General features: G+C 42.9%; 3 protein-coding genes across 3 annotated transcripts; 1 reads left to right on the top strand and 2 right to left on the bottom strand.

The window, feature by feature from the left end:
* Positions 1–14,421: 14,421 nt before the first annotated feature.
* On the bottom strand, positions 14,422–30,215 carry LOC129356159 (endoplasmic reticulum-Golgi intermediate compartment protein 3-like). Its single transcript, XM_055025764.1, is given in 15 exon segments — positions 14,422–15,631; positions 15,702–15,757; positions 15,984–16,120; positions 16,199–16,266; positions 20,553–20,649; positions 20,765–20,796; positions 21,920–21,934; positions 23,665–23,722; positions 24,818–24,983; positions 25,056–25,152; positions 26,068–26,187; positions 26,255–26,342; positions 27,755–27,825; positions 29,949–30,092; positions 30,140–30,215. Coding segments are annotated over 15 exon segments (1,305 nt in total). The 3' UTR covers positions 14,422–15,551.
* Positions 16,852–20,404, top strand: LOC129356157 (reactive oxygen species modulator 1). The gene is made up of 3 exons (XM_055025761.1): positions 16,852–16,986; positions 19,676–19,806; positions 20,187–20,404. Exons 2-3 carry the CDS (start codon positions 19,676–19,678, stop codon positions 20,293–20,295), a joined length of 240 nt encoding a protein of 79 aa, XP_054881736.1. The 5' UTR covers positions 16,852–16,986; the 3' UTR covers positions 20,296–20,404.
* Positions 30,216–34,571: 4,356 nt separating the features above from the next.
* Positions 34,572–52,446, bottom strand: LOC129356160 (sphingomyelin phosphodiesterase 4-like). Its single transcript, XM_055025765.1, is given in 22 exon segments — positions 34,572–35,024; positions 35,026–35,075; positions 35,444–35,572; positions 35,880–36,011; positions 36,093–36,323; positions 36,392–36,597; positions 37,724–37,887; positions 37,955–38,093; positions 39,141–39,229; positions 39,824–39,969; positions 42,238–42,375; positions 43,916–43,987; positions 45,193–45,325; positions 45,631–45,782; positions 47,136–47,188; positions 47,316–47,424; positions 49,784–49,859; positions 49,923–50,043; positions 50,046–50,058; positions 51,366–51,452; positions 51,978–52,037; positions 52,320–52,446. Coding segments are annotated over 21 exon segments (2,547 nt in total). The 5' UTR covers positions 52,017–52,037; positions 52,320–52,446; the 3' UTR covers positions 34,572–34,756.
* Between the last annotated feature and the right edge of the window lie 19,066 nt (positions 52,447–71,512).

Genomic DNA, 71,512 nt, shown 5'->3' on the forward strand with positions numbered 1-71,512 from the left:
AGCAGCAGCTCCGTCCCTGGAAGTGTTGGAGTCTCTCCAGTCCTTATTTGGCGGCTCTGCTGCCTCACATTCCTCTGCTGGATTCGACCCAAGAACCTGACGAACTCGCTGCTCCTTTTCCAGGTTCATCGGTTCGTCTTCTGCGAATCAGAGGCAGCAGCTGGCAGGCGAACGGTTCGGTTCCCTCTTCAGTGACAAAGTGTTTGCAGAGCCAGAAGGTCATTTGGCTGCAGAGTCTCTCAGTTAATGGTTTACTAAAAGTTTTCACCCCCTGCTGTATTTTAACTCAGTTACATTTTCTAAGTAACTTTCTGGAAAAAAATACTTTGAGGAATATTTTTACAATATCTTTACCTTTTACTCAGCAAAACACAAAATTTTGCCAATCTTTTTTTTTTTTTAATCTAGTTTCCAGTTCAAATATGTAATTATACTTGAAATATGACTAAACTGATCTACTAATAACTATTCAGCAACATGCAGACTTTTGCTTTAAGTCAATAAATGCTTTAAGTGTTTCTACTGGCACATTATTTCACTTAAAAAAGGAAAAATGTTTTGTTAGAAGCAAAATCTTTTTTTTTTCAGTCTGTCTTTTATATCATTATTATTTACATTAAAACGTTGAGTTGTTATTTGACAGTTACTTTTGTCTTATTTCCAGTATAATGAGATATTTCTACTAAAAAACAAACAAAAATACTTAATAAGATTTTGTGTTTTTGCAGTGTGAGGCATTTCAAACACTTTGCCAACATTTAACCAGGAAAAATGTTGGAAAACAAACAAGGTCTGATTTCTGCAGATGATGACTCAGGAGACAATCCTATTAAACCCAAACATTTTGAGAGCTCCACTCTGACCTCTGACCTGCCATTCTCGCACCAACAGCTCTGATTGATTGGTTGGCTTTCAGCAGCTGCATGGTGGCTCCGATTGGTCGGTGGCTCCGATTGGTCGGTGGCTCCGATTGGTCGGTGGATCCGATTGGTCGTGGCTCCGGTCGGTGGCTCCGATTGGTCGGTGGCTTCGATTGGTCGGTGGATCCGATTGGTCGGTGGCTCCGATTGGTCGGTGGATCCGATTGGTCAGACTCCTGAGGCTCCTGGATCTCTGGTGTCGCTGGTTACAGCGATGCGTCACGGTGTCATCAGCAGGGAAACGATCTGGGCCGGCGCTGAAATCACACACTGACTCTATTTGAGGCGGGAATGTGTTGGCTGCAGACACGAACCCAGAATAGAAGAAATGAGGATCGTGGGGCTTCGGTGCGGCGCCAACGTCGGACCCACTCCCACTTCCACTGGGAATCTCTGCTCTCAACAGAACTGCAGCCTCTTGGTATTTATTAAAGCCACGTTCTTCAGACTTTCTCACATTTTCTTTGATTTCAATCCAGAACAATCCATTTTCTTTGGTTGACCTCTGACCTCTGAGTGTTTTACTGTGCAAAACAAAATCTTACCAAAGTTCATATTTATAGTAGCAGATATTCTAATAAAATATCTGGTATATATCTAAGTACTAGTTCCACTGCAGATTATTTCACTTATAAACCATAATCTGGAACTGGAATTTATCTGTCAATATTATTGATTTAAAACAAACTCCATCACATTGTAAGTTTGTTTTTTCTTATTTCAATGTACTAAGATATTTTCACTAGAAACAACTATTTTTGTCGAGCTTCTGTTTTTTGCAGTGTAACTTTAAAGGACTTTGTTCTACTGATTTTCCATAGAACTGTTTGAAATCAGATCTTTAGCAGCGACGTTCAGAAACATGAAGCTCTTTCTGCTCTGCAGCCGTAAATCCGATCCCCTTGGAGGGTTCCTGGGACGGGGCCCTGAGGATTCCCAGAACAGCCTGGAGATGTGGGAACGCCTCGCTGTCCTCCTGGGAGCCGACAGGAGGGACTTCTGGGTTCTCCTGTCGGCTCTGTTCTGAATTACGGACAGAACCTGAGTGATGTGGTTCTGGTTCTGCTGCTTCTGTTCTGTTAGTCTTTCCCCTGGTGCAGTAAAGATAGGATTGATAAGTTCAAAGAACTGCGTAAAGGTCGTCCTTCCACAGAGTTTTGGCCTCAGGAGAAGCTTCCACTTTTACATGATTTAATTAGAGTTTCGACTCGGCGTAACAGAAAAAACTGGAAGTGAAACTGATGCATGACTTTCTGATTCCCAGATATTCACCTGATGAAATACTTTATCAATCTCAAAAGGAAATAAAATCTTGTGGAAACTCGTCAAAGTCTCTTCAGAGTCGCTGCGGACGGTGACCCTGTGACCCTGTGGCCCTGTGACCCTGTGGCCCTGTGACCCTGTGACCCTGTGACCCTGTGACCCAGTGACCCTGTGACCCTGTGGCCCTGTGACCCTGTGACCCTGTGACCCAGTGACCCTGTGGCCCTGTGACCCTGTGACCCAGTGACCCTGTGACCCTGTGGCCCAGTGACCCTGTGACCCTGTGGCCCTGTGACCCTGTGACCCTGTGACCCAGTGACCCTGTGGCCCTGTGACCTGTGACCCTGTGACCAGTGACCCTGTGGCCCTGTGACCCTGTGACCCTGTGACCCTGTGACCCAGTGACCCTGTAACCCTGTGACCCTGTGGCCCTGTGACCCAGTGACCCTGTAACCCTGTGACCCTGTAACCCTGTGACCCTGTGACCCTGTGGCCCTGTGACCCTGTGGCCCTGTGACCCTGTGACCCAGTGACCCAGTGACCCTGTGACCCTGTAACCCTGTGACCCTGTGGCCCTGTGACCCAGTGACCCTGTAACCCTGTGACCCTGTAACCCCTGTGACCCTGTGACCCTGTGGCCCTGTGACCCTGTGGCCCTGTGACCCTGTGGCCCTGTGACCCTGTGACCCTGTGACCCTGTGACCCTGTGGCCCTGTGACCCTGTGACCCAGTGACCCTGTGACCCTGTGGGCAGGAAGAAGCTAATCTATGAATCTTAGAAAGACGTTGGAGTTGGAAACTTGTTGTTCAACTCCTCTGAGATTTGGGGTCAAAGTTCACATATTATGTTGAGATGCTAATCAGCAAAAAACAAAACCTTGTTGCTATGGTGATACTTTATAGCGACTGCCCAAAAGTAGAAAAAGAGAGAAAAAAGTTTTTCTATTTGCGGAGAGGAAATCATTTAAAAAACAAAAATGCCTCAAAAAGAATAAAGTGATATTTGAATCAAATATCAATCAAAACGAAGAAGCTTCACAATCTGATCCACTTTGACTTAAAAGTTTCTAAACTTTAAATTCTCCCAGACGATAACTTCCTGCCTTCCTGTTCAAACTGAACCTTTTCATATCTTGACAATAAGTTTTCTTCATGCAGACACTGCAGTTCACTAAAAATGTTTGCTCTGCATTGAAATTAGTTTATGTTGCAAAATGGCAACAAAAACACTTTTTTCAAATCACGAGTCACATGACCAACAGCCTGACGTCGCTGCAGGCGAAACCCACGAAAGACGACGACAGGAAGCAGCTGCATGGCGGCGCTGCGTGGTTATTAATGACATGGGGGATTTTAATCATGCTTCTTATTTAATGCTGTTTTCCATGTCAGTGGGATACCGACCACATTTCACCGACACTGAAACAGAAACCAGTAACAGAAACCAGCAGCCAAACTTCCTCCAGTCTGTTTGGGAGAACTCTGACTGCTCTGATAAAGTTCTGGTATTAACCAGAAATAGCCTTTCTGCATTGAGGAAGGAGATTCATGTGGCTTAAAGTGAATCATCCATCAGACACTTTGAGTCCAAAAATACTGAGTTCTGGCAGAAACACCAGGTTCGTCGTTCAGCCTTTTCAAAGTGAAGCTCAGTTGGCAGGTTGTTCTTGCTGGACTCACAGAGAAACAATCATCATTTCTGTCTGTGCAGCTGCAGAAACATGCGCCCTGCAGCTGCCGCAGCCCTTTAAACCAACACAGACACAAGTTGCTGCAGAGCCCGGCGGGCGGTCGGCCGGCCGGCTGACGTGGCGGCCCGCGGCACGTGGAGCGAAGCGTGCCGAGGTGGAAAAACGGCTGCAGGGATTTAAAGGGGAAGCGTCTCTTCCGCTGTTTCAATGTTTGAACTTTCCTGCTGCGTCCCACAGAGTTCAGTCAAACATCAGGGCCGTGCAGAGACCTTTGGAGGCCGGGCTCAAAGTTAAAGGGTCACGTTGAACAACAACACAGCAGCAACCCACATTAATGAAGAATCGACTTGGATTCTTCTATATTATTGCCATCATGCAGGACAATGCAAAGCAAATATCATCTATTTTCCCCCAACAATTATAAAGTTTCTGTTTCTGCTGCTGATCTGAGACTGGAGCCGTTCAACAGACCAGAGGAGAGAAGGTCAAAGGTCATGAAGTTATGAAATAAGAATATTTGCTGCCATTTTACTAATGAAGCCCTAATAATATTTTAACCTCCAGAACAACTAGATCAGGAAAAAGATCAAAGGGGTTAACTCTATACTCTGAGATCTAGAAATATAAAACTGCTGCTGGTGGGGGCCCTTCAGGGCCCCCAGACACTCAGTCTGGGGGCCCCAGACATTCAAGGGCCTCCAGACATTCAAGGGCCTCCAGACATTCAGGGGCCCCCAGACATTCAAGGGCCCCCAGACATTCAAGGGCCTCCAGACATTCAGGGGCCTCCAGACACTCAGGGGCCCCCAGACATTCAAGGGCCTCCAGACATTCAGGGGCCTCCAGACATTCAGGGGCCTCCAGACACTCAGGGGCCTCCAGACACTCAGGGGCCCCCAGACACTCAGGGGCCTCCAGACACTCAGGGGCCTCCAGACATTCAGGGGCCTCCAGACACTCAGGGGCCCTTATTAATGATTTAATTGTAACACAGACCGTAGATCTAAACCTGTAGCATCATTTATAGAGAATGACGATGTCATAAAATGTTATTTTATAGATTCAGCTGAGAAAAATAAAAATATACATTTATGATTTAATTATGATGTTTAATTGTAAAAGTTTAAAGAACCATCTTGATAGTGATGCTGAAATTCTCAGTATGACAGGGGTCCAGTCTGAGGCCCCATATTACCTTGGGCCGGCCCTGCATGAAACAGCCACTGCGATGCACACCTCTGGATTCTACCTGCAATCTGCCTGGAATCCACCTGCAATCTGCCTGGAATCCACCTGGAATCCACCTGGAATCCACCTGCAATCTGCCTGGAATCCACCTGGAATCCACCTGCAATCTGCCTGGAATCCACCTTGAATCCACCTGGAATCCGCCTGGAATCCTCCTGGAATCCTCCTGCAAACCGCCTGGAATCCACCTGGAATCTACCTGGAATCCTCCTGGAATCTACCTGCAATCCGCCTGGAATCTACCTGGAATCCTCCTGGAATCCACCTGGAATAATTTTGATCAGTTAATCAGATTCCAGGTGAACATTCCAACTTTTACATTGTTGGACATTTTGGCACCATGAGTGCAATGACAAATTTCTCTCTTTTTTATTTTTACCCCCTAACTTTTATCTTCCTATAAATATTCTTTGTCATTAATAACTTTGTTTTGTGAAATAATATTTGAGAAGTAATAAAAAGTACTGTCCTAACAGCATGAAGCAAACCTACAGGGCAGATTATCATGGTTGATTTGGGTGACTGACAATAACAGCCAATAGAATCAGAGGGATTCAAAAGTACCATAGCAGCATGTTGACCAATCACAACGCGTGAAAATGAATCGGTGTGAATGACTAAAGCTCCAGCTGAGAAATCAGATCAGTGTGACACAAAGACAATGAATTACAGACCTGAGTGGAAATATTGACTCTAACATGGATTATGATGATGACACAGCAATTGATGGTCTTAACTTTGTGAATTTTGCTGATTTTTGGCTGCAGGTTTGGTGAGTTTTAACCTGGTGGTTCTTCAATCTGATTGGTCGGTTATCAGAGGTGAGTCGTAATCATCAACCTCTAGTTATGTCTTTTTTCTTAAAGCTGATAATTTAGATAAGCGTTTGGATATGGATATCCGAAATGCATGTATTGATTATGCATATCACCAATCGGATCAATCTGAGTATCTGCTCACATTGATCTTGTCGGTAAAAATGAACTTGGAAGGAAATGAATACATGATTACATAAAATGAAAGAAATAAAACTAAAGTTTTAGTTTCTATTTTCATTTCTGGGATTTTTCTTCCCAGATCGAACATTTGTGAACGTTCATTTTTGTGCTGTGCCTTAGATTCTCAGTTTGATTTTGGTCTGGACTTTGGCTAGGCCATTCTAACTGCTTAGATTTCAGGCTGCATGTTTGGGTTGCTTGACTTCCTGGAAGGTGAACTTTGACCTCAGTCTCAGGTCTGCTCCAGCCTTTAATACGACTAAACATCTTTGGGTTTTTCAAATAGTGTTTTTGTTAGTTTGCACTTTTTGTTTACAAAAGCTTGAAAACTGTCAGTTTAGTCTGAATCTGTTGTTCTGGTTGAAATTGAGTTTTTATTTCAGTTTCATTTGTTGTTTTTGGATGTTTTGGTTTCTTCTTTAAATGATCGTTTGGTTCCAGTGACGATGCCCATGTTAAGATGATTTTAGCTGAAAATGGATGCAAAATGAGAACATTAATGTTTATCACAATCATTTCTGGGACTATTTATTGTTAAGCTACATTTTGTTCACTGCATGAACTTAAATGAAAGGTTGCATGTGGTTTGGACACTGAAAGCTGCAGAGTCAAGGTCATGAGAACTTATTTCAAATTCTTTTAATTATTGCCAAAAAATAATTAAACTAAAAAAAATTGACAGATCTTTGAAACATTCAGATATTTTTAGCTTTAGCATGAAATATGGCCACTGACCCATCATGTTATTGAACCACAACGTCATTTGTTACTTTGAAACAAATTCATTTCCTCAACAATCAACATGGCCGACTTGCTGGATTTTTAAAATCAGCTGAATATTTGAAAAGTAAACGACTCGGACGGATGGAGGGAAGTCCAGACCCAACCTTCAGTTGGATCGGACCGGATATTTCCAGAACCCAGAATGAAGAACCCGAGTCCGGCCTTGGAGAGGAAGCAGAAGAAAAATCCCACGATTCTCACTTCCTCATCTGGAAACATCTGCATGAAGCGCAGCGTCAGCCTGCAGGTACCGGCTGGTGCCTGTAGAGGGCGCCAGTGACAGGTGGGCAGAAATCCTCCCAAAGACTCGTAGAAACCAATAAAGACCCAAAAAGATTCGCAGAGTAACGCTGAGGAACTCCGGTCTCCAGTCTAGTTGAGAACAGACGAGGAACGAACTGAAGTCCAGGAAATAAACCCGCAGACTCGGCTTCATCGTGTGAAACCAGGGCAACATTTCTCAGGAACGAACCCAAGACTTGTGCAACTTTGTTGCCCAAAGGTCGAATGTTTCTTCATCTTGCACAAGGATTTTCCTCTTTCATTAAAGTTGCTGTCAGACATCCAGTTTAAATCCAAACTTCAACAAATGTCAAGTTTTTAAATGTGATAAATGTGAATTTTTCACATCAGAAAGATGAGAGAATTGCCCAAAGTGAGGAAATGTAATCAGAACCTGAAACACAGAAAACATACACTTTCAAATTCTGGGCTTATATTTATTTGATAAAAATGACCTGAAACCGGAACAAACCGGTCCAGAAACTGTTGTCTTTACTGCTGCGGTTCTGATAGGGTAATCTTTTTTTTTTTTGAACTTACATTGTTATTATTATTTTCTACAGAGCAAATATACAGCCATACATCAGTGGTACATAATACAAATGTTGACAATATAATGATTTTCATAAAATAAACATCTCAGCATAATATCTTACGACCTCAGCATCACATTTGTTGACTTGTTACTAAACAATCCTAAAATGGAAATAGACTCTGTGTGGGATAGTTAAACACCATATAACAAACCTATTGGGTTTATTTACATCCACAGAGCTTCTGCTGGGCCCCAGCGCCGACTAAAAGTGTTTTTTTGAAGTCTTAATGAGGATGTTATTTGTTCCATTCTATACAATTCCCTTACTTTTTGAACCCATAAGTCAGGAAGGTGGCTCCAATTGCATCCACCTGATTGTAATACATTTCAGGTTTGCTGCTGTAAAAAGGATATTTAGCAGATATACTTTAGCCCGTCCTTGCAAACCCTCTGGTATAATACCAAGTAGTGCAACTGTAACATTCTTTGGTAAGATATGGCTTATAGCTCCATACACCTCCTGATAGGGTAATCTGACCCGAACCCAAAACTGTAAAACTTGAACACAATTTATTTAATTTATTTCAATCATTTAAACTCAAAAGAAAACTTAATTTAACTTCCATTAAGTCTTCATTTTTCCCTAAATAGAAACCCTGAGTCCTGGGTCAGTGATCTGCTTGTTCTGTGTATTCTCAGAACCGGGACCGGGACCAGAGCTGGCAGTTTCTTTTTGCTAAAGGTTAGTTTTTCCTCTCCACTGTCACCATATGCATGAGTACACGCTGCAATCAGTTTCCTCAGATATAAAAGACGTTTTAATGATTATGTTATATTTTAAAAGAACCAGAACTTTAACGCATTCATTTAATATAATAATTGTTTTAATGCCATTAATCAGATGTTTTTTTTACAGTTGTGCGATTCTGGAACTGATTCTGATTGGTAGTTATTCAATAATTTAAAAGTAAAAAGGTTTTTGAATTGAAAAGACTGCATATTTTGTTCATAATAATTTTCAGTTAAAATACGATTAATTGAATTGAGTTTCTCCTGCAATGAAGTCGATTAAAAGGTTTTTGTTCTGCAGTTGTTCAGATGAACGGAATGATTCAAATTCCTCTAAGCTTTAAAAACAAAACCGTGGAAATGATTTATGACAGGATCTCATCTCCAACTGTTGGACGTCAGTTTCTTACTATTTTCAACCAAAGTGTGGCAGAAAAAGCAGAACGACTGCATGACAAACCAGAGCTGTGGTCGAATGCGACTTCTATAAGTTTTGGTGGAAACAAATCCCATCTGCAGAGAATAAAGAACCGCAGCCTGAGTCACTGCGGATCGTTTCTGACGCGACGGTGAAGCTTTTTCTACTCATATCCAAAATTATCCTTTCTTCTCTGCTTAAAATAACCCGTCAGACAAAAGCGAGTCACAATCAGGCGTCTGGAAGCGTCTGAACAGACCAAGTCATCAGTTAGTCGGCAGAGGAAAACCTGGACTGGATCCAGGAAGAAAGCGGAAGAACCGGAGTCCATCAGAAGCGCACAGAAAGCAGAAACACAAATACTAAACTTCAGCATATTTTACAATAAATCAAACTGCTAATTTACTAAATAATGGCAAAAAGATCAAAGGAAGCAGTTACACTGAAATTAATATTATTAATATAATGTAAAATAATATGATTATTATTATTATGTTAAGCATTAGTTCCTGAAAACCTGCAAACAGGTTTTATTCCAGAGAAACGTTGAAGTCAGGGATAATAAATAAAGTAAGAATTAACCCATATTTATTTGTAATAAGGCGTGATAACACCCGTTTATTCTGCACACACAGATCTGTGAACAATGCAAACTTTTCTCTGAATGTATCAAAATATAAAAATCATTTGAGATTCCGCTAAAGAAATTCATTGTTTCTCTCTTTTGTTGCTGCTTTCATGGTCCCAACCTAATTGACTAAATTATGAAACAAGCAATAAACATTACATTTGGTCACATGGTCCTGGTTTCCATGACAACAAAAGAAAAGCAACATAATTATCATGTTGTATTGCACATAATATTTTGTAAGTACAAATTCATTTCAAAATAATATTTTTTCCCTAATTTTTTAAATTTCTCCTTTCACGGTGGTCAGAAAGCCGCAAAAGATCAGCCTCAGGGCCACGAATGGCCCTCAACCCCCACTTTGAACACCCTTGATTTAAAGGTATGGAGTGAATTATGTTTTGGAGATACTGCCTGTTTCCGTGTGTGTGTGTGTGTGTGTGTGTGTGTGTGTGTGTGTGTGTGTGTGTGTGTGTGTTTAAATCCCAATGCTCTAACATCTGTAGCTGTTAGAGCTGCAGCTGGATCTGAAGGCGTCAAAATCCAGAACCAGGAATACACACACACACACACACACACACACACCCACACACACACCCACACACACACACACACACACACCCCACACACACACACACACACACACACACACACCACACACACACACACACACCCACACACACACACACACACACACACACACACACACACACACACACACACACAGCTGACAGAGGGAGGGCATGTGCTGCTCCTTGACCTTTGACCTGCTCTGGTCCTCAGGGAGAAACTCTTCAGCTTCTGTGAAAGTCTGAATTTCAAAGTAATATTTTTTGTGGAGGGAAACTGGAACCAGAACATCATCTGAACTGGACTTCCTGTGAACAAAACCAACAGCTAACAGGTAGCAACCAACTGAACATCTTAATTTATCTCTACTTGTGTTTCCTGACAATTCAACTGTGGTCGACCTTAACCCGATTCCGGTCCATCTGCCTATGAAGTCCGGTTCGGTTGGTGAAGTGAGAATGCTAATTGACCTCTGACCTCTGGTCCTCCAAACTTCGGTCTGGTTCAGTTTGAATGTGAATGCCAAGCGGACCAGAGAGCGCTCCAAAGCAGGAAGTGGACGACAGCGCAGGGCATTCTGGGTAAAGCTAACATGCTAGCCTAACGCTAGCAGCAGAAATGGCTCCCGGTCTTCAGCCAAAGACTAAAGAGAAATCACTAAACTCTCATCGCCTCATTCGTTGCACTTTCTCAACAATATAATTCATATTTTCTGTCAACTTTTAGAGCTTTTGGTTTTAGATCCACGTCTGGCTTTGGGGCAGAAGAGGAAGTGCTGCATTTTTAAAGTAACTTTTCAGTCTTAAAGTATATAATCAGAGGCAGAAATAAAAACAGATTTTAGAAAAGGAGAAACAAAAAGCTTTAGTCAGGATTATCTGTGACGTTTGGGTCACGTCTCTGTTTCTGGAGGCAAATCTTTAGAGCCGCTAAATCTCATTCATAGTCCTGTGAGTGAAGATAGGAATGGAGACAGATGATCACTCCTACAGAAACATACCAGAAACGTCTCATCTTATCTATTCAAACATTTCCAGGAAAACAGTCTGCTTCTGGTGGGATCCTCAGACGCTTCAAAACTAATCATGATTCTCCTCTGGAGAATGTTGGAAGTAATTATTTAGAGATGATTTAGGTTGAAAGATCATAAAAACATATCAGCTTCATAATAAAAGGGATGTTTCCTGTTCTAATCATAATAATTTCCAAGCAAAATTCAGCAACATTTCCTTGTTTTCAGGTGATTCGGGACCTGAGTCAGAGGAAAGTTTCCGGCTCAGATTAGTCATGCTGATGGGAACCCAGCTGTTGGATTCAGACATGATGCAGCTGAAAGCAGAAAACAGCATGAAACAAATATTTCTGTTTCTGGTGGAATGTCTAATGGGAAAAAATGTCATGTTGGCAATGAGATAATCTAGCATTTTTCAACAAAATTCAATAATTATTGACTGAAAATAGGCTTCTCATCTTGCTGAAAGGCACTTGTTAGTTTATTTATTATTTCAAATGCAAAAGGATATTTGCAATATAAACTAAAAAATAATAGATTTTTTGTTTTTGCAATGTCGTGTTTTATTGTCATTCTTAGGAATGTTGTAGGAATAAATGAAATATTTTCATATTCTGTGACTGAGTGGCTGGAGGCTTTCAGTCATTTCTTAGATCTATAATTGGAACGAAGCATTTTATACTAAAGAAAACAAATAAATTGAATTAAAAAACTGCAAATCCACCTCAGGAGCATCAAGAATAAAGTCCATCCTTCTGCAGCTGACGTCACCAGACAGGCAGGAAGGTGCAAGTGTCTCCGTTTTTCATCACTTTGCATACAGAAAGTCCCCTAACCTTCATCTGACCTTCATCTGACCTTCATCTGACCTTCATCTGACCTTCATCTGACCTTCATCTGACCTCGGCCACGGGAAAATGTTCCCGATAATGTTCCCCTAAGTGCTGAGAGGCGGCTGGCGGGTAAAGATCTGCTGAATCTGTGACTCACTGCGAGCAAACACCAAATCAGAACCAGACGGCGAACACGGCATGTAACGACCAGTAGGGCAGAGGTCACCGCGGGGTCACCGCCAGGAGACAAACTGGGGGAGTGAGGAGCCACAATCAGAGCCAGATGAGGGACCTGATGTGTTTGGATCAGAGATTCCACTGATTCATGATCACTTCCTTCACTGTGATCAATAAAAGATTCACAGTTTAAAAATGATCAGATTAAAACAACAAACTAGGACAAAGTGCAGGTAAAACATCCAAACCTACTCGGGTGGAAACGATAAATCATGATTGATTGTTTCTAGAAATAATCAAATAATTTAGTATTCACCAAAATTCAAAACTCTCACATTTACACATGAAAGTAGAACATAAGTCAGCAGATTTACTTCACAGGTGGAGTATTACAGCATTGAACGTGATGCTCTTCTTTAGATATGTGTATCCATAGATATATAACTGTTAGGGTTGAAATGATGAATCCATTCTTGAATTAATCATTAATTGGAGAATAAATCAACAGAGAGCAGAAGTTCATCTAAAACTGAACAACAATATAAACATTTCATATTTAAAATAAAAACATTATTAATCTGGGATCTGCAGTTCGGTTTTACCTTCGCCTGGTTCACATTCTGCAAATTAATCTATTAATCATCTCCTGTTATTAATCAGCTAATCAATAATAATCTCCTGATCAGCTTTTCTCATGTTTTTATCTGCAGGTTTATGTGTGCTACAAATGATCAAAGGAAGGCTGATTTGAACTTTTGAACAATAACATTTTTATTTACATCTTTTTAATGTATTTCTAGTTTTGAAAAAAATAATGAAAAATCTGCACAATGTGCAATTTTGTTGTCATAATAATCAATAAATCAATCAATAACTAAAATAATTATTTGCAAGCAGCCCTAAAACCTTTATTTTATTGTGACTTATTTCTTCTTTTTTAGTTATTAAAGATCCAAAACACTAAATGGCTTCGTGCTGCAAATAACTTAGTCCAGAAATAAAACTAAGAGCTTTAATATTAATATTCCTTAATATTGATGAAAATTCTGATTATTTCACTGATAACACGGAACGTTCTTTTTTCCAGGGAAAGTCGTTCCTTCCTGTCGGTCTGAGCCGGTCCAGAAGATCCGGTTCACTTTCACCCCTGAACTATTTAATTGTGTTTCCAGTTTGCTAGTACTCTCCCCGAACTGAGCCGGTCCGGTTCTGACCCGGTCCATTCAGCGTTGAGTGGTTCTGACTCTCACCGGACAGGAAGTTCCCTTCTGACCGCCATGTTGCTCCTTCGTGAGTCAGACAGCGGCAGCAGGGAACAACTCCTGGACTGAAGTCGCCACCTAGCGGCCGCTTCTCATCGGGACGCATTTCAGTTCCTTTCCTGACACAGTAACCATGGTGATTTCTCTGAAAACGGTGCTAGTTTCACAGCGATTTTTTTATTTATAACATGGAAGAAATGTTTTGTTGTTTTTTTTTATCAGTGAAAAAAATGTCAACGGAGCCAGAGGTTTATTGATATTGAGGAATTACAGACGAAAACGCCTACAGCTTGGGGAAAAGTTGCTAGTGTTAGTTTTGTCTTATTTCAAAGCTACCAAGAAATATGTATTACTCTGGTTTTGTAGTCAAAGGCCGGTTTGGTTGGTGAGGTGTGAATGCTTATCGACCTCTGACCTCTGATCCTCAGTCTGGGTTCAGTTGAAGTGAACTCTGTTTCAGACGTAAACGCCAAGCAGACCAGAGAGTGCTCAAAACAGCGCAGGGCATTCTGGGTAACCAGCTAACATGCTAGCCTAGCGTTAGCAGCAGAAATGGCTCCTGGTCTTCAGCCAAAGACTAAAGAGAATCACTAAACTCTGACGCCTCCATCTTGTTTCATCTGGTGAAACAGGAAGTTGCTTTCAGTGTCTTCAGAGGTTTTAGTGTCGTTTCCTGCAGTGGTTGTTGGTGCAGCGCCCCACAGGCCAGGAGGGGTACAGGCTGGTTTGGGTCAGAACCACAGCAGCTGGAGGTGGAGCAGATGTTCTGGTTCCAGTAGAACCGGGTCGACTGGAGGAAAACAGACTAAAAGTCTATGTAAGCATTAGGTGAAGCAGAAGCTGCTTTAATTCAACATTTATTTTGTCACTTTAAAAATTTTGTGGACATTCGAAATATAATACGTCTCTCTCACACACACAGCCCTGATCTAAAGGTTGAAACGTGCAGCAGCAAACCATCGACAACTGAATCATCGTCTGGATCTGAGAGGACAGAGGACACTAACCGGAACCGGTCCAGTTCTAACACATCAACAGGAAATACAGAACGAAGCCACGATTCAGTGCACATTCCTGCTTTTATAAAAACGTCACAACTGGACTGAACCCAGGCTCGAAGTTCTGATCCAGGTTCTAACTATCAACCTTCCGAAACATCATATGAAACCAGATGTAATGATCGGCTGGTCCAAAGGATCAGAATCTCCCAGTATAGACGGCACCAGATCTGACCCGGCGTCTAACCCACAGGAAGCTGCAGAACCTTTCGTTTAGTTTCTAGTTCACTTGAAATAAGATAAAACTAACTTTTAAGCAAGAAATACCAGCTGGTTTGAAGTCAATAATTCCTAAATTTTGATAAAAAGTCCGAGATCTCCTGGCAGATTATTTTATTTATAATAAATGTTTTATTTCAAGTGGAATAATCAGAAAGATATTTCCTAGTTCCACTCGAAAATACCCTTAATACTGATGTGTTTAAATTAATAGTACTTATTTACTTAAAACAAGCTCCTTTACCTTGCTCAAAAGTTACTTGTAAGTTCATTTGTTCTAATTTCAAGTGAAGAAATTTGCACTTGACTGTAGACCAGAAATACTTGGTTAAATTTTATGGTTTTGCAGTGCGGTAAGGAGTGACAACCAGCAGCTGTTTTTGTAGTTTAATGAGCCGTTTTCTTCTTCTTCTACTCCTTGTTAATACCTTGCGGTGCTGCAGGAGGACTCTGCTGGGTTTCCTCTGAACACTGAGCGGCTGTGTTGGGTTGGAAGGATTCACGCCACAGTCTGAACGATGCGAGTCAGAGAAGATGGAATAAATTATCTGAGCTTAAAAATGTCCGTCGGGGTAAACTAAGGTCTCTGCTGCTCCTTGCTCTCCTACCAAACGCTGAGCGTAGCGATGGAGCGGCTTCTTGCTCCTGGTGGCGGCGTCCTCCCGTTGCTCCGCCCCCGCGCCCCGTCCGTCTCCAAACGGCAGATAGGAAATCCAAACAGCTCCACCGCTCTGGATTTCTCTCTTGGTTTGTTTCAGGTCTAGTTCATGGAGAAGAGGCAAGTTTCTCCCCCCGCCTCGCCGCCCGTTTCTGTCCTCTGGGTGCTCAGCGTCTCGGTCTGTGCGGCCACTGGGGAGCGCCGTCGTTAGGACGCCTTGCCCAGCTCTATCTTCTTCTGGATGGCACGCGCCGAGTGGTAGATGAGCGAGTCGATGAGACCGGCCACTGGAAGAGTCGGGAGAATGCGGTGAGCTTCTCTGCTGCTCAGTTAGCATCAGAACGATTAGAGACTGACCTGTGAACACGCCGCCGATGATGGCGCACACGCCCGTCAGGAAGTGAGTCAGCGACCTGACAAAACAGTTGACATTTAAACTGGAAGGATTTGTTATTTACAGCAAGTCTGAGTTTCATCTAACAATTGAGCTAAAAAAATGGATTGTTATTATTATTTTTGAAACGGATGGTTTCAAAGTGTTAAAACATTTTAAAAATCATTTCTGTGACAAAGAGGAAGAACATTTCAGCAGTCGACCCGTTCTGGTTTTCAGAAACTGGCCGTCTGCCATGACCTCACCTGTGTTTTTCTGTGAATTTGACCATCATGGGTGAAAGTTCGTAGAGAACAAAGACGCCCGGCAGACCCTGATCTCCTATTAAACCGTTGGCGACTTTCTCGTGCCTGGTGACGGAAAACTGATTCGTTTTGACCACCTGGAGGTAAAAACAAATTCACAGAAAACGTGTGGAAAGAGTCCAACAGAAAATACAATAAACACAAAGGTGTTTAACTCACCTCCCGTCTGTTTTTACATAGATGGTTGGAACAATTTTCACAAAATACTGGTACATCATCGATGCTGTGGAGATAAACGGTCGGCAAATTAAACTTGACTATCAACAGATTTTAAGGCCGAAAAACCCAAAACAGTCCAGTAATCTGCTTCTGACCGGCTGGATTCCCATCCCAATGTTCAACAAAAGTTAGAGAAACTTTAGAGGTCAGAGGTCAGTTCAGAACTGGCAGCTTACTTCTGCATTACCCTTTGTTCTGAATCACTTCAGAAGACAAGTGGAGAATCAAAAAACATAGACAATCAGAGAGAAGTGTCAGCAAATAATGTCGTCTTACTTCATACATTTTTTGGTGTAAATAAGACAATTCCTCCACTGGATACTTTTATGCTTCATTTTATTTCACAGTGCCATTAGATTCAAAAGGAAAATAAAGGAACACTTTTAAATGTTAAAATGTTTTAAAATTCTTACATTTTTGATATAACTAAATATAGATGAACTTTTTACCTGTTATGTCATTAAGGCTAAAACCAAAGTCCGTGGATGACAATCCAGTTATTCAATGGATTCATCTTGAACACGAACAGAAATGATAGAAGAGAAACGATCCTAAACTGAGCCGCGGGGGGCGCTGTCTCTTCCGCCTTAGTTTTTCTCCCCTTTCCTGTTTCCGGTTATGGAAGTCTGCTAGAAAGACATTTAATCGCACCTACACTCAACAGCAAGAGCAATTGTAAGCAGAAAAGCAAAGCAGCGAATTTATCACCGCAGAGTAACTGAAGGTAAGATGGCCGACGGCCCCGTTTTTCCGGGGTTTGTTGGTAAAAACAGTCGGTTTGAATGTAAACGCTGTTATCTATGGAGGCCACAGATGCTAATGCGTTAGCATTAGGTGCTAACAGTGAAAATAAGCCTCTGGTTAAAGTCAAAAGTTGCATCATTTGTTGGAGTAGAAACAGAAACCGGCTTAATAAAAACACTTTACTGGTTCTCAGACGAGAATATCAGGATCATTTGCTACTATTAGAAGTATTAATTTGAACATTAGCGGTTTGTTTCTAAGAATAATTGCATTATTCACTTAAAATGGTTTCAAAACAATGTTGTTTATCTCAGTTTCTGGGACAATTTATCGTTCAGCATCATTTATCATGACAGGCCTTCATATTGAAAGCTACAGTAATTTCAGGAGGGTTTAATTGGAACAACAATCATTTAACTAAATGATGCAGATTGTGAAGCCTGTCCATTAAAGGTTGGAACAGAATTAAGGTCCAATTTCTAGCCCTCGATTTAAATTTGAGTCAAAGTCAAAACCTTTTTAATTACTGCCATAAAATGCTTGAAAGGATTTTTTTTATATGTTGTTTTGTACTGTTTAGTCTAAAATTTGGAAGCTGACATTTCATTCAGTGCCTCATCGTTTGTTACTTACAATGGAAGGTAATAATTTCACAGTTTTAACAGTAATTGAAAGTGATTAATTATAGCAGACGGAAATCAGCCCAACATGTTCTGTGTTGGTTTGTTTTGTCTTCAGTACTGTTTTAAGTGCAGCGTCAATGATTAAACTGTGAGGAAAGAGGTTTTACTGCAGAGAACAGTGGCTTGCTAAGGCACAGACTTAATCAATCAGATATACAAATGTTGACTATGTTTATTTACATAAGAAATTTCCCACATGTGGACAAGTTGGAGGGCAAAAACACAATACCATTTCATAGCTGCGCTGCCGCTGTAGAATAACTCTGTTAACTCCGTCAAACTTGGAAATTCAGGTTATTCATTTTGTGCTGCGCTCCACAGCAGAGGAAAAAACCATTAAAGTACAACTCAAACTATTTCTTTCTCACTGACAACGTCCCTAAAAATGACTGCAATATTTCCCACACATACAGCAGAACATTCAGTCTGTTGCAGTGAACATTTAGGCTCAATGTTTATTTTGCGATTATTAATAAGTCATTGATGTGGTAATAGGAGAAAACTATAAATATTTCACTGCACTTTACTGTGTGGCTAGCTCCCTGGGTAGCTGTCTCTTGCTCTGCAGTGTCTCCACATGTCTCAGTGTCTGGGATCATGAGCGCCCCCTGCCATGAGGCCAGAGAACTGCCTGCCTCACCTCCAGTCTGTTCCCTGGTTTCTGATCGCTGCTCAGCAAAACGCGTTACACACACAGTTGGTGACATAAAACACTGGACGTTATATACATGAGCTAATGATGGAAAATCAGTTACTATATTAAATGTTTTTTAGCCATTTTATTGGCAGCATACAGACAGGAGGAGCTGCTCCCATTAAATGGCAGCCAGTGCAGTTAATGAGGTTGATCAATCCAGGTGAGGCTTGGGTCACTGCACCTTCACCTGCTGGGTTTCTGAGCATTTGAATGGAAAAATGAGAAAATTCAGCAATTTTGAAGAAAAAAATACTGTATTTTCTGCACTATAAGTCACAGTTTTTTCAGTTTGGCCGGGGGTGCGACTTATATTCTGGAGCAACTTATGTGTGGAAATGAACACATTATTATATTATATCACATGTTATTTTCACACTAAACCGCAAGAGGGCGCTCTAGGCCTGTTATTCTACCTTCAGAGTTAACAGAGTTGTTTACAAGTGACACCGAGGATGAAGATTTCATTGCATTTAGTGATTTGAAGAGACATGGATGGTTTGGTAAACTTGTTAGCATGTTATTTATGCTGTAGTTATCTGAATAACTCTTAATATATTATGTTAACATACCAGGCACGTTCTCAGGTCGTTGTTTGTCATGTATTGTTTGCACACTGTACAATTATTCAGCCTGTTGATGCCTCTATTCTATTTTATTGCCTTTCAAGATGACATGTCTGTTCTTGGTGTTGGATTTTATAAAATAAATTACCCTCATATTTCCTTATATATGTATTTTTCTTCTTTATTATGCATTTTATGGCTGGTGTGACTTATAGTCTGGAAAATATGGTAATCAAAGTTGGTTAACCTAAATAAAAAATAAATAGTTAACAGTACAAACCACAGGGTGGCAATCTAAATGATTTCATCATATATGAGCGCACGTCACTGGCTGAGAAACAACCGATTCAGTTCAACCTGAAGGAAAGTTCAAGGACCTCCATGGATCAGAAAATGAGCCTCACTGGATAAATATTGGACTTTAAACTTGGTCAAAGCATCTTGTCCTTTTCATCCTCCTCAGTGAGAACTAAAAAGAAACACTTGGTGCATCTATAATTCAAACCTTTTTGTTATTGGTGCTGTAAAAAGTGCCAGTGTATCCGTTACCCTAACTGGTCAAAGGTTTTGGCTTTGAAGATTAAACATGAAGACAAAATAAACCAACATTTAGAAAGAGCCTAATTTTCAGTCAGTGTGCTCATCTGTTAGGTTTCCTTCTTTCTATGCAGCAGATTTTAATCTCAGTCAACCTCAGATTAAAATGAGCTGTCGTTGCGTTTGTAGATGCCAGTCGCTGTCGGTCCGTATGGCCAGACCCAGCCCAGCTGCTTCGACCGGGTCAAGATGGGCTTCATGATGGGCTTCGCCGTGGGAATGGCTGCAGGCGCCATGTTTGGGACTTTCTCCTGTCTCAGGTCAGTTTGGACCAATAAACCCAAACTGAAAATGATTCAATTCAGCTGGAAAAAGGAAATGTTCCAGTTAAACTTCACTTCTCTCTCAGCTGGTGCAGGTTCAGCTTTAAAACGCAACATATTTTTGCTTTTTATGATTACTGCACCCTGGGAGGGGGAAAAACCCAACATGGTTTATTATTATTTAGATATTTTATAAGGGTGAAACTTTGCCAAATTAACTGTTTAAACACTAGAAAGTTTTTAAAGCTTCATCCTATAACGTTCTGACTAACTGAACCTTTGTCTGGGAATAATCCTGAGGTTTTGCCTTGCAGGGTGGCTGCGCTAACATTTTAGCTGTTGGTGAAATCGGAGCTCAAAACAGTTTCTGTTTGCAGGATCGGGATGCGGGGCCGGGAACTGATGGGCGGCGTTGGGAAGACCATGATGCAAAGCGGCGGAACGTTTGGCACCTTCATGGCCATCGGGATGGGAATCCGTTGTTGAGGAAGACCGCTGCCTCCTCTTCCTTCCTCAGACTGTACAGCCTTGGGACTCAGATAACCACTTGCTCCAAACCCGCAGTCTTGTTATCAATAAAGGTTCTGGTTCGTCACATGACAGTCCCGTTTTTGTCCTCCATGTTTCGCGCCATTAATGTGAAATTTAACGCTTTAATTTGGTTCAATAAATGGATTAAAGTTTCGAAAGGATCAGAAGCTTTTAAAAGCAGCAATTTGGCAGCAGAGGAAGCGGGACGATACCTTGCGGCGCCGAGACGTCGGTTCCATCCAACGGATTCACGATGCCGGGGTAATCTTTACCAAACGACAGGTGCTTTATCAGGTGGGTCATGTTGATCTGCAGAACCACAGAAGAAGAAGAGGCGTCATAATTCAACTGACATCTTTAGGCCTCTGTTATGAGTAAATGAAACATTTTGAATTGAAATATCCACAGAAATGTGAAAACTTACGTTGTCTAAACCAAAACTCTGCAGGTCATGAACTGCAAACAAAAACAACTTGTTATTGAAAATAATCCAAAACCATTCAGAGTTGCATATTAATAAAAGACTAAATGACCAAATCAGAAACATTCAGGATAAGAAGCAGCTGAAGTGAGGGAGAAAAAACACCAGTCGCCTTTCGACAATGTGGTTACCACACTGTCGAATGTGGTGAATATGGTGAAAATATTTAATTATACCTGAAATAAGTAAGCATCATGGCCTTCACAAAGTAAAAGTACAGACTGACACACCAACCCGTTTGAAATGACACTGAAACCACCAGAATGCCACCAGTTCACCAGTTTTTTATGTAAATATTTTACTTCTGAATTGTTGCATTCAACCTGAAATCTCCAACTTTCTCTGGTCTGTAAACGCATCGGTCCGAAAGAATCTTCTTGGCTTTCAGATCAGCCGAAAAGCAGAACTGAGCAACTTTGATCCCTTCGTTTTTTATTTCGTTGCAGCTTTTTCTATTTTCCTTCCGGGATCCAAAACCAATCGATTAAAAAGTTTTGAAAAACAAGGCAGAGGGCGCGAGGCGTCCGGACGCTCGTAACTGATGCCAGCGGGATTTGAACCGTCAGGGTTTTATTAAACAACGCCAGCTTTGCAGTTCTGCTGCTGACATGTTTAAAATCTTCCTCCATCAGGTTCACATCGTAGCTTTGCCCTCATTCTGAAAGTTAAGGAAGGGAAACAAGAAAACTGAAAACACAGTGAATAGAAGAACTTGTTCATTTTGGGACTGAATCTAGTTCAGAATGATTTAGTGAATTATGAACATGAATTCATTCACTTTGTGGTCTGAATCGGAGTTTCTCAAAACCATTCAGGTTTCTAATGTTTGATATGAATTTATATCTGACAATTCAGTTACTTCTCAGTGAGGAAACGTCAGACTCGTGGTTAAGAGCCGCAGCGTTTATTAATTATCAAGTCAAAATTTAATCGCATCACATTCAGAAAATGGTTGCAAGTCTAAATGGGTCTGATAATCACACACTTTCTAATTAAAACTGAGATTATTTTTACATTGAATTGATTGAGTGTGTTTAAAGCAGAAACAGGGAAAGGTTTTCCTGAACACGCTGCATGCATAAAGGAAGATGGACTTACTTTCCACAGCGTGCACTGCAGAAAGAAGAGAGAAGAGTCACTGGGACAGTGCAACAGACATGAAACCTGACAACTGAAGGTGGGGCTGCACAACACTTTCCAAAATAAGAGTTTTCAGACAATTTACCTCAAAATCAGGTTGAAACCAAAACCAAACTGAGCAAAAGCGACCGATAAGCTGTGAATTCTGAAGAATAGAAGGTTAAATAATGTTAGTTTTGGGCTAAACTAGAACTAGTGTGCAGCCCGACCCACAGCAGACATCTTTGCAGGACAGGATGTGTTTGGGTCTTAACGAGGTTCTGGTTTGATTCTCATCTCTCGTTTCTGCTGCCGACACTTTAAATATCGATGAGATGAGAGAAATGAATCTTTGCTTTCAGCACAGGAAACTAAAACCTTTTACAGCCCAACCATTCAATCCCAGTTAAAATCATCCATTGTGGATGATTGAACATTTGGGTTCGTTTTAATTTCCTGTCCTGATGTGATGCCAGAGGAAGAATCGACTAAAACAGATTCTTCCACTGCTTTCTGTTGAGAAGAAAACGGTGAATGAATGAGTGAGTGAGTGAATGGATGGATGAATGGATATACTTCATTAATCCCAGAGGGACGAAGTAGCAGAGCTGCTGAGTTTAACTGGATGGACAGAACTACGGTGGCCTGGATGGGTCAGTCAGTGAGTTAAACACTCAGGTGATTCTGGATCAGTTTAAACTAAAAGTTTAGTCCAAAATTCACAGCTGGTCAAAATCATTCAAACATGTATTACAAGGGAACAACACCACAGTATGGTGAAAATATTTAATTATACCTGAAATCATTTTGTACAGCATTTTTGTGCAGTTTTCAACTTGTTTTTAAAAGTTCTATATAAATAAATTTGACATTGAAATAAGATATTTGCTGTAGATACCAGTCCAAAAATACAACATTTTGTGTTTTCGCAATGATTAGAAGGTTTTATGCATCTTTCAGCCAAACAGTTTAAAATATTTCATAGCTTAATAAATCAGTTTTAAATATTACATTTTTGTTTTGGACTTTTTTTCTCTCTGGGTTTCCATAGATCAGCGTGATGTTATCGCCCAGGGCAGCCATCTTGATTTAAATTCAGGTTAGCTCTATGAATATTAGAGCCAGGGTACAATTTTTATTTTTAATTGTGAAAATAAATTCATACCATTACAAGAATCAATCGTACGGCAATAAAGTCAAAATAATGAGAATAAAATCGTAATATTAGGAGAATGAAGCAGCAGAGCTTCATCTAAAGTTATGCTATGATGTAAAATTTACAGATTAATATTTAACACATTAGAATCAAATGATCAGCAGGACTTTGAAATGACTGGCACTAGTTCGTATGATGAGCTCAGCAGACGTTTGGTATTGCTGCTGCCGCTAGTCTGCAGGAGCTGAGTGGAGAAGGAGACGTTCATGTAACATGTAGAGACTCGCCACCACCAGCAGGGGGTGCGTGGTTGTTAGGGTGGAATGAAGACGACAGATGGATGAACATGAGAAGCAGTCGGAGCTTTGAAATCAAACGCCCTTTATTCTGATGGAGGGAATAAATAAACTTCTTATATGGTTTATATTTTCTTCATTTTGCTTTGAGGAACAGAAATTAGATTCCAGCTGAATTAAACTGTTGAACTCAATGACTTTTATATGCTATAACTGGGAGTAAAACAAAACAAAGGGCGTTTAAAGGCTTTGCTCAGAGGAAACGTTCTCACCGTGAACATGTGACTGCTGGAAACTCTTTCCTGGAGCAAAGTGGAAATTTCCTGCCACCTGAAACAAAATGTGAAACGACTCAGGATCAAATTTACTGCTCTAAATGAGAAAAATAACAACAACCATGAATAGAAAATATATGTAGACTCAAGACATGTTGATGCTGATTATGCTTAAAAGCCTTAAATCATCAGTGGAACAATTACTGGCACTTTCAACAATCAAAATAAATTTTTATTTTACTACTTTTTAAAGCTGATCAGCGTTTCTAGAAGCTTTTAGTTTGAAATCCAAGACTTTCTGTTATGAAGCAAAGATAGCAGCGGCAGCGCCATCTGTAGGTGGGCAGAGCTCAGCGTGCCGACGAGCATGATGAGAAACCACAGCTGGTAGACACACAGCTGGAATTTGTTTCCATCAACATTTTTTACGCACATTTTGTAGCATTGCTTCAGAGACGATTGATGGAAACCACAAAATCTGATACAAAGTCTCAATTCTGTTAAAAAGTTTGAGGCGGTTTTTGGCATTTTCTGAAAAGACTCGATGTAGAAAAGAAAGAAAAAGTCAGATGTAGCTAAACTTTCCCATCCTTCCCAGAGTGACCAAACTGAAACATTCCAAACTCCAAACCTTCGGCTCAGAGGGGAGAGCCGTCCCTCCGCCATGCTAGCAAGCAACCGTTACTTCCTGTTTGTTGCAGCCATGCTAGCTTGCAACATTTGGCAAAATGACATTTGCGTTGATTTGCTGTAAACCAGGAAATGAAAACAATCCTACTTCTCAATTTTGCAGCTGTCATGCCAGTCGGCAGCAGAAACGCTGAATGAAATCGCCGTCTGCCTCTGCCAGAACAGATCGACATCACTTCCTGTACGCATATCCCATCGGATAGTTTCATCAATTTAAACCCTTTCTTGTGACATGGACACTGTGGCGACGAGGATGTTTATTACTGCGCTCCAGTTTACCTGTCGCTGTTCTACACACATAATATGTGATGAGAGGCTAATAAAATCTGGGTTTTGTAACGTTTGCTTGGTGGAAGTAAAGGTAATCTCATTACTTTTTTGCAATTGTAATTTCTTACTTGAAGATCAAGTAATCAGATTACAGTAACTGCCCGCCACTGGAAAGGCGTGAAGGTCTGACCTTATTGACCTCAAGGAAGCCGTAAACCTGGCAGCCCTCGTTCTTCTGCTCCATCATCTTCTGCGTGAAGCCTTCGCGTTTGCACTGCTCGATGGTGTCGGCGCTCTTAAAGGCCCAGCCGCGTCGCCGGTACGCCTCTCGCACGTCGTCACAGGTGTTGCAGCACCTGCACAAACACAATTAGCAGCAGTAATCCCGAGCGGCCGGCCAGCGGGCCGAGCGAGCGGCGTTTTCTTACTTCAGGTCTTCGGTCTCGGCACCGTAACAGCTCTCGCATCGATTCGGGTCCAGAGTGCTCGGGTCGAACGCTTCCCCGTCTTCAGCCTGGCCCAGTTCTGCACAACACAGAACCATCTGTGACTATAAAACAATGTTAGCTTCATGCCGACTGAAATAAGACAAATAACTCACAAGTGATGTTTCAGCAGACCTAGCAGCTTATTTTCAGTAATAATTTTGTAATATTGTTGAAAAGTTCCCGTGCCACTCGTAGATTTGTTTCAGTTTTGCCTGGGAAAATGTCATGTTATGAATAAAATACTCCAGCGGTGGAACAAGTTTTTGAAGGAATTATTTTCTTCCACTGAGCTCCTTTATCTTCCTGAAGTTACTTGTGAGTTAGTTTGGTTTTATTTCAAGTGTAATGAGATAGAGTGGAAACTAAACCAAAAATACTTGACAGGATTTTGTTTTTGCTGTGCGATCACCTGACTTTAAACCCGTTAGCTAAAACGTTAGCTTTGCACAGCTAACTTCATCATTTCCATTCGGATGATTAACTGATAATTGACTTGATTTCTTTCAAAGTTTTGATTGTGTGTAGTTTTTATTTTTATTTATTGTTTTTGGTCATTTTGGACTTTTTAAAAATTCTTCCAGTTACATGTTAAGTGTTCTTTACAAAAGTAAAGTTTACTGATCTTTGAAACGATGAACTTGCATCATTATGAAATCATCAATATATTACTTGAAAATGGTTAAAAGACAGAAGTTATCATTTCTTGTTGTGTGAAATGTTCTTTTGCCAAATTCATTCCTTCACAAAGACAGAGTTGGTGCCCGATTAAAATAAAGAATTTCAATTTTATTAACAGAAAATGATTGATTACAATGATTAATTATTACAATTCTGATTGCCAACCATTTAGGCGCCATCACTTGAGGTTGCCGACTCGAGACGTTGTTTCCAGATTCTCTCCAGTTTGTCCAGCAAATGACCCAAACTGGTTTGTGTTTGGAATGAAGCGTACCGTGTTTTTCTGCCTCGGTGTTGACGGGTTTCAGCTCTTTATCCAGCCGCTGCTTGAACAGGTTGTGTTCGACGTCCAGCTGCTGCTCTCCGGCCACGTCCATGGCGTCGATACTGAGATCTGACAAACACGGTGGTGAGCGGCGGCCGCCATCAGCCGCAGACAGCAGAGGAACGGCAGCACTTACAGGCGCAGGGCATGTGAGGGAAAATGACGTCAATGTTGATCTTGAGTTTGTCTCCTCGCGACGTGTCGACGTAGAGCTCCGGGTGGACCTGAAGGACGACACGAAGCGTCAACACCAAACTGTCCACAGCAACACAACAAACACTGAGAAAAAGAAACGAAGCAGAAAAAATGGCTTTCACTTTGTTTGTCCGGTCAGCGGTTTCACCGCGACGCTCTGCTGGATTTAATAGAAATGCTTTGAGTTTATTTTCAATATGAAGACAAAGCAGAGCTGAAATGATTGTCACTAATTTATTAAATGCTAGTTGAACAAAAACAAACATTCAAGATAAAAACAACCTTCTTTAATCACAAATCTTTTTTTCACCTGCTTTAAAAAAATACATCTATGAAGAACATTTTGCATCCAGTTATTAATCAGTTAATCAATAATAATCTCCTGATCAGCTCTACTCTGACATTCAGCCTGAGCTTTTCTCATGTCGAACAATTTTTATCTGCATAATTTGCTGCAAATGATAAAAAGAAATACTGATATCAACTTTAGACAATATTTGAAAAAGATTTTAATTTGTTTATTTACATATTTTGGTGCATTCTAATGTATTTCCATTTTTTTTATCTGATTACTTGTGAAAATAATCACTAGACTGATGACTAAAACAGTTATTAGCTGCAGCCCTAGAAAAAAGAAAGATGGAAATAAAGAGATGAGAGGAATGAAAGATGGATAAAAATAAATCAATAGCCTTGACGTCTGACCCTAAACTTACAAAAAGAGAGAAAAACTAAACATTTCACAAGATGTGTTGCTTCGTTACTTCATGCGACCAACAAAAAGGTCCAAACCAGAAAGAGTCGACTGGATCTGATGGAAACCCTGGAGGAAAAGCTCCAGCTGTTCAAGTCTTAAATCAAGCTCACATTAATCCTAAAGCAGATCAGTGGATCAACACATATCAAAAACTATTTTGACCATCTGACATTTTCAAATTGGACAAAAAAGCAGCAACAACTTCAGAAATCCATTAAGAAGGAAAATACTTTTCAGGGTACTTTATGTTCCCAGATGTTTTCAGCCCAGAACTGCAACTAAACTAAACCCTGAGTCATTTCCTTCCAAGAAACCCGAGTTCATCCGACCCAACCGGCCGACAGGAAACACACCTGGAGGCTAAAGTTCACTGCTGCTGCTCCCGAAACTCAGTTTCAGTTGGTTTCAACTCAGCTTCCCTGGTGAAAACGACCCAATGTTTCATTTTTATAAAGTTCTGGTGAAAAGTTTAGTCGTTTTAGTTTTCTATTGAACATGAGATAAAAATCTGTAAATCGTCTGATGACAGATGAAAGCAGCAAATCTCTGCAGAAACAAATCCTGATCCATTCACAGACTTCCTGATGAAATGCTGCAGTTTCCCGTCCAATAAAACGGACAGCATCGGTCCGGTCAGTGAGCGAACCGGACCGGACCGGACAGAGGACGGATTGAGGAGCTCACCTCTTTGGTCAGGTAGTACTGCAGCTCAGAGACGAACAGAACGAACATGATGACGCCGCTGATGATGGTCACTGCAGAGACACAAGGTGGAAAACATTTCACAGTGTTGGCAGCAACCATTATGTGAATCAATGCATCTTTATTTTACAGATTTGAAACATTCATATTGTGGTAGTAAATTTAAATTTGGTCAAAACCACTGAACCCTGTTGCATTTGATAACCAAGTTTCATCTGTCTGAAAACCTGAGAAGTTCCAGAAACATTACTGTAGCTTTCCCTGAAAGGTCAAAGGTCACGTTAATCATTCTGGATTTTAAACTTCCATTTCAATATTTATTTCATTTGATGTTTAAAATTACTTAAGATATTTCTAAACCAGAGTTTATAGCCAGCCCAGGTGTTTGTGGGGATCCGACTCGGTGGCCTCAGGATCCATCTCTGCGTTTTGCGGATGATGTGGTCCCATTGGCTCCATCAGGTCGTGACCCGCAGCTCTCGCTGGAGCGGTTCGCAGCCGAGTGTGAAGCGGCCGGGGTGAGGATCGGTGCCTCCAAGTCCGAGGCCGTGGAACTGAACCGGAAAAGGGTAGAGAGCTTCTCCGGGTCGGTGAGGATGTCCTGCCTCAAGTGGAGCAGTTCAAGTATCTCAGGATCTTGTTCACGAATGAGGGAAGAAGGGAGCGGGAGATCGACAGGCGGATTGGAGCAGCGTCTGCCGTGAAGCGGCGCCGTACTGCTCTCGATTTACCGGCCGATTTACGTTCCCACCCTCATCTACAGTCATTAGCTTTGGGTCGAGTCCGAAGGAACGAGATCGCCGATACAGGCGGCCGAAATGGGTTTTCTCCGTCTGGGCCCTCCCCGAGAGCGAGGAGCTCGGAGGGACTCGGAGTCGAGCCGCTGCTCCTCCTCGTCGAGAGGAGAGGAGCCAGATGAGGGACGTCAGAGGACCAGAGGGAGACCAGGACACGCTGGAGGGACATGTTGGGGATCCCCCTGGAGGAGCCGGACCAGGAGGCTGCTGACCCCGCGACCCGACCCCGCGACCAGGCAGAGGAACACGGACGGGTGAATGGAGATATTTCTAGTTTCTCATGTAGTTTTCTTTGTTGCTTTATTTTCCTGTGAAGAACATTGAATGTCCATGTTTATGAAAGGTGTGATAAATAAAGTTGCCTTTTATTTTCCAATAAATATTCTCCAAAACATTTTTTGTTTGTTTTTTTTTACAAAATTGGAATAAATACATTTCTATACATCATTTAATGCATTAATAACATACATTTTCATCAGTAAAAAATCTTTAGATTTGTATTTCTCCATTTTTAAATTATATCTCATATCTGTTCATTTGTTCTTATTGGGTTATTTATTATAACCAGTTTTTATCCCTTGTATTTTTTAAAAACAGTCCTCTCTAAATATTGTTGAATAACTTGTTTCAATAAAATTCTCATCATCCTTAGAGATTATTAGAATACAATATTTAAAACGGGACGTTTTATTAATGCAGTTTGTTTGTTTATTCTGAGAAATCCCAGTTTGTGATTGCATGAGCAGCATTCAAGGCATATTTTCAACCCTGAATGTCTTTTTATCTCCATTTTGATCTGAAAAAGGAAGAACAAACATTGACTGAAGTTTTATGCTCTCTTGGCTCGAAGCTGCAGAATTAGAAAAAAAACTGACAGTGAACTTCATTTAGCGCATTTGAATGAAAACTGAGTCACTGAAGGCAATTCGCTAACATGAACATGTTTCATGTTCATTTCTTGCAATTTTATTGAAATGTTTTTGCTTTTCTGTTGCCATGGTATCTTGGCCAGGTCTCAGCGGACAGGGTTTATCTCACTTTGACTAAAAGACAAAAACATCTATTTGATCTGGAAAATAAGAATACCGAGGGTCTAGTTTATTCTACCTGACAATATATAACAGCTCCACCAACTACAGGCTCCATCAATAAAAGAAAATAAATACATTTAAACCTCTTGTCATTTAAACATCCGCTTTACTGGGTTTAATAAACTCCCAGAAAGTACAGGCGTTTAGGTTTCCTTGTGAAAGGCAGGACGCTGCAATAGGCTAATTAAACTGTAACGAGTAGAATATGCTCTGAGCCATAGAACCGTTTCTTTCGTCGGTACCAGCGGCAGCCGTTAGCCCCGCGGTTCGCATCGGTTAGCCTCCTACCGGTCGCTCCTCCCCACGTCTTCACCCGGAAATCCTCCAAAGTTTTAGGATAAGCGTCAAACTGCTTCAGTTTGTTTAATGGTCCATTTTCTCCAGCAGGAAATCCAGCCGAACACCGCAGAGTCTTATCGGAACCCTCCTGCACTCCAGAAACACATCAGGACCCTTCACTTCCGCACCACGTGAAACACCGTTGGGCCAATCAGCGGCAGCCGCGTCAATTTTTTTCTTCTTCTTCTGTTCTTTCAGCCAAACTTTATTCAACATCAGGACCTTTGACAGTATAAATGACGAAAATTATTCAATAAAATGAAAACAACAACAAACACATAAACAAAAGAAAAAAAAACACGAACGAGTAAAACAAAAATATAAATTTTTCTTTTATTTATTTAAGGTTTTGGACCTGAAATAATATACACATCCATTTCCTATTTTTAAAATCGGTTTTAATTCAAATATGAAACCGATTTGAGCTTATTTTAAAAGTAAAAAATCCTTAGAATGTTTGTGATTTTAATTTACAAATTGTTCATTGTTTAGGCCAGTGAGTTCTTTTGGCTGAACGTGGGGAAGTTTGGACACTGCCATAGTTTTACACTGAAGAGGAAAAGTGCTGGAAAATGTTTCAGCAACCTAAACAGACGAGAGAGAAGCAGCTTGTCACTCAGATAGAAAGAGGTCACTTCAGCAGGAAACCTTTGGGATTACGGCAGGCTGTTTGAACATAAATTTGCTTTTATCTCCCTTACATTCCAGATACCTGAAATATGTTCATGACGTATTAAGATGTCTCTAATTAGATTCTGACAAGTAGAAATTATGTCAGATTTACCATCAAGATATCTATAAAGAATTACTGACTATTAAGCATATTTCAAGTCCATACAATGAAGTTATCACTAGTTATAAAGTAAATTCAAGATATCTCTAATTTTGTTTTGACTAGTAAAAATTCTAATTAAAGATATCGTGAATGTATTTATAAAGAGCAGACATGTGGAATCGACGAGTGAAGATTAAAGGATATTTTCTTAAAAGCAAATAATGAAGCAAAACTAAACTAGAGATATTCTGAATGGTAAAATATCTTAAATTAGTTTTAATATATCTCAAAATGAATTAGATACATTTAATTATACAACTTTTCGATTTGAGATATCTTAAATTAATATTCTGACTCGTCAAAATGTCATTATTGATATCTTGAATTAGTATTTTGTCAAAACGTCAGACTTTTGACAGCATTTTGAAAGTTCAGTCAGATTTTTCAAGATGCAACCTTTTCTTTGTCCACATTGCTGAGCTCTTTCTACATTGTGGATTTACAGACAGTTTTGTGCAGGAGACCTAAAATTCTGCATTCAACTATTTACAGCACAAAGGGGCCTTGCATGCAATTCTTAAATCAGATATCTAAAAATGTAATTTTGACTAGTTATGATTACATTAATACATAGTTAAATTGTAACTATGGATACGTGTCCCGTCAACACAGACCCGGTGACATAATTTGAAATATCTTGAAAGGAATTTTGACTCGTCAAAATGCAAATGCAGATATCTTTAAATTACCATTTTGAATAGTCAAAGTGTGTCTAGTTCATATGCATTTTTAGTTATCTGCAATGTAACTACAGATCATCAGTCAGGCTTACTGATTTTATGTTCAAACAGCTTGCCATAGAGGGATGACATCAAACCTGCTGTTTCTGATGTAGAACCAAGAAATGCAGAGAAACTGTGGAACGTTCTCTGGGATCCAGCAGAGTCGGTGCCCAGGTTGAGCTTTAGGGTCTCTGTCACTTTATATCCAAAAGAGCTGCTGCTGGCCAAACCCCAAACTCAACGTTTACACTCATGCATCAAAATGGCTGCAAACAGATGGGCCATTACACAACCATACATGTTTGAAAAGCAGAAGTGGAGCCTCCTGCACCATCAAGCAGAATGCAGAAAATGGTCTCTGGATGGTAAAAACAACAAAACTCGTCTTTTCCAGCAGCCATTGTACAGCAGTGGCTGTAATGGCTGCTGGCCAAATGCCTTGTTACCAAGCTTTGTTGCTAGGTAACAAGGGTTGGTAGGCATTCCAGTGTCTGCTGATTTGTGACTTTACATGCCAGAGGTTTTTGAAACAGCTCATTTTCCAGACATCAAAACAACTTCTATTGCCAGAAAACGTCTCTTTTTCTTTCTTTTTTTACGATTTGTTTCTAGAAGCAGTATCAAATCAAATCAAATCAAATGTTATTGTATAGCTCATTTCAGCAGCAAGGCATCTCAAAGTGTTTTACATCATAAACACAAAGTCATGCATCATGGAATCAACAATATATTGTTACATATTACATTTCTAATCAAACTCTAATCAGCTGGTTTTTAGTTGAGATTTAAAGGAAGTCAGGGTTTCTGCTGTTTTACAGTTTTCTGGAAGTTTGTTCCAGAGTTTGGTGCATAGATGCTGAAAGCTGCTTCTCCTCTCTTGGTTCTGGTTCTGGATGCAAAGCAGAACCAGAACCAGAACCTGAGAGTCTGGAAGGTTGATACAACAACAGCAGATCTTTGATGTATTGTGGTGCTAAACCGTTCAGTGATTTATAAACTAACAACAGTATTTTAAAATCTATTCTTTGAGCTACAGGGAGCCAGTGGAGGGACTTTAAAACTGCTGTTATGTCTCTATCTTCCTGGTTTTAGTGAGAACAGGAGCAGCAGCTTCTGGATCAGCTGCAGCTGTTTGATTGATTTGTTGGACAGGCCTGTGAAGACGCTGTTGCAATAATCAATGTGACTAAGATAAACACATGGATGAGTTTCTCTAGATCTGGCTGAGACATTAGTCCTCTAATCCTGGATATGTTCTTCAGCTGATCGAAGGCTGACTTTGTAATCGTCTTTAGAGACTTTCTCTCTAGCTCTCAGTGAAGACAGACATTTTCTCTTCTGTTCCCTTCCTGCCCTGCTTGCTCTGTTTTGCGCTGCTTTGTGGAGCCTTTCTTTGCACATCATTTAAATCTACAAATTATGGATCTGGCCAACCGGTCTCTATGCAATTGATAACATTTTCTCAATGAGAAGACTGGGCAGAGGAGAGGCTGTCCTTTAGGGACATACCTGACGGGATACGTCCTGAATTTATTTGGATTCATGATAACAGAATTTCTGCTGTTTGGAGTTGGCATACTTGGCATATCAACAAATTTGTGATGGATTGAGCCGACGAGGGAACACTCAGACTAACAGGCTGTGGGACGGAGACACAAGTTGGATGTGATTCTTGCTGAGATTCGGAGTTCAGCTGCAGACTCTAAAACTCTCTAGCAGGAAGGAATGGATCTCGGAGAAGTTGCTGATTTCGGTCCGCTGGGGTGGCCACACTAATTGGGATGAACAAAGATGGATCTGTGAGACTTTAAGGCAGATTAAAATGTAAAATCTACCTGACCTAAAGCTTTCTGTATGTGAACTGGCTCCCTTGTGTTAGCCTCGGCTGGCTGGATATCTCAAATCTCCTGGAAGACAGGTGAACATGACTCTCTCCTGAGCAGAGTGGTCCCAAGGACTGCATGGTTTCAGTCATACAAATGCACCACACACACACACAAAACAGATGTACTACTTAATGTCACCACCTTTCACTCATGTATCTGAATGTTGCTAGATGTGCATACTTCCCCTGATGTGTCTTGTCCTTGCCCTGCCTGTCTGGTTTATTTGATTACTTTTATAAATTGTGGAGTACTCACTATTTAAACCAATATTATACTTTCTATGCCGAGAAACTCCAATTCGTTTTTTCAGAGAAATTCCTTCTCGCTTATAAATTATGGAGTACTTCCTAATTTCAGAGAAGGAATTAGAAAAAAACTTATAATGCAGAAAAACTCATCCAAAGAAACGACTCTTTACCTTAGGACATCATTTAGGACCATCTACTATATAGAACCAAACAGGGAGAACCAACTTCTAGTTTTATCAGATCAATGAAGTTATCACTAGTTATAAAGTAAATTCATAACCCCAACTAGTTTATAAAGTCTCATACATTCTAAATATTGGGAACCAATATGTAGTCATATACTTTTATTTTTCTCTTACTTTACTTTTGTTTGCATTTCCTTTGACACATGTAAAGCACTTTGAATTGCTTTGTTGCTGAAAATGTGCTATAAATTACTTTACCTTACTTAGACACCCAAATAGAAACACAAAAACTGTGCAAAATGTAAATTTTGTGTAACCCAGTTACAATCTCAAGCAAAAATTAATATTTATTTCATGTTATTCTACAGCGATTAAAAGGTATAAATAAACTTCATCTTATTTATTCTTCAATAAGATTTAAAAATAAAAAAGTTAAAAAGTTCATGAGTATGTTCATAAGTGGACATACTCACTTTTAAACAAGGTTCTATAAAGTTCTCTATATTAAATTCTACCCTTTCCTCTGTTGTTGCTCCCACAAATTCAGATTCTGATCAGGCCCATCATCCCTTATGCATTTGTGGTATTAGTAGATTGCAGGTAAGTTACTTCAGTGACTAACTATCAAGGCTAATTGAAGTAGCCTTCTTACCGCAGAACAGATCCCCTTTGAAATAAATCTCTTCTCACACAAACTCTTGTTTTCACTGAGAAAAATACTTTATTCACTTAAAAACTTTTGGCCTGCATCCGTTTCCAGATGCTCAACGGACAAAATAAAGAAGTATTTACATCAGAAAAATGCCGGAGTGAGCTGTGGTTCATGCTAACACTAACGCAGTAGAGCTTAAACCAAGTCAGAAGCTCAGCTATTTGGCGTTTTATTGCGTTTTCAGTTTTTCAGCACAGAGCGTCATCAGGACACCATACAGCAGCGCCCCCGTCAGGAGCAGGGCTGTACTGCAGAGCGGCCCTAATGACAGCAGCGCCCCTAGTGAGTAAAAGAGTAGCAGCAGCAACAGCGTCTGGTAGCTGGCCAGCGGCCGCAGGCTGAGCCGTGGCTGCTGGCGGCGCTCCAGCGCCCGTCGGGACATCGGGCTGCGCCGCAGCTGCACGCAGGAGTCCGAGTCGGTCAGGTATCGCCGGGAGTCGACCCAGGAAGTCTGAGCGCGAGCAGAGAGCACCCATCTGGGCCTGGAGCTGAGAGAGAAACAATCACTGATCAGAACGGGAATTTATTCTCACTGGTCAAAAAATAAAACCCTTCCAAAAATGAAATTACAAAGAAGAAAATATATTTTCATAAAAACGCTTCAATTTCAATCGGCCCTTCTGCACGACGGAGTACCAAGGCTATGAAAAGTTCAGTTTAATTACGAGAATGTAATCAGAACATTGAAAGAATAAAATTTTACTGGAAAATTGTTTTAAAGTTAAGAGGAAAAAGTCGTTTCAATGAGAAAAAAGCTTTGATAAGATCCACCAGGTTCTTTCTTCCAAATGGACTCAGTTGATTGACTCGCCCCAGAACCCAGAACAGATGCTCCAAAAACCCAGACTGGACTCACCCTGTTGTTCAGCAGAGATGAAGCCCTGTAGAGCAGCCGGACCAGCAGGGCGCTCTCGTAGCTCCTGATTGGCTGCAGCTCCGGATCACCCTGGTACTGAACCTCAAAGCGGCGCAGGCCGTTTATGATCTGCGTGGGCGCACACACACACACACACACACACACGTTTGTTTTTCCATTGGTAACTATTCATTATTTAAGAATTCAGCTGTAAAGTTGGGCTGTTTTGTCCATTAACTGAATTTATTATTTTTGCGATTGTGATCATTCCTCGCTGTGTGACAAGTTTCTTCTGTTCGGTGGCCGACTGATCCGGCTTCTGGTTCTGGATGGCTCCCCAGTTCCAACTAAAGAATCTCCAACGTTCATAAGTTATTTTTAACAGCATGACCCAAAGTTTGGCTTCCAGCCTCTTGTTGCCAGGTCGGGTACCAACCTGCCTCCGGCCCAGGTCCGTCAGAACCGGCCCGTTCTCGCCCTGGACGCAGTCCGGCAGCTGGTTGGCGCGCCCGTCGTCCTGCGCGGCGCTCAGGTTGGCAACAAGCTGGGCGAGCTGGTTCTGGTTCAGCTGCAACACAAACACGGCAAGACTTGAGGCGCTGGCAGCGACCCGGTTCTACTCCCTGAGGGATGAGGAACCGGACCGGACCTTAAAGATATGACACAGGTTTTCCAGGGCCCGGTCCAGGAACTCATGGGTCTTCTTCAGGTACTCGCCGCTGTCCTCGGGCTCGGCGCCGGGAAACGTGCTGCTGAGGTCCGGGGAGGCGAGTCTGAACCAGGACAGGAAGGAGCCGCCGGCCGCCGCCTCGCCGGACTGATCCGAGATCCGCTTGGCCGTGTGGCGGGCCTGCGCGATGATCTGAATCAGCCTCATGACCTGCAGGGCGACACGGTTAGCCGCCTGCCAGACCAAACGGACCGGAAGCGGAAACGCCGGTAACTCACCGCTCCTCGGACCTCGGAGCCAAACATCTGCTTGTACTGGCAGTCCTGTCCTTCCAGAGAATACACGTGACTCTTCACCTTGAACGCCGTGTCAGTCACCATCCGTTGCCGTGGCGACAGGTAGCTGCCCCCCTGAGCCGGCGTCAGATACCCGCGGGGCTGCCGGTGGGGCAGGACGTGCTCCGGCTCCAGAAACAGCTGCTCGCCTGGAGAGAAACGGCAGAAACACAAAGAGTGGTCTGATTGTTCAGCCACTGGTCTATGGTGGAGCGCAGTGAGGCGGATCTGGGAGCATACATCTATGTTGATACATCTATGTTGATACATCTATGTTGATACATCTATGTTGATACATCTATGTTGATACATCTATGTTGATACATCTATGCTGACAGACAGTAATTACAACTGAAATGTCTAACGCTCGCTCGGTACTGCAGCAAACATCCTGAATTGGGAGCAAAGCAGGACAATAAAATCACTTGAATAAGAAACGCAAACATGCTTGGGTTAGCGAATTCTGCATTTCTTAAGAATTGAAATGCTTTCTTTTATTTTTGCCCAGAATCACAACAAAATGTCATTTCTATAAACAGACAAATAAGCCAACAGACAGAGGAGGTGCTACCATTTTCATTAGGTTTGTTAAATATCACATTAGGAAACTTTGGCACATAGAAGCAACATCTGGAGACGACATGCCAGCGACGGCGGTGCATGCAGGCAGTGTGTGTTTGTAGCCGTGTGTGTAAGGAGGTCTGTGATCCCTGTGGATCCGACCAACGGGATGGAAACGGAGACATCGGTCGGAGCGCCACGCCTCACGTCAACAAAAACTAACTTTGATGGATAAAGTTTTTGCTTTTGAATTTGACACTGAGACAATGTAATAACACCGACTGTTCAATACAGCACAAGAAAATTCACAATCTCATTTCAAAAACTGAAAACTATTAAAATTCAATAGAGAAACATGTTTATTAAAAAATACAAGGAGACAACTGGACAAAGTCCAAGAATATAGAAATAGCTTAAAGATGACCAAAATGATTGAGTTTCATTTTTACTCTCCAAAACTTGAAAGTAATATTAAGAACAATTATCAGTACAAATTCATGTGTGCATTTTATTCTCCTGCTTTGTTCCTAATTTTGGACTTTTGCTGCAGTATTTGCAGCTTTCACGGCAGCATCTGATTGGGCGACAGACGACAGGTCTGTGATTGGTCGGTTTGAGCCGAGGTCGGGCCGAGAGAGCAGAGCGCTACTGACATTTACATTCTAATTCTAGATGTATGCGTCCAGATCACTCACTGCTCTACATGGACCTCACCTCTCTGGATCATGTCCGCCAGGTTGGGCTGGGCCAGAACCTTGGCGGCCCGGAACACCATCAAGGCGTTCTTGGCATTGACCAGGTCGGTCCGTGTGGCCCGGTTGAGGAAGCCCTGGAACAGCTTGGTGTAGAGCAGCAGGTTCTCGTGGACAAACGGCTCCCTGTGGCAGAGGTCCGGTCAGCAAACAGAACCGGCACCAACCAGAAACGCCGGGCAGGTCCACTCACCATTTGTCCGGCACGGTTCTGTTCTGGTCGGGTTGGGCATTGGGCTTCTCTCCTGTGTATCTCCACGGCTGAATGTAGCTGAGCCACGTCTCCAACACCTGAACGACATTTATCGCCATTACATTCGACCTCAGTGAAACATGACAAGAAATCATTAAACATTAAAATATGGAGAAAAAGTTCAACAGTTTTAGTCTTTGTGAAAAAAAAGGACACTCAAATTATTGACCTCAGATCTTTATTCTTCTCATTTCAAAAATTTTTGTTCAGAGAATGAAAACCCTCTGAAAGATAGATTCAGTGTCTCATTACTCTAACGTAGTCATGGAAAGTTTAGTGGAAGGAAAAGATTCACCAGCACCACGGTGCTTCAGGAATCTGTGGGACTGAGGCTGCTCAGACGGATCCAAAACATGGACCCGGTTCTGAGGAGAAACAGAACCCGACTGTAGCCCAGGGTCAAAACGTCTCCTTTTCAGATTAAAGTTTGTATTTGATCTGGACACCAAGGTGCCAGAGGCTGGAGGTCAAGAGTGAAGCTTCCACAGTCAGCTCCATCTGGGCAATCTGCTGGTTCTGGGTTTTCTCAAGTCCAAAGAAATGCAGCCGTCTAGCAGAACATTAGAGTTTTTCACACCAACAGCTTTGAGCTGGAAACATCTAGCTGGATGGTAAAAGTTGGTTTCCTTTTCCAGCGGGGCTTGGTACCGACCCAAAAGCTGCTTCAATCATCATGGCGACTCCAGGCACAGGAAGGTGAGTTCTCCTCCGTGTGGCGCCGCGTGGAGGAGCCCAGACCAGGCTTTAGTTTCAAAACGTCAATATTTGACCAAAATAAAATACTGATCTGGTGTAATTTTATGAGATACTGAATTTTGGGGTTTTATTCTCTAAATCGTCACAAATGCAAGAAATAAAAATGGAATATTTCACTCAAGTATTTATAAATTCACAAAGTATGAGTTTCACTGAAATGAGTGAAAAAAATACTGAAAATATTGACTTATCTCAATTTTCTAGTTGTTTGAGCTTTTTCCTACATTAAATTAATCTCAGACCTTCAGTGAACCAATAAGTTCTGCTAAAAATATTTTAATTTCAGCCTCACTGGGTTTAAAGTGATGATTGATAATGTTATATTGCTGGTAATAAGTGAAACGCTGCGGTTCATCCTGAGGTAACGTACGGCTGAAGGAGGCGTCCAGCGGCCAGTGTCCGAAGCAATGCTGCAGGAACAGGTAGAGCTTCTGCTGCACAAAGCGCTGCACCACCACCCTGCAGCAGCGCAGCACAAACACACACAAATCAAACTTGCATCTCAATATTTGACCAAATTATTTAGCAAGACTTATTCACTTTTCACACAACAAAATTCTAACAATTCTCAGGAGGTTTTCAAAGTTTTCTAGCAAAACACTTTGGAGAAAAAAACTAGAGTTTCAATTCAGATTATATCATCTCATTTATACTGTTATTAATAACATCTTTCTTATAACGTTTTTTACAGCACAGACAAGTGAAGGTGAACTAGACAAAAGGTTTTGAAATGTTTCACCCTAAACACCCGACTGATCTGAAAACAAAACACCAATATAACAGAAATATCTTCCAATTTAATGTATTAAACAAAGTTAACACATTGAAGTGTTTTGGGTCGGCAACAGAAGTGGCTCCGTGGTAAAAACAAACGGCTTCCAGCCAACTGGTGATAAATTTGCACCAAATTAAGACAGATGCAAGAAACTATGGAGCCAGCTCGACTTTTTAAGGCCTTCGTTTTAGAGGCATGAAATTACGAGATATTCTGATATATATATATAATTGCACCCTCAGTAAACATGGCTGCCAGGGCCTTTCAGAGCCGCTGACCTCTTGAACTCCTCCAGTGGGCTGGTGTGGGGGGAGTGGGCTGGCGAGGGCGGCGGCTCCGGCTTCAGGCTGCTGGAGAAGGCGTGCAGATGTTTCACCAGTAGGCGCACCACCAACACGTGCTCCTCTGACGGATTGAAGGGCTCCTGGAAACACAGCCAGTCACAGCGATCCACACCACCAATCATCTCCACCAGCTCCACAAAGCAGCCAATCACAGCAGGTCCCGCCCCAAAGTGAGGTCACATGCCTCAAACCCTCCCGACTCTCCGACTCTGGATCAGAACATGTTTTAAGAACAGAAAATTTAGTTTTTATTTAGTTGTTGAAGTTCGTTTCAGATGTTCTTCTAAGAATCTGTCGATAGTTTTGTTTTAATCAAATCCAACAGGATGAGCAGTGTGACCTCACTTCCTGCTAAGGCAGCATGATGCAACCCTTGATCTTCCGCAGCAATCCCATCTGCAGCCAATTCCAAACACATTAACTCATGCAAAGATGGTTGTCGTTACTGACATTACATGCGCTTTGCAGCGACAGCAGGAAGACGGGCAGACGCCATGCATCAACGCAAGCAATGCGGCCAAAGATCCAAAGCCGTGCTGCAGGACTGCGCCTGCTGTCGAGGATCCTTCTCTGCACAAACCATGAAGCTGGGACCGGACAGCCAGAGAAAGGCTCGCTCATACTTACTGCACTGCAAAAACACAAAACCTCACCAAGTATTTTAGTTTCATTTATACAGCAAATATGTCAAAATAAGGCAAAACTAACTCACAGGTAACTTTTCATCAAAATAAAGGAGTGTGTTTAAAGTCAGTAATTCCTTGACCAAAACGTCCAAGTCCACTGGATCCTTTTGCTTGTAAGCTTGGAAAAAGGTTTTCCAAGCTTACAAGTGAAATTATTGGTCAGCTGAACTCAAACTTTTTGGTGAAGAAATCACTGAATTAAAATAAGCAGCTATATCTTGCTGAAAAGTTACCTGTGAGTTAGTTTTGCCTTATTTTAAGTAAACTGACATATTTGCACCAGAAACCAGACAAAAAGTGCTTTGTAAGATTTAGTGTTTTTGCAATCTACAGTAATGCAAAAACAGACATTCATCTCATTACAGAGTCACTACCTCTCATAAGTTTTTGCTCTTAATCTGTCTGAATTGGTTTTATTTTATTTTCTCTGCAAATTTTGAAAATTTTGTGTAAATTTGATTAATTCTGACTTTTATGGTTGATGAAACCAATGTTGACCTGGTTCTTTGAAATATGCCTGGCCTGAACTTGGACCCAAAATCTGGAGACTCTGCTCCTGAAAACCAACCACTGAAGTTTCAGGAAACAGAAACATGATCCGATTGTTTTAAAAATTGAAATATTTTCAGATAAACAAAGTTGAATCTTTAGCTACTTTTCTGTCCGATTGCCATGCGAATTTCAAGCAAACTTTTAAAACATCAAAGAAAATGCTAATTATAAGCGTTTCCATCTGCTGATTTGGAGCCAACCACCTGGGCTTCGCACAGCATGATGTCATCACATGTTGACCCTACGCACAGCTGGAAGAAACAGGAAGTGGAGTTTGGACCAGTGATACGAGTTGGAGATTTGAACTTTTTTCGACTCCCAGTTTGCTGCTTGTGGCAAGGCTCAGACCGTCCAGCAGATGGCGCGCTCACCAAGTCAGAGCATCTTTTCATTCTTGGTGCATTGCCTCTCTTAGAAAAGTCAAAAACTTTTCTGTAAACTTAAGGAACATTTTTCCCATTTTCACCAACTTTTCCTAATGCGACACGGCAAAGTATACATAAAGCTTATTGGATTTTTGCTCTCATTGCAGCAGATTATTATTTTGAGGCAATAAGGAAACAATGAAAATTAGCTACAATATATGAAATACACTTCCAGCTGTCATTAATAAACCAGTTCTTTACTGAATGGTTCATCATCTGCAGCTAAAACTCCTTCTAAAATCATAGCCTAGAGCTGATCTGGAGACTACTTGTTGATTACGCGTTAATCACCTTTTTGGATCGCAAAGGTGATTAACAGGAGATCATTTTTCAGAATGTGAACCTGAAGCTAAAACTGAACGAGAGCCGTTCTAGAACAGACGTTTATATCTTTATGACCAGCTTTGGTTTCATTTCTGCTCTGATTGTTTTCTTTCAGCAAATGGCCGTTTTTAGAGTCCGTTTCCTCCAGCTAGGGATTAATCAATCCCTAAATTAGTTGATGATGACTTCACTAATCGATAAATCAGATTAACTGTTTCGGCCCTGCTGTCGGCTGAAGCTATGGGTCGGCATGAAAGCGTGGAGGACCGCGAGCCGCCTCCCCTCATGCAGCAGCAGCAGCTAACGCATGCATGCCAACGTAGCATGCTAACCAGAGAAGGATCCTGGACCGAAGCTTTACCTCCAGGAGGCCCCAGGGGGGCACTGCTGAGTGAAAAGGTAAAAGTACTTGGTAGGTGTGGAGGGTCCCAGAGCCAGGAGGGGCGAGGGGTTGGCACGGCATGCTGGACATACTGAGGCGGTACTGCAGCAGCGCCAGCTGTTCACCCGGAGGAGGGGAGTAAGGGGACACAGAGGGGTGGGGGTACCAGAAGGAGAGCAACCACAAAGAAATATTTGGCCGAAAATATTCAGGAGGAAAAAACACAACAGGAGACAAAAAGAAGAAAATATTGACTGCAGGAACAAAACAATTTGTCTCTTAAAGAAGAAAAACCAGAAGAGTCCAGATCCGGTTCTAGCAGAACTCCAGCCCGAGGACCGGCGCTGGACATCCGTCTTCCCCGTGATGGAGACGGACAGACGACCTTCACAGCTCCTGAAGGTCACCTGCTTCCAGTTTTTCAGAAACTCCTCTAATCAGAATAAAACCAGCTTCACTTTGCAAAAACAAAATCTGACCAAATAGTTTTTGTCAAGTTTCTATTCCAAATATCTCAGTTCTCCTCGTTTTCAGTAAATCATTTCTAAATATCAATTTTAAAACGTTCTAGTTCCACCGGCAGATTGTTTCAGTGAAATGATGCGCCAGTGAAACTTTAATGTGTTCATGAATAACAAAGAGTTTTTGACTTAAACAAGTTCTTACCTCTGACTGCAAACGTATTATTTTTGTTGTATTTCATGTATAATAAGACATTTGTGCCAGAAACTAAAATACTTGGTCACATTTTGTGTTTTTGCAGTGCAACCTCAAAATCCGTCCCTGGGCTGAGCAGAACCGACTCAGCTGAAAGATTCTGGGTTTGGTGAACGGTGAAAACAACCCAGAACCTTCCAGCCACTCCAAGCAGATGACGTTTCCTCTGAACGGAGCAGTGACGGGTCATTTCCTCTGAAATATGCAATCAAGCTGCCTTTAAAATGTTTCATTTTTGAAACGGGAAACCAGCAGTGAGTTTCTGCACTGCTCCGGGAGGAAACGTCAGTGGGAATTGATTCCCGTCCAGGTGGCCACGCGTGTTATTGAGAGGAACTCCAGCATCAAGTCTGAACAGATTCACAGGAAAAAAAGATTTTTATCTTTACTGCAAAATGTCACCAGAGGCTGATTTCAGACCTTTGAGGTGGATAAGATCAGCCGAAGCGATCGATCGGTGCAGCCGAGCAGGAAAACCTCCAGAAGCAGCAGAAACACCGTGTTTTCTGATTCTTTATCGTCTGCCGTGCTCTTTTCTCTGCTCAGCATTTTCATGAGTGATTGGATGAAGAGCTGAGGCCATCTGGATCAGAACCAACTTCAGGCTGAAGTTCCTTCCTGGACTTCAGGTGCCATGCAGCATGCAGAGGAAGGCAAGCGACAGGAACATGCCCAACTCCTGACCGCAGCAGCTGCAGCTTTAAACCGCTGAATGATCCGAAGCAGAGATTTCTGCTGCGCCGGCCCGAAGACCCGATCCGACCCATTCCGGCTCAAGGTGTGAACCCAGAGGTTCACACCTTGAGGACGGGCAGGATCTTCTCTGCAGCTTTTTAATTGAATTATTTCAATATCAGCAGGTCAGAATCAGCCAATAGACGGCCGGTATGTATGCAGCGTTGCAGCGCAGGATGCAGGGAGGCGAGGGAAAGCGCCTTACCTTTACCTGAGGAGACTGCAGCTTCTGGTACAAGTCCAGGGAGTAATGATGGAGCCAGATCTCTACAAACATCTGAAGACATAAAACGCTAAATATTAGAGGAAAAATCCTCCAGAAACGGATCCGATCTCAGATCGGTCCCTGTTGCTCCGTCCCGCCTCTCTTCCCGGAGGACAGCCAGACCGCTGAAGCCACACTGGTTGTTTGTGAGCATAAGGTTTATCAGAAATAAAATGTTTTCTTTCACAGACAAAAAGTTTCAGCAATAGTTTTTTCCAGGGCCTGAACTGAATCAGGGACAGAACATTTGAATTCAGCAGAAATCTGGAGATTTTAATTTCTCCAGCATGGAAGCTTTTAGCTTGAAGAGACTCTAGCGCTCTTCAAGCCAGATCCGAAAGATTCGTAAATTTGCAGACAAAATCATAACGTCTAGAAAAACTGCTTCTTATTATAACAGGTGTCTGCTTAATAACTCAGCAGCTGTATTATAATGCAGTTAAACACGGCGAGAAAAGTCAGGCCTGGTTCACTAACTGGAGTCTGTTTACATCAGCGAATCAAATGTGTCTGGTCAGAAATTACAATGGATGTGAATGCTGCTACTGGAGCTGAATTAAGCTCATTAATCTCTAATGAATATGATCTCTGAAAACTTTTTTCCAACTATGTTTCCGTCCTCACGTTATTTAAAGGAAACATTAAAGTCTCTTCATCTGTGAACTGGGGATGAAACGATTAATCATGACTAATCAATTATTGGAAAAAGAAATTCTTTGTCTCTAATTCTGTTCTACCCTCAGCACCACCTGGTTCACATTCTGGACAAAATATATATTAGCACCTTGGCTACCAGTTATTAATCAGTTTATCAATAATAAGAGGAATTTCTACACTGATGTTCAGCAGACAGGCTGAGCTTTTCTCATGCTCAATATTTCATTGTTTGCTACAAATGATCAAAACTTCCCACAAAATGCTGATATTGACTTTTAGACAATGGCATGTTTACTTATTTAAAAGAAGAATTTAATAATTTATGTGCATCTCTTAATGTATTTTAATATTCTTTAGTAAAGGCTTAAAGGAAAAGTCTGCAGAATTTTTCCTTTAAGCAAATAGTCATTACAGTGACTATTTGATTTATAGTCATCATAATAATTGACAGATTAATTGATAACTACAATATTCAGAGTGTGACCGTGCGCGGACGCAGCGTCTCGGAGCTGCAGCGTCTCGGAGCTGCAGCGTCTCGGAGCTGCAGCGTCGATTCTCACCTGCAGCAGCGTCTCTGACCTCCAGATCTCCTGCGCTGCAGGGTCTGCGTTCACCGACGGCTGGTGGAAGATGTGGTGCTTCAGGAGACTCGGGCTGTGGACGCCGTGACCCGCAAACGACACACTGGAAGCTCTGAGAGAAAATTGACCAAATATTGAAAGTATTCATCATGAATCCATCAGCCTGTTCACTGTTACTGGATGTAGAGCTGCTGAGACTTTTTCTTTAGCCAGAATATGAAACCAAACTCAGACGGTCCATCACTTTATTTCTTTATTCATTCTTTGCCAGTTTGTACATTTTCCTCTTCAGGAAACTCTCACCATTACCATTAATTCTCCTCCCTGACGTGTTGAGCGCTCAGTTTAACACTCGTCGTTTCCTAGATTACTCCAGAAAAACCCTCAGGTGTTAAAAGCTGATAAATAAACAGTTACCGTGGCGACGGAGCCGCAACAGAGCCTCTGAAGTCGGTGAACGGAGACGCAGGAACATTTCCTTCAACGGGCAGGAAGTACTTGAGGTACAGGTCGACCAGCACAAAGTAAGCGGTATCTGTGGAGCTGCAGAGCTGCGGCTGAAGGCAGTTCTGGAATCACAACAAGCACCAAGATAATCGCTTAAATTGGAAATCAATAAATAATCCAGAGAAACTTGTCTGGGCTTTGATTCCTGCAGCAGGTCTGACTGACAAAGCAACGGTGCAGAACGCTGCTGCTGGAGCTCTGACTAGAACCAGGAAGACAGTCGCCGCCTCCTTCTACAGCCGTCCACTCAGACTTTAAACTGCTGGTAGGTTTTCAATCATTGAATGAATTATAGATTTGCTGCTGGATCAACCTGCAGCAAATCTGGTTCTGATGCAGAGCAGAACCAGAACCAAACATGGAGAAGCAGCATTCAGCTTCCAGAAAACTGAAAAACAGCTGAAACACTGAGCACCTTTAAGGCTAAACCCAGCTGGTTAGAGCTCCTTGAACCAAATCAAATTCAACAACCATCAATAATCTGATGTGCAACAACTTTGTATGTTTGTGTTTTTTGACGAAACGAATCTTGAATTGCCTTGTTTTGTAAATGTGCTACACAGATAAACTTGATTGATTGGTTGATAAAACACAACTACTCTGGCGAGGGATGGAGGAAAGTTCCTCTGTTCATCTCCAGTCAGACTGCAGGGTTTCAGCCAACAGACAAAAATAACCACACGCACGTTTGTTGTTGCTCCTTTTCGAGATTCAAGTCTCTTAATAAAGCCGATGTCTGTCCAGGAGCCAGCGGGAGGATATTGGAGGATTCCCTCCAATACACCAAGATCCCAGAGGAAGAAAAATGACTCCAAAGCATGATGCTGCCTCCACCACCAGCACCCACTGTCTGTTCAGAACAGATTTCACCCCCAGCATCAGGAAGACGGAAAATAATGTTTGCATAAAATTGAGATCTTTTTACACAATCTGTATACCAGACTAATGATTATTTTAGTAGTCGATTATTCTATCCATTAATCAATTCAACATAATCTGCAGATTTTTCATTTAATCACGTACCCTTATTTTAAACTAGATCAATAATACAACAGAAGATCAAACAATGTAATTTGGTTTTAAATAAAAAAAAATACACATTTTGTTTCCTCAAAGTCGATATCAGAATTCCTTTAGTGATTAAATTTGTAGCAAATAAAAAAATCCTTCAACGTGACAAAAGCTTCTGATTGCTGCGGTGGCGCAGTGGTTGAGCACAACCAACATAAAGACATCACAGGTTCGATTACCGGCCTGATGACCTTTGCTCCATTTCTCGATACATTAATCGATTAATAACATGATCATTAGTTGCAGCAACAATGACGCTAGATGTCATTCAGTTTTAAATAAAACCAAACATCTGAAACAAGATAAAAGCTCAGAGTTCATCAGCGCAGAGATAATAAACTCACCCTGGGCGCAATGAGGCAGTGGGCCAAATTAAACATGAAGAACTCAAAAGGATCTGCAGAGAGTTGAGGAATAAATTCATTTTCCAGGAAGTCATTTCCTCTGGTTATCACAAAGAGTTTGAAAACTGAAGTTAATGTGAGGATGACCAGGAAACCCTCCAGCAGCTCCTGTAAGGATACTGAGAGCGATGTTCAGCGTCAGGACGCCCGGCAGCGGGAACTGCAGCTTGTTGTGGAACAGAGGACAGTCGGGAAGAACGCCCTCCTGGATGCAGGCCTTCACCGGACCCTAAACACACATGAACCGCTAGATCATTATGTTCATATCAACCACAACGTGATGTCGCCTGCAGCTGTACGGCACTAACTTTGTGTAGCTCGAGATTTCAATCAGAGCATAAAGGAAAACATATTTACAAGTTATGTTTTTTGTTGTTGTTTTTGAACTGCTGATGGGACACCCATCGATTCTCCATTGACAGAGCGTGATCTTCCACGCTGGACTGTTCAGCAAAACATTTAACTGTTTAGCTAAACAGTTAAATGTAGTTTATTATTTGTCAGAAAGAGAAGAGATGAAGGAAACGTCGCCACACATCCACCTCTGGGAGTCTCAGATAAAAGACATAAAGGGAATCAGCTTCCTTCTCCACACACGGCTTGGCTTTGCTTTCCTGTCCTTATTATTTAGTGAAATATTATTATCATAGTTTATTTTCATTTTTTTCTCCGGTGTTTTTGCGTCTCTAGTGGCCCGTAGTTTTTGACGGTAGGCTGACAGGAAATAGGAGACGGAGCAAGATGTCGAACCCGAGTCGGCCGCGCTGAGGACTAAGGCCTCCCTCCGTATGTGGTTTGTACTAAACCACTATGGCACCACAGCACGCCCCATAATACATATTATATTCATAAAGAGTTTGTCAGACCATGTGCCTGGTGTATATCAAGTAGGGTTAGGTTTAGTTTATGCGTGTTAGGCTGTGATCACGTGGATTAGATGATGGTTTTGTGCGTGCCCTCCAATAATATCCTGTTTTATAAACCACATTACGTTAATATCCTTTAAAATATTGTGCGTATAAAGAAAAACATTTGGGAAGGTGCTGCAGTAATTCTGGCACAGCAATCAATACTTTTTATTGAACAAATTTCTGAAGGTTTGACTTTTAGAAAATATGGACTTTTTTTCTTTTGTTTCGATGGTTCAGAGTGATGTCATCGCCCGGGGCAGCCATTTTGTTTGGTCAGTGCGTTTTACAGCTTCTATATATTTGTAACATTAAGAAAATAAAACTAATGACAAAAATAAAGTGAAGAAAGTTGATCATCTTGTGAATTTATTCTTAGACTTGTCTCAATCATTTCTATTCTTATCATTAAATTTTGTATTTTAACAATTTTGTAATTTTTATTCCCACTTTGTTTTTATGGTTTTTATGTTTTACGTTTATGGGTCTTTGAGAAGGTAAATTTGAGTCGTTATGCCATCATTAATATACAACTTGAAAATGATCTCAAAAGAAGAATATTATCATTTATTGATCTAATTACTGGAACAATTAATCGTCTAGGAAAAGGTGTTGCTGCGGCAGGCCTAGTAAGTTTTATTAGCATCTTGCTCTCAGTGCAGCAGAGAATAAAATGGCCGCTGCCATGATAATAATTTACGACACGCTTGTGAGTTTACGAAACAAGATAAAAAAAATTTGATAAAAATATATATTGCTTTCTGAATTATGTAAAGATGAAAGCTTGGACTTATGAGAATGTAATTCATTACAGGTTTTCAAGTAACTGATAATATTTGATGATTACTAGGGTAATTAATATCAAATTCAAATTGTGTTATCTTTCCTTTTATGTTTCTGTTTAGTGATTCATATACAAGAGAATTAGGTTTTGGTGTTTTGTGTATTCTAATTATTTATGAAGTGGTAATGTAGTTTCATTTAATGTGACATAAATATGAGCCGTGTCCTTCGTCCTGCACCTTTTCAGTCAAGTTGTTTAAATTGTTGCAGTGTTTGGGTAATTTATTTATGAATTAACATTTTTTTGTAACGATCTAAATGACAACCTCATCAGTAGCAGAACTTTGAAATGTTTGAGGAAACAGTTTTGTTTCTTTACATCAGATTGTAACTATCAAAACTTTTTTCTCTTAATCTGAAGACTTTTTTTCTGGTAAGAATGCAAAGTTATTCTGCTAATATTATGACTACAGTCTAGCATATGAATAAAAATTCTTGTAGACCCTATTACTCCAGTGTCAAACTCACAGGATGGATGATAGAAATAAAAGTGATGTCTTGAAAAGAATTTCTTTTTTTGAAAATTAAAAATTTCATTAAATTGGAAATTGGCACGTCCCACCGGGAGGAGTCCCCAGGGAAGACCCAGGACACGCTGGAGAGACAATGTCTCCCTGCTGGCCTGGGAACACCTCAGGATTCCCCCGGAGGAGCTGGAAGAAGAGGCTGGGAAAGGGACGTCTGGGCCTCCCTTCTTAGGCTGCTGACCCCACGACCCGACCCATAAGCAACATACGACGGATGGATGGAAATTGGATCTGGTTTGATTTTTAAGCCTGAAATAAGAAAAACTCCAACTCTTCCACCATCAACAATTTGATGAAAACTGTGACGTACCGGGAGATAGTTGACAGGAACTTCATATTTGTATTCTTCTGCCTGAAGTTTGTACACCAGCTTCATCATCGGGCCACTGAAACACAGAGGAGTGAGAAACCCTGGTTTTATAGTGAAAGCACGTCAGAACCGGTTCTACCTCGGGCTCAGGAAGTCCAGAACCAGGCTGAACTCATTGCTGCGTGAGTGCAGCTGGCGCAGGTTCCAGCCAGAGATGATCCCATCCAGACTTCCAAACACATTCTCCACCAGCCAGGGAAGATCAGATGCAGCTCCTGCAAAACATCCCTAAATTACTTCATGTACGCAGGAATTGAGACGTTTGGAACAAAGTAAATATGATTCAAAATCCAGCTTTGCTCTCTGGCTGCAGCCTGTTTAAAGGGGGGTGAGGTATTTTCCAGACACATGGTCCATTTTATGGCATACTCAAATAATTATGTCACCTTCAGTTGTTATTAAAATCCTGCTTTAGGCTTAAAAATGAAATAAAATGTTTTTCTTGCTTTATTACAAATAGATTACAAATAAAATATTTCCTAAATGTTGACGCTCAACATTTCTCTATATAATCTTTCTGTTATAATTGCAGATCTTTGAAAATTGATTGACCTGGCACTTCTGATTTTGGCCGCAACAGAATTTTTGTCTGAAATGTTGCAAAATACAGCAAGAAAGTTGCCAAGTTGGCAACAGTGGAATGAGTATTGCTAGGTTTCAGACCCGGATGACGCACAAAATTCAGATTGGGTCAGGAAGTGGATTTCTCAGGTTCAAATCAAAGCAAAATGCATCACAACGAACAGCTAATGTCCTAAACAGGCTAACGGTCTAGCCTCTCACTGCAGAGCAGAAGACAGTGTTTCATTTTAGACCTTTGCTAAGGAGATATGATCAGCTTCACATGCAGGTATCGGCCGATCACCAATTTCTCAAAATTAAGGAAATTGGTACAGATAAATCAGTGCAACCCAACTAGAAATTGTGTTTTATACCCATCCAAGAATTAAAAGATACTTCCTCACTTTTCAGATTCTCACTTGTAAAAAAAAAAAAAAACTAAACTAAAATGAAGAAAACCAGGAATTTGTTTCATAACTGTAAAACATTTCAGGTTGGTTTCTCAATTGTGGGCGACTGTGGCTGTGTGGCAGGGTTGTCGTCTTGCAATCGGAAGGTTGTAGGTTCTATTCCAGCGTCTTAACCCTAAGTTGCAAACCAGTCTGCGTATCGGTGTATGAATGTCTGTGTGCGTTTGTGTGCGAATGGGTGAATGTCACTCTAGTGTAAAGCGCTTTGAGTGGTCAAAATTACTGCAAACGCGCTATATAAGTTCAGTCCATTTACCGTCAAATAAAATTAGGGTGTACCAATAGGAAAATTTTACTAAATATTGAAATTAATATTGCCGCTACTGATAAAAACACCCACAATCCTTTGCTGCATCACTATTATCATCACATTACCTTCAGATATATAGTCATCACTAAGATGAAAACATCGGTTGATAAAATCGTCCTAGTTTCACTTATCGGAGCGATGTTTATACTTTGTGCATCTCTAAGTAAACCCGTTGAAGTACCTTCGCGGGATACTCGTCTATGATCTTCAGCAGGTCCTGGCATCGCTGGATCAGAGGCTTGGTGGTGGCGTCAGCTTTGAGATTTGCCTGAAACAACACGGTAACAAACAGAAAAACGGGAAGAAAATTGGCACAACAATTTGAAGAGTTTTTGGGTGATTCTTAATGGACATTTGTTGACAGTACTCTCAAGTCTCAAGGCAGGGGTTATCCCAGCAGCTTATTTCACCACAGTTCTTCTTTCCACTACCACAAGGTCCCTGTTATTTCTGATGCTGACTAATGATTGCTTTGCTGGGAGTCAGACAGTAACAGAGTGGAAGGTCATCATGGAGATGTTCAGCAGCTGAAACGCATCATATTCAAAGAGTTCTAACTGGTGAATATCTATAAATCACAGCAATGAGGCTTTTTTATGCTGGAATCCAGAATCTTGCAAGGAATCAGCTCCTTACTTTCAGTAGATTCAGTGCAGGAATCTCTGCATGATGTTGTAGACATGACCAAATACAGTATGCATCTCCCTTTTTTCATTTAATTAGTGACACAAGTGAGCTTTGCATGACATCCTGACTGAGCTGCAGCTGTTTGCTGATGTTAGCTGAGACTCACCAGCAGGAAGCTGGGCTGCTGTAAGCTTGGGCTGCTCATCTTCCTCAGCTCCACCTGGAGCTGCAAAACAAACACAGGCCAGGTTTTATCCTGATGCTAATTGATCAGAAACATCTTAGTTAACTATTTTAATCAGTTTTGTCAGAAATCTAACCGCTCTGGAACCCAGGGGGATTTCTAAACTATTGAATTGAAGAGGGGAGGCCGAACACCCCGAGTCAGCTAACGGTGTTTAGCTACAGACGTTTAAACGGCCAATAGCTGCGATAAGCTGGTCGGTAGTTCATAAAGAAACAGGAAACTGCCTGGAATAATTCAATCTGTTAATGGCGTCTTCCTCACCTCTTTCCACGGGAAAAAAATTAAGTTATAGTGGGTTTTACACGAACCGCGTTTCCATCAGTTCACCAGATGCAAGTAGCCTTCTTCTCTGTTAAGCTCACAAGAGCCGATTACATGCTGTAGACCGCTTCCGCCATCTGCTGGAAGTACAGAGAATTACATTCTTCTTCTTTTATGTTTTATTGTTGTGTGGCAACCTACTTAAGAGGCATTTACCGCCACCTACCGGACTATAGTGCGGTCATCAATGAATTTAATAAGACCTCGTGTATGGAGTGTGCAATCCACGCTACACACACTTAAAAACATATGTATGTATACGGATTCACATGCAGCCACACACACATATATATTTTTAAATAACCTAGTGTTCTTTTAAAAATCTATTTGACTTCTAACAGAATTTGATTCATTTCCTAAAAGATTTATCATAGAAAATCTTTTTCCTTATCTGTTTAGTATTGAAGTTCATCTGAATGCTTATTAAATTCTAATAAGACATATTTGAAAAAGAGAACTATTAAATCCAGTATTACCAATCCTATGTTGAGATATCATTACTTCTTCTTTCCGCCTTCCACTAAAACATTTACTACCCCCCACAATCTTTTGATTTTTAGAAATGTCTACCAATGTCATGATTCATGTCTTTGCTCCTTCCAAACTTTAAGGATTTTGTTTGGAAAAATAGATATCCCCTCATCTTTGCTATACTTAAGTTAATAAAATCCGATTTCAGGCCCTGTTTGGCTGATATATCTTCTCCTTCATTTCCATCTAAAGAGCAAGAATCTAGACAAATCCAACAAAACTTTTCCTATGATGTAGCTGAACTAATAAGTGATCAATACTTAACAATAAATGCAATCTACAGGATTTGCCAAATTTTATACTTAATAATGCAGCTTGACTATCTGATGCAATTATAGATTTATTTGCTTCCTTATTATTATCATCAAGCAGGCAGATAAATTCACTATATATGTATCTCTATATGATCTGTTCTTTTAAGCATGACTTTATGCTGTGGGATATTCACAGCTGCTCTTGTTCTGCCACTATTTGGATCTTTAGATCCATCTTTATCTGTAAAAATGCTTTCTTTAAATCTTTCAAAAAATCATTGTTAATGGCCTTCCATTCTGGAGCCTTTCCCTTTTTAAGAAATGTTCCCAATTGCAAATCAACCACTGGTGTGATAAATAACCCTGGTGGAATTGGTGGCCATCGTAAAACTATACTGAAACTGAGGCAAACTGAAATTTTGAGCTTTTATATCCCCAATCCATGCAATGCTATCATAGTTAGATTTATGATGTTCCCAGCAGTCCTGCAGCACAGCCTTTGTTGGATGACCATAATAATGTATCTGGAGGTTTACCCAATACATATACTTTAATTTCATTCTTCTTAACCTTAAAGGAAGCTCACTAGTCTCAACTTGTAAAGCAGCTAAAAGAGATGACATGAAAGGACTGGGGTTTGGGTTCAGGGTCAAAGGTCAGGGACCCTAAAGTGTTTCTAAATCATCTTCCCCATCACCCTCTCCCCCTCTCCCCGTGTGCACGGGCACGTCCTGCCAGGAGTCCCCACGCGGAGCCTACCTCTCGTTCAGACCCTTGAGGTTCTGTGTGTCCAGCCTGTGGATCCACAGTCTTTCAGCCCTTCTCCTCTGGGCTGAGGACCAGGCTGGGTCGCATTCCAGCACCAGGGCCGAAAGTGCATCCCAGCCGTGGCGTATAAAGTGCTGCACTAAGGGTACATGAGTCCTTTTTTGTTTTTGGATATTATATCTATGTTGGGTGAAACGAGTAAGGAGGCTGTTACCCGTTTCACCCACATACTGGATCTCACAAACTTGGCAAGTGTCATGTTCCGTGTGTTCCTGTTGTGTATCTCTGTGTCCTGGCTCTCCTTGTTGTCCCGTCTTCCCCTTGATTACTCTCAGTGTATTTAGTCCCTCCTGTGTCCTTTGTTCCTCGTCGGGTCCTCGTCGTATTTTTCTTCGCATTCTTCGTTGCTTGTCAGCTCACCGTCTTTGGTTTTTTGTCCGCCTGTCTGACCTGTTGCTACCTGTGTGAGCCCTTGCTTCCGCTCAGCCGTGCTGCCAGGCCGCGGACTACTTTGTTAACTGTGTTTTCTGAACTATTTTGTTATTAAATTCACACCTACTCACCTGCCTGGGCCTCCAGTGTCTGCCTCACCACCTCCACCACACCAATCCATCCATCCATTTTCTGAGCACCCTTCTCCCTAAACGAGGTCGGGAGGTGCTGGTGCCTCTCCAGCTGCATTCTGGGCGAGAGGCGGGGTCACCTTGGACAGGTCACCAGTCTGTCACAGACACCAATCCTTGACACAGATTAATTTTATTACAGTCTAGGTCTACTGTTGGGTCTAGATTTCACTTGAGTGATTCATTTTAAAGATAAGTTTATTTAATGTTACTAAGTAAAAGTTACAGCCTGGGGAAGTGGGATGATCTCTGATTTTTTTGACACCACACAGGACGCTACAACCACTTGCATCAACATGCATGTGAAACTGTTCATCCCTCTTCCCGTCCATCCGTCCGTCCGTCTCCAGCTCCTCCTTTTAGGTAATTAAAAGCGGAAGACTTGTGGAATATATAAAAACACGCAGGACTTATATTTGTCACAGCTCCATCGGGCCAAACGGTCTGGGAGGAGATTTGTTTGCATTCACATGACAAATTCAACAGTTACAATAGATCTTCCAAGATCTCACAAAATATTAGAAATCTCTTTTTTTATAGTTACAAGACCTTTTTATATGACTTCATTTTGTTGGTGTATATTTGGCTATTTCAACCAATGGCACTCTTCTATTTCTACATGTAATTTGTCTTTTCTCAGTTTGTAGTAGATTCTATGCAGATTTTCTGTAATTAATCCACAACTGCTCCTTTACCAACAGTCTACTGAACTACTTTTGGAGTTGTTGTTTCCTTATCTATCTAAACATTAAATTCCCTTTGGACTTTTTGGTTCCAGATTACCTTTACTGAATCCTTCAATCATCCTTTCCAAGCTAAAGTGACCTGGAATAATAAATTGCCCATTTTTTAACTACAACTGCAAGACAACATATTTATTCTCCTAGATTCCCAGTAGAGGAGTTTTGCTCCCTTTTCCACAGTTTTTAATGGACCCAGATCCACAGTAGGCCCTGTGATAGAAACGGCTATTTAGTGATGGGCCATGATCAGCCAGATTTTATTATTATTATTTGTTTTTGATCTCTTTATTTTAAATAAATCACAGCTCAGCTTTAAAATCTCATCTCTCAGCCTCTGTTGAATGAAGTAGTTTTATAATGCTGCTCTGAAGGCAGGAATTTGATTTTAAAAGTCTGATCTTTCAACCATGTTTTGTTTTATTTCTCTTCAAACTGTTTTTAAGACAGAAATCACAGCTGAGCTTCAAACCTCATCTCTGAGCTTCTGCTATGTGCCAGAAATGTGTTTTAACGACGTTCTGAACGTCATAAATTCACTTGAAAATGTCTGTCAGGATTTCCCAGAATGCATTGTTTGGTGGTGCTTCATATTTTAACTTCTATTTTCTCTGTTTTTACTGCACTATCTAACAAACCCTATAAATTATGATCAGAATGAGCTTTTATCTCAAACTAGATGGCTTACAATGACTAGGAAACATGTATAAAATTGGGACCATGACTCATAATGGGTTGTGCATTGTTGAACTGTTTCCTGCTGCAAACTTAGTCACAATAGACTCCCCTGCTGGCAGGTTTGGGTAAGTCTCCTTCCTTTGTAAATGTGGTCAAGTATTCATCTTGGACCACATATACAGAGCATTCTAGAGGTCTTGCGGTGTATGATGGCACTAGAATCGCTCTTTACTCTCATTGCAGGGCTGATGGTTTGAATCCCAGCAGGTGTCTGGAGATCTGGAAGGCTGCAGTTTGCTGTATCTGGTCCAGTTCTTCTTCCTTGGGAGGATGATTGGGTAGCAACACCTTACTATTGCTGCTTTTCCTCATCCTTCTTGGTCTCTGTAACAACCTGTTGGAGATCTACTGGTGAGCAATTCACTCTGCACTGGGAAGCTAAGGTGAGTCAGTAAACTTGCAGGCTGCCAGGATTCAACACAGACCAGTAGAGAATCAACGGAGAACTCTTCTGCTTCCTGGGCATGCTGGTTCCACCTTGCGGTGTTAACGGACAGTGTGTTTTTGAAACCAGGGGCGCGGTACGTATCAGCCTTCCCAGGTTCCGCCTATAGGAACAGCACGTGGGAAAGGTGACTCCAGGACTCAGGAGTCTTAAATGCAGTCCAGTCTTCTAGAGGAATAGCCTCACACACAGCAACATGCACTCCAGCTGGTATTCTCTATTCAGTCCTACAGCTTAGAAATGCATAAAGGAATTTAAATTTTAGAAAATCTTCATCTTAAAGTCTATAGGGTTAACTTCCTATGATCTGAGGTCTAACATTGCATGTAATATTATTGCAGGGGTGATTGGAGATTGCAGATCCCAATCAGCCCAAATAAAATTCTTTAGACATGATGTAGTTGAGAAAAATTTACATATCAGGAGATTCATTTTAAATGTCAGACAACAGTTTCACAATTCATTAATGAAATCTAAAACTCTTTAGTTTCCGTTCAGATTAGACTATTTCTGAGCTCCAAAACAAATGATACACAGTATAGATGTAACTCTTTCAGCAATGTGGCCTATTCAAAGTACTGCTAACAGGTAGGCTAAGGTCTATCTCCCTAAAGGGTAACATTTATCTAAGCCAATTTCATTGCTGCTGTCCTAAACAGTTAATTTAAGTCTCTGAATATATTATGACATTTAATTTTATTCACTCCAAACCTACTTAAAATGTTTTGGATGGTTTGGTTTCCCATAACTTTCCACTTATGGTAGTATGCTTATATTTATGTGTAAACAGCCTTGTAACAATTGTAATCTAGAAGACAAAATGCACACTAACCCTTGGTGATGCCCTTTAACTGTGTATTGGATTGTTGAAGTTTTCCACCTTTTACATATTGGCATCTGGCCTTCAATGGACACTTTTTCTGTTGGAGTAAAATGTCAGGGTCCAATTTTCACTCTGAAAAGTCAGTTATTAAGCTCAGCCAACACATTTTTAGCTGCTTCCATGTAAAAACAGCATGATGCTCTTCATGTGCCACATAGATCTTTGTGGAACATTTTGCCAACTATTGGATAATCCTAAATCTCTAACTGGCACCTTCAATGTTAATTTTTTGGCCACTATTTAACCCCAGTATTTCCATCTCTTTAAAGAGTAGTGCTCTGGAAAAACTAGTAAAAATATTTGTAGATTTTTAAATAAAATTCCATTTACTATATAGTAGAGTCCCAATATTTAATTTATTTAAATGTAAAGTTCAATTTTAAATTTTGAGTTCAATTTAAAGTTAAGTTTTAAATTGAGAGGTCAATTTGAAAGGTCAGTGACAGAAAGTAACCATTTACAACAGCAGCAATTTATAATTTTTACAAAAAGAAAGAAGACTTTAAATCTTAAAGTTCTTATTTTTGACAAATTGGTAGATTCTTTTAAGGAGCATTGAAAATGAATGGTTAAACTTTAAAAATATGAAACTTAAGCACCAATCTGAAAAAAATGACTTGCTAATTTTTTTTTTCTCTTTCCTTCCCACCAACAAAGTATTTAGGATCAAGTGCTTCTCTTACCTTAGCCAAATTGCCTCTAGCAATTTTGGCTGTAACCTGGCAGGACAATAAATTACATGTAGAATTTTGCATTGTGGAGTACATGCCAAATGTGGATCCCTGTTCATAGGAAGTTAAGTTTTTCTATGCACTTCTAAATGAAATGGCTAAAAACTTAAAGGTTTAAGACAAGTGGGTATAGAGATTTATTATGTTAATATCCAACTCTACAGAAATGTAAATTATTGCTTGTATATTAATGTGGAGTTAATATACATTCCATATTTAATATACATTACACTTAATCATTTTTAGGAATAGGTGGCCTGGGAAAACCTTTCTTTAGGGTTTGGACTTTAGGGTTTGGACTTTAGGGTTTGACTTTAGGGTTTTGGACTTTAGGGTTTGGACTTTAGGGTTTGGACTTTAGGGTTTGGACTTTAGGGTTTGGACTTTAGGGTTTGGACTTTAGGGTTTGGACTTTAGGGTTTGGACTTTAGGGTTTGGACTTTAGGGTTTGGACTTTAGGGTTTGGACTTTAGGGTTTGGACTTTAGGGTTTGGACTTTAGGGTTTGGACTTTAGGTTTGGACTTTAGGGTTTGGACTTTAGGGTTTGGACTTTAGGGTTTGGACTTTAGGGTTTGGACTTTAGGTTTGGACTTTAGGGTTTGGACTTTAGGGTTTTGGACTTTAGGGTTTTGGACTTTAGGGTTTGGACTTTAGGGTTTGGACTTTAGGGTTTGGACTTTAGGGTTTGGACTTTAGGGTTTGGACTTTAGGGTTTGGACTTTAGGGTTTGGACTTTAGGGTTTGGACTTTAGGGTTTGGACTTTAGGGTTTGGACTTTAGGGTTTGGACTTTAGGGTTTGGACTTTAGGGTTTGGACTTTAGGGTTTGGACTTTAGGGTTTTGGACTTTAGGGTTTGGACTTTAGGGTTTGGACTTTAGGGTTTGGACTTTAGGGTTTGGACTTTAGGGTTTGGACTTTAGGGTTTGGACTTTAGGGTTTGGACTTTAGGGTTTGGACTTTAGGGTTTGGACTTTAGGGTTTGGACTTTAGGGTTTTGGACTTTAGGGTTTGGACTTTAGGGTTTGGACTTTAGGGTTTGGACTTTAGGGTTTTGGACTTTAGGGTTTGGACTTTAGGGTTTGGACTTTAGGGTTTGGACTTTAGGGTTTGGACTTTAGGGTTTGGACTTTAGGGTTTGGACTTTAGGGTTTGGACTTTAGGGTTTGGACTTTAGGGTTTGGACTTTAGGGTTTGGACTTTAGGGTTTGGACTTTAGGGTTTGGACTTTAGGGTTTGGACTTTAGGGTTTGGACTTTAGGGTTTGGACTTTAGGGTTTGGACTTTAGTTTGGACTTTAGGGTTTGGACTTTAGGGTTTGGACTTTAGGGTTTGGACTTTAGGGTTTTTAGGGTTTGGACTTTAGGGTTTGGACTTTAGGGTTTGGACTTTAGGGTTTGGACTTTAGGGTTTGGACTTTAGGGTTTGGACTTTAGTTTGGACTTTAGGGTTTTGGACTTTAGGGTTTGGACTTTAGGGTTTGGACTTTAGGGTTTGGACTTTAGGGTTTGGACTTTAGGGTTTGGACTTTAGGGTTTGGACTTTAGGGTTTGGACTTTAGGGTTTGGACTTTAGGGTTTGGACTTTAGGTTTGGACTTTAGGGTTTGGACTTTAGGGTTTGGACTTTAGGGTTTGGACTTTAGGGTTTGGACTTTAGGGTTTGGACTTTAGGGTTTGGACTTTAGGGTTTGGACTTTAGGGTTTGGACTTTAGGGTTTGGACTTTAGGGTTTGGACTTTAGGGTTTGGACTTTAGGGTTTGGACTTTAGGGTTTGGACTTTAGGGTTTGGACTTTAGGGTTTGGACTTTAGGGTTTGGACTTTAGGGTTTGGACTTTAGGTTTGGACTTTAGGGTTTGGACTTTAGGGTTTGGACTTTAGGGTTTGGACTTTAGGGTTTGGACTTTAGGGTTTGGACTTTAGGGTTTGGACTTTAGGGTTTGGACTTTAGGGTTTTGGACTTTAGGGTTTGGACTTTAGGGTTTGGACTTTAGGGTTTGGACTTTAGGGTTTGGACTTTAGGGTTTGGACTTTAGGGTTTGGACTTTAGGTTTGGACTTTAGGGTTTGGACTTTAGGGTTTGGACTTTAGGGTTTGGACTTTAGGGTTTGGACTTTAGGGTTTGGACTTTAGGGTTTGGACTTTAGGGTTTGGACTTTAGGGTTTGGACTTTAGGGTTTGGACTTTAGGGTTTGGACTTTAGGGTTTGGACTTTAGGGTTTGGACTTTAGGGTTTGGACTTTAGGGTTTGGACTTTAGGGTTTGGACTTTAGGGTTTGGACTTTAGGGTTTGGACTTTAGGGTTTGGACTTTAGGGTTTGGACTTTAGGGTTTGGACTTTAGGGTTTGGACTTTAGGGTTTGGACTTTAGGGTTTGGACTTTAGGGTTTTTGGACTTTAGGGTTTGGACTTTAGGGTTTGGACTTTAGGGTTTGGACTTTAGGGTTTTGGACTTTAGGGTTTGGACTTTAGGGTTTGGACTTTAGGGTTTGGACTTTAGGGTTTGGACTTTAGGGTTTGGACTTTAGGGTTTGGACTTTAGGTTTGGACTTTAGGGTTTGGACTTTAGGGTTTGGACTTTAGGGTTTGGACTTTAGGGTTTGGACTTTAGGGTTTGGACTTTAGGGTTTGGACTTTAGGGTTTGGACTTTAGGGTTTGGACTTTAGGGTTTGGACTTTAGGGTTTGGACTTTAGGGTTTGGACTTTAGGGTTTGGACTTTAGGGTTTGGACTTTAGGGTTTTGGACTTTAGGGTTTGGACTTTAGGGTTTGGACTTTAGGTTTGGACTTTAGGGTTTGGACTTTAGGGTTTGGACTTTAGGGTTTGGACTTTAGGGTTTGGACTTTAGGGTTTGGACTTTAGGGTTTGGACTTTAGGGTTTGGACTTTAGGGTTTGGACTTTAGGGTTTGGACTTTAGGGTTTGGACTTTAGGGTTTGGACTTTAGGGTTTGGACTTTAGGGTTTGGACTTTAGGGTTTGGACTTTAGGTTTGGACTTTAGGGTTTGGACTTTAGGGTTTGGACTTTAGGGTTTGGACTTTAGGGTTTGGACTTTAGGTTTGGACTTTAGGGTTTGGACTTTAGGGTTTGGACTTTAGGGTTTGGACTTTAGGGTTTGGACTTTAGGGTTTGGACTTTAGGGTTTGGACTTTAGGGTTTGGACTTTAGGTTTGGACTTTAGGGTTTGGACTTTAGGGTTTGGACTTTAGGGTTTGGACTTTAGGGTTTGGACTTTAGGGTTTGGACTTTAGGGTTTGGACTTTAGGGTTTGGACTTTAGGGTTTGGACTTTAGGGTTTGGACTTTAGGGTTTGGACTTTAGGGTTTTGGACTTTAGGGTTTGGACTTTAGGGTTTGGACTTTAGGGTTTGGACTTTAGGGTTTGGACTTTAGGGTTTGGACTTTAGGGTTTGGACTTTAGGGTTTGGACTTTAGGGTTTGGACTTTAGGGTTTGGACTTTAGGGTTTGGACTTTAGGGTTTGGACTTTAGGGTTTGGACTTTAGGGTTTGGACTTTAGGGTTTGGACTTTAGGGTTTGGACTTTAGGGTTTGGACTTTAGGGTTTGGACTTTAGGGTTTGGACTTTAGGGTTTGGACTTTAGGGTTTGGACTTTAGGGTTTGGACTTTAGGGTTTGGACTTTAGGGTTTGGACTTTAGGGTTTGGACTTTAGGGTTTGGACTTTAGGGTTTGGACTTTAGGGTTTGGACTTTAGGGTTTGGACTTTAGGGTTTGGACTTTAGGGTTTGGACTTTAGGGTTTGGACTTTAGGGTTTGGACTTTAGGGTTTGGACTTTAGGGTTTGGACTTTAGGGTTTGGACTTTAGGTTTGGACTTTAGGGTTTGGACTTTAGGGTTTGGACTTTAGGGTTTGGACTTTAGGGTTTGGACTTTAGGGTTTGGACTTTAGGGTTTGGACTTTAGGGTTTGGACTTTAGGGTTTGGACTTTAGGGTTTGGACTTTAGGGTTTGGACTTTAGGGTTTGGACTTTAGGGTTTGGACTAGGGTTAGGGGTAGGGTTTGACTAGGGTTAGGGGTAGGGTTTGGGTTAGGGTTAGGGTTAGGGTTAGGATATAGGATGATAGCCAAAAATCTCAAGTGCTCACGCTCAATAACTCAAAAGTAAAAGTCCCAGGTGGACCAAACTTGGCACAGAGGATCCCCAGGAGGTCCCCCAGGTACCCTGTGAATTTGGTGGAAGTGGTTGGTTCCTAAGACATAGCTGCCATAGACACCCATTCATTTCAAAAAGTGCTCACGCTCAATAACTCAAAAACCATAAGGGCTCAGGGACCAACTCGGTGTGTAGACTCCCCATGGGCCCCCCCAGGTTCCCTGTGAGTTTGGTGGCCCTAGCCCCTCCCCTTCCTATAGCTGCCATAGACCCCCATTCATTTTTCATCTCCGGCTAGGAAGGTCGGATCGAGCCGGGAGCGGGTTCCCCGTGCTCAGGGCGAAGCCCTGAGTGCGGGGAGAGGTCATGTACTTGGGTGGGAGCAAGTTGAAAAATGGGTGAAATTGCTCTAAGTGTTTACGTTGGGGTTGTTGGGGAACCTCACTAGAGTGCGTTTCGCGGCCCGCTGAGGCGTCTGGAGGTGGTCCTGGGTGTAGTGTTTTGGAGATATGGGGTGTTGTTGGGAGGGTGGTAGAGAGGCGTGAGCGGGCTTCCCGTGCTCAGGGCGAAGCCCTGAGCGCGGGGATGTGTCATATGCGTGGATGGGGTGATGTGTGAAAATCGGTCAAAATTTGACCCCGAGACCATGGTTGGTAGGCCGAGCGTGGATTTTCAAAGTGTGATATCTCGGGCTAGGAAGGTCGTAGCGACCTGGGACCACGTCCCCCGTGCTCAGGGCGAAGCCCTGAGTGCGGGGAGAGGTCATGTACTTGGGTGGGAGCAAGTTGAAAAATGGGTGAAATTGCTCTAAGTGTTTACGTTGGGGGTTGTTGGGGGAACCTCACTAGAGTGCGTTTCGGGGCCCGCTGAGGCGTCTGGAGGTGGTCCTGGGTGGAGTGTTTTGGAGATATGGGGTGTTGTTGGGAGGGTGGTAGAGAGGCGTGAGAGGGGTTCCCGTGCTCAGGGCGAAGCCCTGAGCGCGGGGATGTGTCATATGCGTGGCTGGGGTGATGTGTGAAAATCGGTCAAAATTTGACCCCGAGACCATGGTAGGTAGGCCGAGCGTGGATTTTCAAAGTGTCATATCTCGGGCTAGGAAGGTCGTAGCGACCCGGGTTAGGGTAGGGTAAGGGTTAGGGTTAGGGTTAGGGTTAGGGTTAGGGTTAGGGTTAGGGTTAGGTTAGGGTAAGGGTTAGGGTTAGGGTTAGGGTTAGGGTTAGGTTAGGGTTAGGGTTAGGATATAGGGATGAAAACCAAAAATCGAAGTGGTTCATTCAAAATAACTCAAAAGTAAAGGTCCCAGGTGGACCAAACTTGGCACAGAGGATCCCCAGGAGGTCCCCACGGACCCTGTGAGTTTGGCTGAGGTGGCTGGTTCCTAAGACATAGCTGCCATAGACACCCATTCATTTCAAAAAACGGTTCATTCAAAATAACTCCCGAACGGAAGGGGTTCATTGGCTGAAACTCGGTGTGTAGACTCCCCATGGGCCCCCCAGGTTCCCTGTGAGTTTGGTGGCCCTAGCCCCTCCCCTTCCTATAGCTGCCATAGACCCCCATTCATTTTTCATCTCCGGCTAGGAAGGTCGGATCGAGCCGGGAGCGGGTTCCCCGTGCTCAGGGCGAAGCCCTGAGTGCGGGGAGAGGTCATGTACTTGGGTGGGAGCAAGTTGAAAAATGGGTGAAATTGCTCTAAGTGTTTACGTTGGGGGTTGTTGGGGGAACCTCACTAGAGTGCGTTTCGGGGCCCGCTGAGGCGTCTGGAGGTGGTCCTGGGTGGAGTGTTTTGGAGATATGGGGTGTTGTTGGGAGGGTGGTAGAGAGGCGTGAGAGGGGTTCCCGTGCTCAGGGCGAAGCCCTGAGCGCGGGGATGTGTCATATGCGTGGCTGGGTGATGTGTGAAAATCGGTCAAAATTTGACCCCGAGACCATGGTAGGTAGGCCGAGCGTGGATTTTCAAAGTGTCATATCTCGGGCTAGGAAGGTCGTAGCGACCCGGGACCACGTCCCCCGTGCTCAGGGCGAAGCCCTGAGTGCGGGGAGAGGTCATGTACTTGGGTGGGAGCAAGTTGAAAAATGGGTGAAATTGCTCTAAGTGTTTACGTTGGGGGTTGTTGGGGGAACCTCACTAGAGTGCGTTTCGGGGCCCGCTGAGGCGTCTGGAGGTGGTCCTGGTGGGTTAGGGTTAGGGTTAGGGTTAGGGTTAGGGTTAGGGTTAGGGTTAGGGTAGGGTTAGGGTTAGGGTTAGGGTTAGGGTTAGGGTAGGGTTAGGGTTAGGGTTAGGGTTAGGGTTAGGGTTAGGGTTAGGGTTAGGGTTAGGGTTAGGGTTAGGGTTAGGGTTAGGGTTAGGGTTAGGGTTAGGGTTAGGGTTAGGGTTAGGTTAGGGTTAGGGTAGGGTTAGGGTTAGGGTTAGGGTTAGGGTAGGGTTAGGGTTAGGATATAGGATGATAGCCAAAAATCTCAAGTGCTCACGCTCAATAACTCAAAAAGTAAAAGTCCCAGGTGGACCAAACTTGGCACAGAGGATCCCCAGGAGGTCCCCCAGGTACCCTGTGAATTTGGTGGAAGTGGTTGGTTCCTAAGACATAGCTGCCATAGACACCCATTCATTTCAAAAAAGTGCTCACGCTCAATAACTCAAAAACCATAAGGGCTCAGGGGACCAAACTCGGTGTGTAGACTCCCCATGGGCCCCCCCAGGTTCCCTGTGAGTTTGGTGGCCCTAGCCCCTCCCCTTCCTATAGCTGCCATAGACCCCCATTCATTTTTCATCTCCGGCTAGGAAGGTCGGATCGAGCCGGGAGCGGGTTCCCCGTGCTCAGGGCGAAGCCCTGAGTGCGGGGAGAGGTCATGTACTTGGGTGGGAGCAAGTTGAAAAATGGGTGAAATTGCTCTAAGTGTTTACGTTGGGGTTGTTGGGGGAACCTCACTAGAGTGCGTTTCGGGGCCCGCTGAGGCGTCTGGAGGTGGTCCTGGGTGTAGTGTTTTGGAGATATGGGGTGTTGTTGGGAGGGTGGTAGAGAGGCGTGAGCGGGCTTCCCGTGCTCAGGGCGAAGCCCTGAGCGCGGGGATGTGTCATATGCGTGGATGGGGTGATGTGTGAAAATCGGTCAAAATTTGACCCCGAGACCATGGTTGGTAGGCCGAGCGTGGATTTTCAAAGTGTGATATCTCGGGCTAGGAAGGTCGTAGCGACCTGGGACCACGTCCCCCGTGCTCAGGGCGAAGCCCTGAGTGCGGGGAGGTCATGTACTTGGGTGGGAGGGTAGGGTTAGGGTTAGGGTAAGGGTTAGGGTTAGGGTAAGGGTTAGGGTTAGGGTTAGGGTTAGGGTTAGGGTAGGGTTAGGGTTAGGGTTAGGGTTAGGTAGGGTTAGGGTTAGGGTTAGGATATAGGATGATAGCCAAAAATCTCAAGTGCTCACGCTCAATAACTCAAAAGTAAAAGTCCCAGGTGGACCAAACTTGGCACAGAGGATCCCCAGGAGGTCCCCCAGGTACCCTGTGAATTTGGTGGAAGTGGTTGGTTCCTAAGACATAGCTGCCATAGACACCCATTCATTTCAAAAAAGTGCTCACGCTCAATAACTCAAAAACCATAAGGGCTCAGGGGACCAAACTCGGTGTGTAGACTCCCCATGGGCCCCCCCAGGTTCCCTGTGAGTTTGGTGGCCCTAGCCCCTCCCCTTCCTATAGCTGCCATAGACCCCCATTCATTTTTCATCTCCGGCTAGGAAGGTCGGATCGAGCCGGGAGCGGGTTCCCCGTGCTCAGGGCGAAGCCTGAGTGCGGGGAGAGGTCATGTACTTGGGTGGGAGCAAGTTGAAAAATGGGTGAAATTGCTCTAAGTGTTTACGTTGGGGGTTGTTGGGGGAACCTCACTAGAGTGCGTTTCGGGGCCCGCTGAGGCGTCTGGAGGTGGTCCTGGGTGTAGTGTTTTGGAGATATGGGTGTTGTTGGGAGGGTGGTAGAGAGGCGTGAGCGGGCTTCCCGTGCTCAGGGCGAAGCCCTGAGCGCGGGGATGTGTCATATGCGTGGATGGGGTGATGTGTGAAAATCGGTCAAAATTTGACCCCGAGACCATGGTTGGTAGGCCGAGCGTGGATTTTCAAAGTGTGATATCTCGGGCTAGGAAGGTCGTAGCGACCTGGGACCACGTCCCCCGTGCTCAGGGCGAAGCCCTGAGTGCGGGGAGAGGTCATGTACTTGGGTGGGAGCAAGTTGAAAAATGGGTGAAATTGCTCTAAGTGTTTACGTTGGGGGTTGTTGGGGGAACCTCACTAGAGTGCGTTTCGGGGCCCGCTGAGGCGTCTGGAGGTGGTCCTGGGTGGAGTGTTTTGGAGATATGGGGTGTTGTTGGGAGGGTGGTAGAGAGGCGTGAGAGGGTTCCCGTGCTCAGGGCGAAGCCCTGAGCGCGGGGATGTGTCATATGCGTGGCTGGGGTGATGTGTGAAAATCGGTCAAAATTTGACCCCGAGACCATGGTAGGTAGGCCGAGCGTGGATTTTCAAAGTGTCATATCTCGGGCTAGGAAGGTCGTAGCGACCCGGGTTAGGGTAGGGTAAGGGTTAGGGTTAGGGTTAGGGTTAGGGTTAGGGTTAGGGTTAGGGTTAGGGTTAGGGTAAGGGTTAGGGGTTAGGGTTAGGGTTAGGGTTAGGGTTAGGGTTAGGGTTAGGATATAGGGATGAAAACCAAAAATCGAAGTGGTTCATTCAAAATAACTCAAAAAGTAAAGGTCCCAGGTGGACCAAACTTGGCACAGAGGATCCCCAGGAGGTCCCCCACGGACCCTGTGAGTTTGGCTGAGGTGGCTGGTTCCTAAGACATAGCTGCCATAGACACCCATTCATTTCAAAAAACGGTTCATTCAAAATAACTCCCGAACGGAAGGGGTTCATTGGCTGAAACTCGGTGTGTAGACTCCCCATGGGCCCCCCCAGGTTCCCTGTGAGTTTGGTGGCCCTAGCCCCTCCCCTTCCTATAGCTGCCATAGACCCCCATTCATTTTTCATCTCCGGCTAGGAAGGTCGGATCGAGCCGGGAGCGGGTTCCCCGTGCTCAGGGCGAAGCCCTGAGTGCGGGGAGAGGTCATGTACTTGGGTGGGAGCAAGTTGAAAAATGGGTGAAATTAGGGTTAGGGTTAGGGTTAGGGTTAGGGTTAGGGTTAGGGGTTAGGGTTAGGGTTAGGGTTAGGGGTTAGGGTTAGGGTTAGGGTTAGGGTTAGGGTTAGGGTTAGGGTAGGGTTAGGGTTAGGGTTAGGGTTAGGGTTAGGGTTAGGGTTAGGGTTAGGGTTAGGGTTAGGGTTAGGGTTAGGGTTAGGGTTAGGGTTAGGGTTAGGGTTAGGGTTAGGGTTAGGGTTAGGGTTAGGGTTAGGGTTAGGGTTAGGGTTAGGGTTAGGGTTAGGGTTAGGGTTAGGGTTAGGGTTAGGGGTTAGGATATAGGATGATAGCCAAAATCTCAAGTGCTCACGCTCAATAACTCAAAAAGTAAAAGTCCCAGGTGGACCAAACTTGGCACAGAGGATCCCCAGGAGGTCCCCCAGGTACCCTGTGAATTTGGTGGAAGTGGTTGGTTCCTAAGACATAGCTGCCATAGACACCCATTCATTTCAAAAAAGTGCTCACGCTCAATAACTCAAAAACCATAAGGGCTCAGGGGACCAAACTCGGTGTGTAGACTCCCCATGGGCCCCCCCAGGTTCCCTGTGAGTTTGGTGGCCCTAGCCCCTCCCCTTCCTATAGCTGCCATAGACCCCCATTCATTTTTCATCTCCGGCTAGGAAGGTCGGATCGAGCCGGGAGCGGGTTCCCCGTGCTCAGGGCGAAGCCCTGAGTGCGGGGAGAGGTCATGTACTTGGGTGGGAGCAAGTTGAAAAATGGGTGAAATTGCTCTAAGTGTTTACGTTGGGGGTTGTTGGGGGAACCTCACTAGAGTGCGTTTCGGGCCCGCTGAGGCGTCTGGAGGTGGTCCTGGGTGTAGTGTTTTGGAGATATGGGGTGTTGTTGGGAGGGTGGTAGAGAGGCGTGAGCGGGCTTCCCGTGCTCAGGGCGAAGCCCTGAGCGCGGGGATGTGTCATATGCGTGGATGGGGTGATGTGTGAAAATCGGTCAAAATTTGACCCCGAGACCATGGTTGGTAGGCCGAGCGTGGATTTTCAAAGTGTGATATCTCGGGCTAGGAAGGTCGTAGCGACCTGGGACCACGTCCCCGTGCTCAGGGCGAAGCCCTGAGTGCGGGGAGAGGTCATGTACTTGGGTGGGAGCAAGTTGAAAAATGGGTGAAATTGCTCTAAGTGTTTTACGTTGGGGGTTGTTGGGGGAACCTCACTAGAGTGCGTTTCGGGGCCCGCTGAGGCGTCTGGAGGTGGTCCTGGGTGGAGTGTTTTGGAGATATGGGGTGTTGTTGGGAGGGTGGTAGAGAGGCGTGAGAGGGGTTCCCGTGCTCAGGGCGAAGCCCTGAGCGCGGGGATGTGTCATATGCGTGGCTGGGTGATGTGTGAAAATCGGTCAAAATTTGACCCCGAGACCATGGTAGGTAGGCCGAGCGTGGATTTTCAAAGTGTCATATCTCGGGCTAGGAAGGTCGTAGCGACCCGGGTTAGGGTAGGGTAAGGGTTAGGGTTAGGGTTAGGGTTAGGGTTAGGGTTAGGGTTAGGGTTAGGGTTAGGGTAAGGGTTAGGGGTTAGGGTTAGGGTTAGGGTTAGGGTTAGGGTTAGGGTTAGGATATAGGGATGAAAACCAAAAATCGAAGTGGTTCATTCAAAATAACTCAAAAAGTAAAGGTCCCAGGTGGACCAAACTTGGCACAGAGGATCCCCAGGAGGTCCCCCACGGACCCTGTGAGTTTGGCTGAGGTGGCTGGTTCCTAAGACATAGCTGCCATAGACACCCATTCATTTCAAAAAACGGTTCATTCAAAATAACTCCCGAACGGAAGGGGTTCATTGGCTTGAAACTCGGTGTGTAGACTCCCCATGGGCCCCCCCAGGTTCCCTGTGAGTTTGGTGGCCCTAGCCCCTCCCCTTCCTATAGCTGCCATAGACCCCCATTCATTTTTCATCTCCGGCTAGGAAGGTCGGATCGAGCCGGGAGCGGGTTCCCCGTGCTCAGGGCGAAGCCCTGAGTGCGGGGAGAGGTCATGTACTTGGGGGAGCAAGTTGAAAAATGGGTGAAATTGCTCTAAGTGTTTACGTTGGGGGTTGTTGGGGGAACCTCACTAGAGTGCGTTTCGGGGCCCGCTGAGGCGTCTGGAGGTGGTCCTGGGTGGAGTGTTTTGGAGATATGGGGTGTTGTTGGGAGGGTGGTAGAGAGGCGTGAGAGGGGTTCCCGTGCTCAGGGCGAAGCCCTGAGCGCGGGGATGTGTCATATGCGTGGCTGGGGTGATGTGTGAAAATCGGTCAAAATTTGACCCCGAGACCATGGTAGGTAGGCCGAGCGTGGATTTTCAAAGTGTCATATCTCGGGCTAGGAAGGTCGTAGCGACCCGGGACCACGTCCCCCGTGCTCAGGGCGAAGCCCTGAGTGCGGGGAGAGGTCATGTACTTGGGTGGGAGCAAGTTGAAAAATGGGTGAAATTGCTCTAAGTGTTTACGTTGGGGGTTGTTGGGGGAACCTCACTAGAGTGCGTTTCGGGGCCCGCTGAGGCGTCTGGAGGTGGTCCTGGGTGGGTTAGGGTTAGGGTTAGGGTTAGGGTTAGGGTTAGGTTAGGGTTAGGGTAGGGTTAGGGTTAGGGTTAGGGTTAGGGTTAGGGTAGGGTTAGGGTTAGGGTTAGGGTTAGGGTTAGGGTTAGGGTTAGGGTTAGGGTTAGGGTTAGGGTTAGGGTTAGGGTTAGGGTTAGGTTAGGGTTAGGGTTAGGGTTAGGGTTAGGGTTAGGGTTAGGTAGGTTAGGGTTAGGGTTAGGGTTAGGATATAGGATGATAGCCAAAATCTCAAGTGCTCACGCTCAATAACTCAAAAAGTAAAAGTCCCAGGTGGACCAAACTTGGCACAGAGGATCCCCAGGAGGTCCCCCAGGTACCCTGTGAATTTGGTGGAAGTGGTTGGTTCCTAAGACATAGCTGCCATAGACACCCATTCATTTCAAAAAAGTGCTCACGCTCAATAACTCAAAAACCATAAGGGCTCAGGGGACCAAACTCGGTGTGTAGACTCCCCATGGGCCCCCCCAGGTTCCCTGTGAGTTTGGTGGCCCTAGCCCCTCCCCTTCCTATAGCTGCCATAGACCCCCATTCATTTTTCATCTCCGGCTAGGAAGGTCGGATCGAGCCGGGAGCGGGTTCCCCGTGCTCAGGGCGAAGCCCTGAGTGCGGGGGAGAGGTCATGTACTTGGGTGGGAGCAAGTTGAAAAATGGGTGAAATTGCTCTAAGTGTTTACGTTGGGGGTTGTTGGGGAACCTCACTAGAGTGCGTTCGGGGCCCGCTGAGGCGTCTGGAGGTGGTCCTGGGTGTAGTGTTTTGGAGATATGGGGTGTTGTTGGGAGGGTGGTAAGAGGCGTGAGCGGGCTTCCCGTGCTCAGGGCGAAGCCCTGAGCGCGGGGATGTGTCATATGCGTGGATGGGGTGATGTGTGAAAATCGGTCAAAATTTGACCCCGAGACCATGGTTGGTAGGCCGAGCGTGGATTTTCAAAGTGTGATATCTCGGCTAGAAGGTCGTAGCGACCTGGGACCACGTCCCCCGTGCTCAGGGCGAAGCCCTGAGTGCGGGGAGAGGTCATGTACTTGGGTGGGAGCAAGTTGAAAAATGGGTGAAATTGCTCTAAGTGTTTACGTTGGGGGTTGTTGGGGGAACCTCACTAGAGTGCGTTTCGGGGCCCTGAGGGTCTGGAGGTGGTCCTGGGTGGAGTGTTTTGGAGATATGGGGTGTTGTTGGGAGGGTGGTAGAGAGGCGTGAGAGGGGTTCCCGTGCTCAGGGCGAAGCCCTGAGCGCGGGGATGTGTCATATGCGTGGCTGGGGTGATGTGTGAAAATCGGTCAAAATTTGACCCCGAGACCATGGTAGGTAGGCCGAGCGTGGATTTTCAAAGTGTCATATCTCGGGCTAGGAAGGTCGTAGCGACCCGGGTTAGGGTAGGGTAAGGGTTAGGGTTAGGGTTAGGGTTAGGGTTAGGGTTAGGGTTAGGGTTAGGGTTAGGGTAAGGTTAGGGGTTAGGGTTAGGGTTAGGGTTAGGGTTAGGGTTAGGGTTAGGATATAGGGATGAAACCAAAAATCGAAGTGGTTCATTCAAATAACTCAAAAAGTAAAGGTCCCAGGTGGACCAAACTTGGCACAGAGGATCCCCAGGAGGTCCCCCACGGACCCTGTGAGTTTG

This window comes from Poeciliopsis prolifica, unplaced genomic scaffold (genome assembly GCF_027474105.1).
Source record: "Poeciliopsis prolifica strain line A6 unplaced genomic scaffold, Auburn_PproV2 SCAFFOLD158, whole genome shotgun sequence".
Lineage (NCBI taxonomy): Eukaryota > Metazoa > Chordata > Actinopteri > Cyprinodontiformes > Poeciliidae > Poeciliopsis > Poeciliopsis prolifica.

Bases quoted from the DNA above. Each gene is read 5' to 3' on its own strand.
- LOC129356157 (XM_055025761.1), top strand. From the start codon at position 19,676: ATGCCAGTCGCTGTCGGTCCGTATGGCCAGACCCAGCCCAGCTGCTTC. The intron at 19,807-20,186 runs GTCAGTTTGGAC...TTCTGTTTGCAG, and splicing joins GGGACTTTCTCCTGTCTCAG to GATCGGGATGCGGGGCCGGG.